Here is a 72089-nt window from a genome sequence, read left to right as displayed (position 1 = left end):
TCCCAATCCCCACCTAATTCTTCTAAATAGTCCCCCTAATCCCTCGTTAGTGCTTAATCTCCATGATTAGACACAAAAGTCAACCATAGCTATTTATGGGTAAATCCTCTTGTCCCCCTCCTCACCTTCCACCTTAAATGCTCCATTTTTGGTTGAGTGGGCGATTTTCAAAATCTCACATTCTCCCATGCTTCTCATCTTCCCAAGGAATTTTAAAATTCCTTTTCCCTTTTCCAATCCCCATTCTCACAATATCTTGAGATTTTTAACTCCATGTGCATCCCCCAAGGAATTTTAAATTCCTTTTATCCTTCCTAGGTACATTTTGAACTCTTCCCCATGTACCTTGAGGAGGGTGGAGACAAGAAATGCCTTTATGGAAAATCTCTTGGCCTCCAACCCTGTTGTCATGTCATTGTCCATTGATCCATGTGATCTCTTTCTCTCAATCCTAGCCTCCATTTCTTTTCAATCTTAACTGTCTATTTTCCTCCATCCAACTCTATAAATTATGGTCTCCATCCCCTCATTTGGCATCTACAATTCAAGTAAGTTCATGCTGCCACTTTTGAGTTCAAGAATCCAAGATCCTACACTATAGCCAAATACCTCACATACCCATACTTAGCCATTTGCATCCTACTTGAGCATCCATCATCTATTCATCCATTCATCCATTCAATCCTCTGATCCATTCATTGTGCACCTTGGAGAGCCATCCACATCAACCCATCGAGATAATCAAATTAGGTTGGAGAAGGGGTGCTATTTCAACCTCATCAACCCATGTCTCAAAAATCTAACATTTTTTTGTTAGTTTTTCATGATTTCTAGCCACAGGTTCTAGATCAGTGAGGGTGTCTCCATAGTAGTGCATGCGCTCCAATTTCAGCATGTGTGTCTGCACTTTAGTGCCAAATTTAAATTTTACTAACTTGTCATTTTCGTAGGTCTACCAATCTGCACGAGCATCACGGCTTTAACGTGTTCACTACTCGTGATTTGCCTCATTGGATGTTTTAGATTTCTTTTTTAAAATTTTTTATTCCTAATTAGTTAAAATAAAAAATCAATTAAGATAAAAAAAAAATCTTGTTATTCTATTTAGCTCAAAATTTTGATTTTTTGGTTTAATTGTGCATCAGCACGTGCGTAGGCAGATCAACACCTACACCATGGTTCCAGCATGACCGCTAAACCTTATTAATCTACTCATTTGAAATTTGAAATTTTGGTTTTTTTGCTAATAGTTTTTTATATTTTTTTATTTTAACATGTACACACGTGCATAAGCTTGTTATCTTCTGTATTAGTGCATTCAATAAGGTATAATAGTAGTTCAAATTTTGAATTTAAATTTAGTCTTTTTCCCACTTTCTGATTTTTGTAGGTGGCGACCTTACTTTAGCGTGTGCATAGGTGGATCAGCACCTACATAGGCATCATAGCATGTCCGCCTATGGAACAATGCCTACATTGTATCCCTTAGGGATTTGGTTTACTGATCAAAATCTAAGTTCTGTAGGTTTTCACTGTCTACCTAAGATCATAAAATGAGACTACTAACTCATTTTTCTGCAACACGTTTGATGAAGACATGTTTTTCCCACTACTTTAGTTGTTTCTCATGCATTTCTAGATTATTAAACACTTACTTTTGGGCTTAAAATATTACAAGTGTTTGTCTCTTTTAGAATCATTGCAAATTTCAATTTTCTAAAGGTTAAAGAACAACATGTCTTCCATGTCTTATTTTATTTTGATTGCATGCTTTTACCTTTAGAGGGTCTGCCTTTTTGATTTGTCTAGAACCTCGCATAGACATTGGTGAGAGGGGAACAATTCAAGTGGTAACGAGCTAAAACCAAGCTCTTTCGAACCACTATAAATAAATGTGTTTCTGATGAAAGTTGCAAACAACATGTGCTGATTAGTTCATACCAACACTATGTCTCCCCATAAACCCTATAGAGCATAACCTATATAGGCTAGGATCCTTCTCTAACTATGGAGCGTAAAGTGTCGCATGTATGGCCACACAAATGAATGCCCTAACTAAGAACTCTTGTGTTTAGAATCCAAAAACCTTCTAGTCATTGGTGCAAGAGGTCGGACCTCTGAAGGTGCTCACATATTTACTGCTCTTAGTAGAGATACAAAATTTTCCATGGGGAGTTTTCATGGGAACTGATGCTTCTCTACCCTAGAGAAGTGAGTGTCAAGGGTGGAGCTAGTGGGGTCAAGCATCTAGGTATCCACTCTGAGTAAGCGTAGCTGGGAAACCAAGTGAGATCCACGATTATTGTCCTTACAAACCTTACGAAATGTTGTAAAGGTGAATGATTGTCTCTAAGTCACACTTGGCCAATGTGTTTTCTATGGTTGATATTTTCTTGCCAAGAGTAGAGTGACAAACAACCTCCCCACTTTCTAGATTTGACAAACATCCAAATTTTCACACCTTGCATAATCAAAGTCCAAATCTAGTCCATCATATTTTCACCTCATGCTCCATAAGCCTAAGTTGTACAAGCATCCTAAGAAGTCAATCCATCGTCCAATCAAGAAGAAGAAGCTTACCCAAGCCCAACTCATTAGACGCCAAATTTTTTGGTATATCAACCACAAACTCTTGCTTAAGCATAGGAACTTCTTGCATAGATATCACGATTATATTCATTGTCATAGCAATGAGTTTGATGCTAGTGAAGAACTAAGAGTCTGTGCCCTACACCAAGGATCAGGCTTGTCTTTCAATATCAACTATTGTTATAATTAAGGTGGTCGCATCCCTTCATACAATTTTCCGTCTGAACCTATCACTTATTGAGTCATTCCCATTGCAATGATAATCAAAATCATCAATTTGTTCTAGTCATCACTATCATCCTTCTTTTATCTTTCATCGTCAATTTATTCCAAGGAATTAGCACATCAGTCAACCACATGTAAAATTTTTAATCAATGAAATCAATTCTTTATCAATCATCCTTTTCAACCTCACTCTAAGGTTTTTTATACCTTGTGAAGTTTTATTTAGACCTCATCTTAAATCAATTAATCATTTGGCCTTTGTGTTTGGGAAAAAATTTCCCCCAAGTATCTTTGCCTCATATTTTGGGTTGATCAAGACCCGAATATTACATATTTATTTTTCTTGGGATTATTAGTCAATCCTTAGTGGAAAGAGACTATTATCATTATCCTAAGGTCTAAATTTTACCCAACTTGATTGACACCTTGTTTGTAGTTTTCATCAACATCCCCCACCAAAAATCCTCATCCAATCACTAAGGTGCAACCTTAATCAAACTCTTGTTCTAATATAAGGACCCCATCAATCATTCTATCCAACTTCATCAAATCCAAATCAAATCAAAATCTAAAATCCTAGTTAAGTCCTTTAATCAAACTTTTCTTCCAACAAATCTTCCCTAAGATTATTCTTGTATTGTCACAACTTGATCTCAAAATAAGAAGATGGTCAAACAACAGTATGGAATGAAGGACATTAGTGTCCTATATCAATATCCTACACAAGATCCCATGCAAGGGCAAAATGTATAACCCGACATTCAAGATCCACAACCACAAGTGGATCCTAACATGGTTGATCAAGACGATCTCTCTTGGAAAGTGCAAATATTCTTAGAGGATTCTTACAATCAAGAAATGATGGAGAAATTCATTTGACATATCCTAGTGGTCTCCTAAGGACCCTCATTGAAAATGGAGCTTGCCTTCCCCCTAATTTCGATAGATCCATTCTTGATCAACAACCACAAGGAGAATTTGATCCTACTCACATTGTTGTGCCTATTATTCATCCTCAATCTATAGCACCCACAATATCCATCACCGTGGTTTCCATCCAACCTTCTTCCTTCTTGGCATCTATACTATTATCCAATCCGATCACGTCTATTCTCCAACATGCTTCTATGTCATCCTCTTCTACCCGCCCACATGTCTCTATTCCACAATGTTTCATCCCTCTCAACAATACCTTTAATTTTATCAATACTTCTCTTCCTCCCACCACAATAATCCATGGGTCATGACCAATTGTCACTCAAGTCCCCATCACATTGGTCATCATGTCTCACATTCCTGCTTCTTCATCCTACCAATATATTAGTGGTAGTGGTATACCTTCCACAACTCACCAAATACTCGAGGAAAGCATGGTCCATCATGTCCAAGACCCGCAACATGATATAATCAAGAAAATTCAAGACATGAAAAACATTATAAAAAACATAAAGGAAGGGACTAACAAAAGAAAAGCTTATTTATTTGAGCAGTTCTATCCTTGTCCTTATGATCCCTCAATATCGATTGCACCTTACTCGCCAGGGTTTGAGATGCCTAAGTTTACAAAGTATGAGGGTAAGGGGGACCCCTGAGACCATGTCTATGAGTTTCACATCTTATGCCAAGAAGTCTCCTATGGTAATTTATATCTTCATAGACTATTCCCTAAGAGTCTCACAAGAGATGCTCTTGCATGGTTCTTGTCCCTGCCCAGAGAGTTTATCACCTCCTTTCTAGACTTAGCAGAAAAGTTCATGGCCCACTATGCTTACAAAATTATCAATGGTGTTTCCATGATGGACCTTTGTAATACAAAACAGAGGCCTAGGAAAAATTTCACCAACTTCTTGCAGAGGTGGTAACACCTTATCAAGAAATTCTAGTGGGATATACCAGAACAAAACCAAATAAAATTATTTCAGAAAAATCTGCTACCCAAACTATCAAAACCCTTGACATCTTGGTGTATCAAGTCTTTCCAAAAGTTGACTGGCAAGGGCCTAGCTCTTGAACGTGTCTTGTTAGAGGATAGAACTCTAAAGCATTATCGAAAATCAAGTCAGAATACTTCCTCTTATCACAATGATAAACCAAAGTTTTGGTCTAAAAACAAGAATATAGTCAACAATGGTGTCACTGATGCAAAGCGGGTCCAAACCATGGCTGCCCCTTCAAAGAATACCACCACTAATCATCAATTCAATACTCAGAAAAACAATCAAAATCAATCTTAGAGGCGCCAAAATAATGTCTCAGTCCAAGGGGGACCATCCCGATCTAACAATCAGTGTAGAAGGGAGTATACTCCCCTTGCTGTGCCCATTGAGGTTGTGTTCCAAAATCTTGTCCAAGTTGGTGTAGTTGTCTTTCCAATAACTCACTCGTTTGATCCTATCCAACCTAAACCTAGGTGGTATAATTATAATGAGTATTGTGACTATCACTGCATCGATGGGCATGATACACAAAGGTGTATGAAACTAAAGAACTACATACAAGATCTCATTGATAAGGGTGATATTGAGGTAGAAACAACAAAACCTAGTAACAGTAATGACAAACCCAAAATTTACCAGGAACCATTCTTGAAGCATGACAAAGGCAAGGCCTCATCATCTAATGTTGTGAGCTATGATTATACCAATCATATAACCAGATTTGACTCCTTGGTGGGTCGTATTGAGCTTGCAGATAACTACATCAACATCATCACTGTCTATGGAGCTAATCCTCCCTCTTCCCAAAACAAACCTAAGGTCATTGTTCAAGGTGGACCTGCCCCTCCTCAACTAGCAAGCAGATCCAACCTTGCTAAAATTGTCATTCAAGGTGCCACACCTTCCACTTCCCACTCTCAAAATGACTGCAATGTAACCACCTACCATGGAAGAGTAACTTTCCAAGGAGCTTCTCATCCATCAAATCCTCCTCCCGTGTCATCCACCCACTTCCAAGCCCAAGCCCTAATTGGAAATGTTGCTGCCCAACAACACCTTGTTTTCACCTCTAATGATGCTCCCGCTTCCAATGATCATAATAAGCCATTGCATATTGAAGCTCTTATCTAGAAACACAAGGTTAAACACATCTTGATAGACGGTGAATCTGGACTCAACCTTTGTACATACAAGTTAATAAACCAATTGGGACTTTCTGAGGACCTGGTTGATACGTCAAGGTGAATTACAATTAAAGTCTATGATGATGCACAAAGGGTTTCCAAAGGAATGATCACTTTACTTCTTCAAGTGGGCCCTATTACAGTTGAGACTCCTTACCAAGTTTTGGATCTTAATCTCCCCTATAACATTCTCCTCAGTTGCCCATGGATTCATTCTCTTCAAGTCGTACGCTCCACTTACCACCAATGCCTCAACTTTCCCTTAAATGGTAGAGAGATAAATATTAGAGGCGATCCACAACCTTTTTAGTATTGCAAGCTCTTAGAGGGAAAACATCCATACCATTACCCATTAAAAAGACCTACTCCAGCTCCTCCATCTAATGTGTCTAAAGTTTTCTGCACCTCATCCCAAATAGAATAGAACCTAAGGTCATGATTGTAGACAATCATTGTGGAGAATATAAACTTGAGGATGTCTTATTAATAGGAAATCTCCCTTGTCTCCTAAGTCATTTGGTAAGCCCAAAGAAATAAAAAAAGATCAGAAACCCATTATACAATGTAAAGACACCACCTTCAAGCATTGGGGCCCACTTGATGAATAGAGTCTCGTGACAGATATTTCTTCTTGGTTGTACCATGAAGAGGATTTAGAACCAGCAAAGATTCCCAAGAAGATCTCTCCAAAGGCATCATCCATAGTGGATAAGATGGGTTATAAAGGACACGACCTGGGGCCAGAATAAAAAGGAATCAAAGCACCAATAAATCCTATCTCATACAAGTATAATAGGGGCTTGGACTATACTCCAGTACCTAAGATCACTATCATTTGTACCCCTTCAAGTCCTTCCCCAGATGTCGAAGACTCTCATGAAGTGGAATTCCATGAAATGTCTTTTTAGTACAAAGATGACATCTTCTTTGACACCCATATCAACACCATCACCCCCATAATCCCTTCCACTCCACATGAGTTGCACCTTGTCCACCCTGAGCTTATAGTTTGGGACCAAGGAGACAAGCCCTCTTTAGATGTATGTGCCAATGATAATGCTCTCATGGCTCTCCTGACTATGCGTAATTTAGAAGACTGCAATAGAATTCATGGGATCCAATTACATGAGAACAAATACTTTGGTAGTCAGGTCAATGCCCTTAGTTGCAAAAAGGATAATAAAAATAAAAATCATGATTCCCTAGGTGAAATACTTCCTGAGGCACCTTTGGATGACAAAAAAGTAAAAACAAAGGGTGTATTCGAAAGTGAAAACCTGGATCAGGTGCTTGAGGATGAGTGACTTGACCTCCCTACCACTGTTCCTCCATAACAAGATAGGTCAACTTTACTGATAGAATAAATGTACACTATCAATGTAGGCACTGAAGACACCCCAAAGAACACGCTCATTTCTAAGTCCTTGTCGGATCAAGAGAAACAAAACTATTAATTTTCTCACAAAAACAAAGATAAAATTTACCTTGTCATATGATAACATATTGGGCCTTGATCCCGACTTATTATTCCACAATCTTGTTGTTCGTCCAGATGCTAAACTAGTAAAGCAGAAATTATGCAAGATGTATCCACACATTGCACTCCTTGTCAAAGCAGAGCTTCAAAAGATGTTGGATGTTGGATTCATAAAACCAATAGAGTATCCCGAGTGGGTATCCAACATTGTAGCTATCAGCAAAGTTGTTGGGGCCAATCACATTTGCACAGATTTTCAAGATTTGAATAAAGCTTGCCCTAAGGATGACTTCCTATTCCCCAACATAGATATGATTGTAGATCTCACATTGGGACATTAAATATTATCACTTATGGATAAATTTTTTAGATACAATCAAATCAGGATTGCAAAAGAGGACCAACACAAAACAACATTCACAACACCATGGGGCACCTTTTGTTATCAGGTCATGCCTTTTGGTCTCAATAACATTGGAGCCACATACCAACAAGAAATGACAATAATTTTCCATGACCTTTTGCATAAAATCATGAAGGATTACATGGATGATCTCCTAGAAAAATCAAAGACAAGACATGAGCACATCCCTATCCTAAGGCAGATCTTTGAGAGATTGGAAAAACTATAAATTGTGCCTAAATCTCAAGAAATGCATCTTTGGTATTACATCTTGGAAACTGTTAGGTTTCATTGATACCCACAGAGGCATAGAGGTTGATCCTGCAAAGGTGAAATATATTATGGAAATGTCTCCCCCGAAGACTCTTAGACAACTGCGCAACCTCCAAGAAAAGCTCAAATCCATCAGATGCTTCATCTCATAGCTCGCAGATAAATGTCACCTATTTGCATATTTACTATGCAAGGATATGAAATTCAAATGGGTCTGCCTATGTTAAAAGACTTTTGAGAGACTCAAAGAATACCTTGCATCACCTCTAGTTCTTATGCCTCCTATTCCAATACAACCACTCCTTTTTGTATATATCAGCCACAATAGTGGCACTAGGGGCATTATTGGCATAGACAAATGACCTGGAAAATATCATGCTATATAGTACACCAGTCGCACATTAGTAGGGTATCAACTTAATTATACCCCTATTGAAAGAGCATTCTTAGCACTCATCTTCAACACACAAAAACTTTGACACTACATACTTCACAACAAAACCAAATTGATTGCTAAGATTGACCCTCTCAAGTATCTTTTCTTAAAGGTTGTTCTCACTCACAAAACTGCTAAATGGGTCATGTTACTAAGTGAATTCGACATCGAATATGTAGATGGAAAATAAATCAAAGAAAAAGTGATAGCGGATCAGCTGGCCGATGCTCCACTTCGAGGTGATCACCCTATCCTTGGAGAATTTCTAGATGAATCCATAATAAACTTCACTATGTCTTATGTTGGCAATTGACACTCAATTGGTTAGTTTCACTATGTTCTCATTGATGGCAACATGGTAATTTATTTTGGCTTCATATTTTGGGTTAATTGTGTACCGACGGGCACTTCACGGAATTCTTTGGTTACCGGCAATGTAGGCCGACATGCTTTACAATTAGTTTATCGGTATTGGAGGCCAACATCTTTTGGATCTAGCATTAACAATGGTTTTGATATTTATATATTTATGTTATCTAGCTATCATGTATATTGCCATTGTAATTATCTTTGTAAGACGACATAAGGCATGATGAATTGTAAAGGGTATATAGGTCAGTTGGTTAGATAATTTTGATATATGATATGGACAAGATAATGATTCATAGGAGAATAGGATGATTCTATGTAATGCAAAACATATGAGAGAGATCATGTATGTGAGTATATTTATCTAAGATGCTATCTTTGCAGTTCCATCATTTCTCCAGATTGTAGTCTAGAATTGTATGTAGTCAGTGAGGCTCCTTTAGTGATTCAGTTGTGTGCTGTAGGCTGTAAGCCTTCCTGCAAGTGTAGGCCCCTATATTTTGTAATATCTCTTCATATTACCAGTGAATTGATATTGTGGGTCACAAATCCCACCATAGTTTTTCCTGTTTGAGGTTTTCCATGTATAATTTTTTGTGTTATGTTATCCATTTATGTAATTGGCTTATTGGTTGCTTTGCTTCTTTAAATTCTATATGTATCGGTATACCGGTTGGTGTATGCATGTTTTAATAAGGATAAAATTGATCATTCCATTATAAAACAGATTCACCCCCGCCCCTCGCTCTCAGTGTTCTTGGATTCTAACAATTGGTCTCAAAGCCTTGTGCCTCGAAGGAAATTTAACAGCTTGAGGAAGATCCTGAATCTGAAATCCTTGGATATCAGTTTGGAGAAGAAACTTGAGGTGGCACTTGAAGATTATGATGCTGAAAGGATGAAGAACTTAAAGCTACAAGATGAATTTAATTCTACTAAGGAATTCATTCTTGTCCTACAGGAGAGGCTATCATCTATTCAAGCTAGGAGGAAGGAACTTTTGCAAAATCATGATGATAAAGAGAAAGATGCACTTAAGGAACAGTGTCAGAAGCTGAGTTAGGAGAACATGGTCATAAGAAATAAAATGCAAGCTATAACTATGAGAATGACTAAGGAGATTGAAGACCAGAAGAAAAACGAAGAAAATCTTGTTGTATCTCCGAAAAACAAATTTGAAGAATGTGGTAGGCTGGTTCATGAGAATGATATGTTGAGAACTAATTTAGTACAATCCCAGAGAAATGAACAAGAGATTGAGAGACAAATGATAATTCTGAGAGATGATCTGACTATTGCAAGTGAGTATAAAGAAAAATTCAAGATTAGTTCAGCATGGCTAGATGAGTTATTGAAGAGACAAAGGCAAAATGGTGATTCCAGTGTACTTGGATTTGAACAAGGATAGAGCTCCGGTACCGCAAATGAAGATCAAAACCATAAGGCACCGATAAGCTAGTTTAATGCTTATAAATTTAATGGTAGATGTTTTGTTTGTAATAAATTTAGTCACATGGCTAGGCAATGTAGAAATAGATAAAATCAAGACCCTGATTCTTTTCCCTGTTAATGTTCTAAATGTAATAAGTATGGTCATAAGATAGAAGATTGCATAATGAATGTAAAATGTTATGCATATCAAAAATTTGGACATATGGATAATCAGTGCAGGTCAAATAGTTATATCAGTTTTAGCAAAGCAATTCAAAAGAACAATGTTACATGTTATGCATGTAATGAGGTTGGATATATTGCTAAATTTTCTAGAAGCAGAAATCCACCGGTTGGTAATGGAGGATCAAATGAGAAAGGGAAAGAAAAGGTTAATGAAATCTAACAAGATCATACCCAAAGATGGGTTAGGAAGACTGAAGATCAATCTGCAGATGGTAATGCATCGGTTACTTATCCGACAGAGTAGATTGCTCCTGCACTGACAGGTAGCTCAACCGGTAACTGAGGAAGATGCCTTAGGGGTAGAAAAACTTCATGAAGATGTTGCATATGCCTTAGAAAGAGGTTCTGGAAGATGTTCCAGACATTGAAGATGCTAATTGGCATGGAGATATTTTATCGAGATCCGGTATCTTCCACCGGAATTCATTTATATCAATGCAAGATTAGGGTTTTTCTTGGAGGATAAAAGGTTGAATCTACTTCATAAATTATCACCTTGCATTCAAAGTGATTAAGAGAGATTCAGAGCAATTAAGGGTGATTCAGTGTGATAACATATCTTCTTGAGGAATTTCACACCAGTGATTGGAAGAGGTCTTTAGGGTTTTTCACCGGTAGCGATTCACCGATATTTATCTTCAATCATGCAAGCGGGATCATCATATATACCTATCTTTGTTGCAAATCTGACTATTGCTTAGGTCAAGGACTATCCCAAGCTAATTTTCAATCGATATCCGCACGTGGCTACCTTGGACGATTCGGTTGGCACTTTTTCCCGTGTCCCAAAAGTAGTTTTGTATGTCAAAGATGTAAGAGCTTACATCCACTATGATATTGAGGATTTGGGAACAACTGATATCAAGAGCATGTACATGAATGAGCTAATAGGAGATTCTAGAAAGATTAAACCTGAATACCAACATATTGTTGATCTAGGGTTTACCGTCATTCTGGATATTCCAGAATTTGAAGATGAAACTGCTAGGTATATTTTGAGAAGAGTGCATGGAGAGTTTATCTAGTTAGATAGACCATATAAGATTATAAAGGAGGCCATCAGGGCAATCACTGGTTTACCACAAGTTGGACAATGTCTGGAGAAGAAAATTTCAAATGATCAGGTTGGCAAGATTACCAGTGCAACATTAGATAGGCAGTCAATGAGAATTAGTACTATCACCGATACAGACATCAGATTCAGAAGCATGGTCATCGATTACAAGGTAAAACAATCAAACCGACTAAATTATGTTTCTAACTCCTACATTTACGTAGCTTACAAAATGATGAGGGAGAATAAGAAGATAGATCTATGTGGTTGGATGTTAGATGTGTTGGTGCCCAAAACCACGGATTGGAAAACCCAAAGACTTTCCAAATCCTCAAGCAGTCCAATCAGCCTTGGCCAATGAACAGGGATAGTCAAAGACTAAATCCCTTTGCACTTTAGGCTCCACTAAACCTAGGTGATAATACCTCACACTCTCAAGCACAAAAGAGATTATTTAAAGTGGATTTAATCCTTTTAGAAAATTACAAATTGGCAAATTGTTGTCTGCAATTATGCTTTATTATGTGCTTTAAGTAAATGCCTTTGAAAAGAAATGATTGTGAATGTATATTGAAAATGAGATTGCTTTCAGGACCTAAAAGACATATGCATAGATCAGTTCATATAGGATTTGATAAGAATGTTTTTCTATCAAGGACCTTGAATACATACAGATCAAAACCTTGGAAAATCAATAACAGACTAGTGCCTCTATCCAGGGATATATATGACACTTTGTGGACAAAATATCTTATCAACTCAAGAGACAATTTCTCATCAACTATGAAGGTTCAATATGTATTACACAAACAATAAGAACTCAATCTTTCACTTAATTCAACAACATGTGATTCACATCATAGCAAATCTACAAACAAATTTATCAAGAGGACAAAGATAACTCATCAACACAAAAGTGTAAACAATATTTGGAAAAAGAGACAATGAACCTTGTATATTAATCTTTAGGAAATAATTGCATACATAAGCTGCACTTGTAAATACTCCATTACAGACTGCTTGCACAAAATGATACTTCTTCTTCCTATAGAAATACAAAAAGATATTCAATCCTTTCAGCATTATGTTGTTCTTATGACTCTCCCTCACATCTACATTTTTTAACCACTTATATATGTCATTGAATGGGAACCATATGCCTTTTGGGGTGAAAAGTCACCATTTTACATAAAAATTAATGAAACCCTTTGAAATTAATATGCAAACTAGTTAATCAATAACCTTGCTTTAAGCTATCTTTCGGGGTTTTGTTTGGTCGGCTACCTTAAACTTCAGATACAAATCTGAAATTTTTTTTGATGGTAAGAAATATCCACTTATAAAATGGGTCTTCATTAGATTTGATATTTGTATACATTTTCATTTCAGGTCGACATCTTTTTTCATGCATGTCGAAATAATAGGCTTTTCAGCCTTCTTACAATCTTCTGTATGGTCTATAGCCATAAACATATTCTACAGATCTAATATTTTTACTGGAGCTTGGAAACTTGATTTTCTGAAATATGTATTTCTTATATTTTCATGTTTCATTCATTTTAATTCTCTATTCATATCATCGTTTTTACAGATCAAAAACACTAGTCTTTCATGGGGTCCATTGGAATTAATTTATTCATGTCCTCCTTTACTCTAGTTGTTCAAATCATTAATCATCCATTATGTGTCATTTCCATGAAGTGACCACCATTTTTAATAGTAGGGTGCTTGAAATTATTTAGAAATTTGAAGCCCCAACAAGATGAACTGTTGATAAACCTAGGAAAGATTAAAGGAGAAAAGAAAGGGACATTCCGGTATGGTAACCTAATTGTTTCTTTAATGCTATTTTTCATCAATGAAACTCCTAGTTTTGGGAAGAGACAATAGGTATTTTATATCATGATAGGGAGGCTACTGAAATAGTCTATTTCTACATTTGGTAGTCAAAGAGATGACAAAGTATGCGGATATTTTAAAACATTTCAAAAGGCTATGAATTCTAGGATGAGGGTTCCTAAGCACATTGTTGAGAAATACTCAACTGACATATGCTTCATGGTTAAGAAAAATGAAACACTCATGGAAGTGGTCAAACCTCGGAAGATCTGGATTAAGGGGATGGGTTATGAAGTTGATACTCTGATTCTTGATGCTTATTGTAGCGTCGTAAATTGTACGCACTTGCTAGGGTGGTACAATTTCACACCTAGTTTAGCACCCACCTTGGCGCATTTTGCATTTTGCATTGCATTTCCCCTTTAGCACTTAATTAATTAAATTAATTAGGTCTAAGGTTCTATTTTATCATCTCCCATATCATAAAGTTGGGCCCTTTTCATTAAAGTGTGCCCCTTTCATTTTATTCCTCCAATACATCATTTAAGCGAAAACCCTAATTAAGTCCTATTTTGAACATGGGGGCTTGATTTTGGGGGTCAAAACATCACGAAATCACCTGTAACTTTGGGATTCTCTCTAAAATCATCATATCTGACAGCCTTGAAAATTTGGTGAAAAGTTGCCAAGACCATGGCGCCCGGAGTGCACATGGTCCCGGACATTTTTCCCGAAATTTTAGGAGCGCGATCCAATCATAAAATAAAGCTTAACCCCAAGAAATTGGCGGGAGATTCAATCTCTAGGTCGGCCAAAAGTTGAAATTAAGACCTAGGGTTTCATATATAAGAGCTCTCTTTCTTCATTTGAAAGGATCCAGATTTTTGTTTTCAAGGACCTTTTATGCAGTGAAAGAGCAGATCTTTGAAGATTTCAACAACATTCAACATCCATCCATCAAGCATCTATCAATTTCATTCATCCATTTAGGGTTTTTAAGGCATTGAAGAACAATAAGGGATCACCGACTGAAGATTGGCTTGTACCCCTCCCTTGGGGTTGGGTATGATTTCATGTTGTTTTCATGTCTTTGCATAAGCCTCATTATATCACTTGTATTCATGCTTTAGATCTCTTTACATCTTGATTTAGAGCATTTACATTATCATTTACAAGCAATTAGGGTTTACTTTCTAGGTTGCTCTAGTTTGCTTACTTGCATTTTAGGATCTTGCACACACACAAGGTCTGCACACACATTACTTTTACAATACAACTTGGCTATTTGTGGAGGTGGAAATCACCAAAGCGGGGGTTTGACTAAGGCAAAACCCTATATAGCCGCCCACCATACCTTTTCAGATATAAGTGCAGGTTTCGGGATTCGGACGACGCCACAAGTTGCAGATCCGACGGAAGCAGACTGAGACAGAACTTCACACCAAATTTCAGTGCAAAAGATTAGGACAGGGGCGTGGGGCACCCTGGTCTTGCCAGGACAGGGGCGCTGGGTGCCTTGGTCCCTGGGACAGGGGCGCTGGGCGCTCTGGTCCTTCTGTCAGACAGCATTTTCAGCATTTTTGACAGCTTTTCAGGTTGCAAAACAGTAGTTTCAGGAGCAGTTTCAGGGGCAGAATCAGGACGGTGGTGCCCACGCCCCCATCCTGAACATTTTCACTCATATTTTAACACCGGGTATGCATTTACATTCTTGTCTTGTCCTTGTGTTTATAGCTATCCATTATTTAAGTTCAATTCTGCAATCTTGTTATTAGTTCATACTTGCACTTTGGGGTTACGAATTGAACTTGCATCATTCTATCTATAATTTGCAACAAAGGAATAGAAATCCTAATAGGTAGCCTGTGGCTCTCTCTTCCACAAAAAGAAGTAGCCAATTGTGTGATACCTCTAGGCTCTTTCGTATTCCACAAGTGTGTGATTGAAAGTGAGATTAGGGCATGTTTGCTTAGTGTCAGTTTTTTCCCCACACATTTTGGTGAACCCGACGTGAACTCCAATCTTCTCTAATTCCAATTTATGTTTTCAAATTTGAGTGTTTATGTTATTTCAAATTCAAATTTGTATTTACAAGTTTCAATTTCTTGCAAGATTCAAAAATTTAGAGGAAATTTTTGCTAAAACCCTAAATTTTTCAATTCAAAGTTGAACTTGTGGATAGCTTAATTGGGATCAATAGTTTCAAATCTGATTTAGGAACTCATTTGAATCATAAATTTCATTTTCTAAATCTACATTCTAAGTGCTTGCATTGTTTAAAATTATACATTTCCTTCTATTTTGCATGTGTTATCATTTGAAAGAGGAAAATTGTTGTCATGATGCATTCATTTCATAGATGTGATAATGGGTTAGCTTCCCTTGTTTCAATTTTTCCTTCTCCTAAAGAACCTCCCCCCATCTATAACAACATTTTAGTGCCTAAAAGAGTTGCTTCTGATCCCTTTGAGACTCTCCCATGCTCTAAGGATGAAGACTTTAAGAGTGATCTTGATAATTTTCCTAAAATGTGCCCTTCCTATTTAGCTATCCTAGAGGAAGAGAATGATATCATAAATACCTTTCTTAATGTTACTTCACCTTCCCTACATGATGCCTCTCTAAGTGAAAAGGTATTGATGGACATTGACTTATTTTCTCCTAAAGTTGGTCCTTCCAATGGGGGCATGTTAGTGCAACAAGAGGTTATGAACACTTCTTTCAAAGATCTCCTTCCTAAGCATGAATCTTTGGAGAAATATGTTCATGTTCCTCCAAAAAAACATTCCCTTCATGAGGATCCTTTTGTGCAAGAAGATGACATGATCCCTACATGTCCTAGTGATGGCATTTCCTTTTCCAACAAAATTCCCACTAGAGATGATGAATTAATGATAAATGCTTACCCTTCTCCTAAAGTTTGTCTTACCCATAAGCATCCCTTAGAGAAATAAGATGAAATAATAAGCAATTTCATTAATTCTCTCTCCCCTAAAGATCATATTGAACATATTTTGAGGAAAGAGGATGAGTTTAACACATCTATTGATCCTCTCCCTCCTAAGGATGAGGAATTAATAAACAATGTTATCTCCTCTCTGAAATTGACAATACTTCAAACATTCCTTTCAGCAACCTCACTATTTGGGATAAACCATTAGAAGAGGGTGTAGATTATTCTCTTCCCCATGAGAGAACCCTGGCCAAAGGGGATGAAATTAAGATTGAAAACTCCCTTGATAGTTTCTCACCTTCCTTGAATCTCAATCATTCTCCCTCTAAAAATAAAGCATCTCCCTCTTCTCAACTTGGTTCTACTCATAAGGAAACCCTAGTTCAAAAAAAGATGGTTAACATCTCTTTCAAAGATCTCCATCTCATAAGTGAGACTTTAAAGAGTTATGTTGATCCTTCTCCTAGAGAGTTTATTCCCCATGCAGATCCTTTGATGATAGAGGATGATATGACCTTTCCTAGTATTACTCTTCCTACTGGAACATCAATGCCTACCCCTTGTCTCTCTCCTAAAATTGATTTAATCCATGATGAGATTTTAGTGCAAGAGAAGACTATCAACAATTCTTCCAACACTTCTGTTCATTCCTCTAAACCATCCTCAATCAATTTGATAAATGTGAATGAAACACCTAGCAAACCTCTCTTCACTGTCCAAGGTGCTTGTCCTTCTCAAAATTCTCAACCTTTAAATAAGCCTATCTTAGTGGTTCAAGGTGGTTATGCTAATGATTCTTTTTGCACTCCTAAGAAACCTATTATTACTGTGCAAGGAGGTTATTCTACTAAGAGCCCTTACGAGTATTCTAAGCAACTGACTAGAGAGAGTTATAATGTGGTTGCTCATACCTATAACACAAGAAACAATAGGCAACCTAATCCTCCTCCAGTTATCCCAACTTCACTTCCTCCTTCCCAACCAGTTCTTCCGCAAGCTCCACGTATTTCACAAGTTCTTGGTAAGGAATATGATCTCATAGAACAACTTAAAGCTACCCCTGCTAAGATATCCCTTTGGGATTAGATCCAAACTTCTTCCGCTCATCATGGAATGTTACAAGATGCCTTGAAAGATTTGAATGTTCCTCCACCTAATACATCTAGTAATATAGTGTCTTTGGTTAACTCTGTGATGAATCCTAAAGCTCAAATTGTGTTTACTCAAGATGAGTTGCCTACTAGTGAAATTCAACATCAATATGATCCCTTGATGATTGTGGTTATCATAAATGACACTGCTATAAGACGAACACTGGTAGATAATGGTTCTGGCCTTAATGTGTGTAGCATTAATCTATTGCATAGGATGAATGTGGATACATCCCTTATTGAGCCTGACTCTCGTCCTATTCGAGGCTTTGATAATGTGGCTAAGTCTTAATTAGGTATTATCACCTTACCCATCACAGTGGGACCTGTTACTTTGCCTACTCCTATCCATGTTATGTCAGGAAATCTAACATACAACTTGTTATTAGGGAGACCTTGGATGCACAGTATGCAAGTTGTCCCCTCTACATTGTATAGACAAGTTAAATTTATTTATAATAATAAGACATATACCTTGATAGGTGATACTAATTTTCAAGCTTGTTTGCAAACATCTACTTCCAAAGGGAGTTCTTCTAAACCTTCCTCTTCTAGTGATGACTCTTTAAACAAGATACCTATGGACGGATCACCACCCTCTGATAATCAAAATTCTTTGGATGAGCCTAAAGTTCCTGAAGAAAATTCTTCCCAACTCAAATCTACACATGAAAAGGCTTTTGATCCTGAGAAGGTTCTCACAGAAGACGATTGGGGATCTCTTGATTTCAATCCCACCTTTGTAGGTGAGTATAGGGTTCCTCCTAGAGAGCTTAAAGTTAAAAAGAAGGAAGAAACTAGAGATCAATCAGTCTTACCTGAACCTATGAGCAATAATTTTGTGGCCGCTTCTCAAACTTCTTCTCCTCACACCTCTAATTCTGAAAAATTTGATTCTTTGTCTTATGAAAAACCACCTTTTCTTTCTGAAATGGCTAATCGTTATGGTCGTGGTTTTCACATTTTGGCTAAGAGTGGCTATAGTGGAAATGGTTGTGGCCCAAATGAACAAGGAATTAAAGTTCCTTTAGAGCATAACATGCATGAATATTCATTTGGACTTGGATATAATCTTTCTAAGCCCACCAAAGCATCTAAAAGACCATCTCTCAATGTGAATGCTATATTTAGTAGTGATGATGATCTCACTTCAACTAAATCATCTTCTACTTCTATCAACTCTCATTCCCCTCATAAGGAAATCTTGGCGATGAACAAATCTCTTTATGACCCCCCTCAAATTTCTAAATCCACTTATGAATCTTTATCTCCTATTCATCATAAAGTCCTTTCCTCCAGGGATAAGGCTCTAATAAATTACACTCATCTCTCTTCTAAGATTTCTCGTAACTTTCCTTCTTCAATTTTTATCATTTTATACATGTTTTTGATCTCACTTATAGTTGAGCATTTAGCATGTCATATTCAAATACCTCATTTAGTCTATCATGTCTTTAAATAACATTAATGGCTATTATGTTGCTCATCATTATGTGACATTGGTAGCTCATTTACTGGGGGCTCATTGTCATTCATGATGGTACAATTTCAAGTGCAATCATATTTTTGAAGCAACATAATAGCCTAATTTTTCTATGTTATCTCTTGTTCCTATGGGGTAATAATGTGGAAATATTGATCATCTTTTCTTTAGAATCCTCTTTTCCTAGATATGGGAGAAGATGTGTATTCTCTTTCTTATCCTACCCACTTCTTGTGAGGAGCATTTTACATACACTAATGTCTTGCTTGCATGAACTCATGTGAGTATGTAGTACAATTTGTTTATGTCTAAATCTCTCCTTGGAAGATTGTGTAAGTCCTTCTCATTGACCTTATCCTTGGGAGGCAATGATTTTTTCTTATTTTTATCTAAGGATCCACTTTTTCTTATTTCATGGATGGTGTGAACTTTATTACTTGATGTTATTCCTTGTATGCATTTGTTGTTGTTTGTTCAAGGATTCTCTCTTACAAGAGGTGTAAGTCCTTGACTACAACCTCTTTTGCACTTGGTAAAATACATCCATAATGAATTCACTCTCCCAGTTGGGTTAAAAAGAGCATCATCCTTCATTAAGAATCACTTTCACCTCGCAAAAGAAGGAAGTATTGCATTCTTATTCTCTTCTTTGTCTTATTCTAGAAGATGTTATATTTGTCTAAGACAATTCCTCTCGGGGATAGGTGTCTTTTGTACAAAGATCTCTTCTCCTCTAAGGATCTCCTTTACACATACTACAAGATATCCCTTTTCAACTATCTTATCCTTGCTTAAAGAGTGCAAAACTCTCTTGCTTGGATCTATGACATTGTTGCATTTTTGGGGTATCTTCTTTTTTGATGAAGGTAGGTATCCTTGTTCTACTTTGCTTATGACATAAACATTACACTTTTTGAGCAATGGGTCATTCTCGGAACTAGAGCATAGACTCTTAGAGCGAGATGTCTCCATTTTTCTTTTATTCTCGGAACCAGAGCACAGACTCTTAGAGCGATATGTCTCCATTTTTATTTTATGCAAGGTGATTATTCTCGGAACCAAAGCACAGACTCTTAGAGCGAGATTTCACGCTTTTGTACTATACATATACAGGTTGTAGCATACTCGGGCATAAACTCCTATGAGGTGTTTCTAACCTCCCTTACACACACATGCACGAGGTTGAGTGGAACTAGCGGCATAAGGCTAGACTTTCTCACTCTCCTCCCTTACATGGATCACCTAGACAGACTCTAGGGGCTAGTTTTCCATGTCCTTTTCCCATGGATCACCTAGACAAGATCTAGGGGCGAGAAGTCCATGTTTTCTCTCTCACTATTCTTCTCATGGACCACCAATGTGTGTGTTCATGCTGCTTTTTCCTTTCTTTTCTTCTCTTTGCATTTTGTTTCCATTTACATCCTTCATCTTGTGTTAGAGAACTCTCAAATCCTCACACTCTTTGTTGTGTTGGAATTCAGATTTAGTCCTCTTTCTTACCAAATGATTCTCCATTAGTTTTTGATCTCATATCAAATCTTCTTGTGAGCATTTGTCATCAATATTCTTTAACAATTCGAAGTGGTAAACATGATACCCTGTTTCAACTCACTAAAATTAGCAAGCCAAAACAGGGGGGGGCATATAGCTACCCTCGAATTTTCATCACCTTCCTTAGTAAGCATTAGGTGATTTTGTCATCTAACATGTGTTTTGTAGGGTGCGGTTCTTAATAGTGTACTGCAGATACCGCTGGGGGCTTCGTCCGACAACTTATGGATATATCCTTTTTCAAATAATGTTTACTTTTCTGTACTTTAGCTTGCATATGCACATGTTGTTCATATGACCGCTAAAGTGGGGGCTAAATGTAGCGTCGTAAATTGTACGCACTTGCTAGGGTGGTACAATTTCACACCTAGTTTAGCACCCACCTTGGCGCATTTTGCATTTTGCATTGCATTTCCCCTTTAGCACTTAATTAATTAAATTAATTAGGTCTAAGGTTCTATTTTATCATCTCCCATATCATAAAGTTGGGCCCTTTTCATTAAAGTGTGCCCCTTTCATTTTATTCCTCCAATACATCATTTAATCGAAAACCCTAATTAAGTCCTATTTTGAACTTGGGGGCTTGATTTCGGGGGTCAAAACATCTCGAAATCACCTGTAACTTCGGGATTCTCTCTAAAATCATCATATCTGACGGCCCTGAAAATTTGGTGAAAAGTTGCCAGGACCATGGCGCCCGAAGTGCACATAGTCCCGGACATTTTTCCCGAAATTTTAGGAGCGCGATCCAATCATAAAATAAAGCTTAACCCCAAGAAATTGGCGGGAGATTCAATCTCTAGGTCGGCCAAAAGTTGAAATTAAGACCTAGGGTTTCATATATAAGAGCTCTCTTTCTTCATTTGAAAGGATCCAGATTTTTGTTTTCAAGGACCTTTTATGCAGCGAAAGAGCAGATCTTTGAAGATTTCAACAACATTCAACATCCATCCATCAAGCATCTATCAATTTCATTCATCCATTTAGGGTTTTTAAGGCATTGAAGAACAATAAGGGATCACCGACTGAAGATTGGCTTGTACCCCTCCCTTGGGGTTGGGTATGATTTCATGTTGTTTTCATGTCTTTGCATAAGCCTCATTATATCACTTGTATTCATGCTTTAGATCTCTTTACATCTTGATTTAGAGCATTTACATTATCATTTACAAGCAATTAGGGTTTACTTTCTAGGTTGCTCTAGTTTGCTTACTTGCATTTTAGGATCTTGCACACACTCAAGGTCTGCACACACATTACTTTTACAATACAACTTGGCTATTCGTGGAGGTGGAAATCACCAAAGCGGGGATTTGACTAAGGCAAAACCTTATATAGCCGCCCACCATACCTTTTCAGATATAAGTGCAGGTTTCGGGATTCGGACGACGCCGCAAGTTGCAGATCCGACGGAAGCAGACTGAGACAGAACTTCACACCAAATTTCAGTGCAAAAGATCTAGACAGGGGCGTGGGATGCCCTGGTCCTTGGGACAAGGGCACTGGGTGCCCTGGTCCTTCTGTCAGACAGCATTTTCAGCATTTTTGACAGCTTTTCAAGTTGCAAATCAGTAGTTTCAGGAGCAGTTTCAGGAGCAGAATCAGGACGGTGGCGCCCACACCCCCATCCCAAACATTTTCACTCATATTTTAACACCGGGTATGCATTTACATTCTTGTCTTGTCCTTGTGTTTATAGCTTTCCATTATTTAAGTTCAATTCTACAATCTTGTTATTAGTTCATACTTGCACTTTGGGGTTAAGAATTGAACTTGCATCATTCTATCTATCATTTGCAACAAAGGAATAGAAATCCTAATAGGTAGCCCATGGCTCTCTCTTCCACAAAAAGAAGTAGCCAATTGTGTGATGCCTCTAGGCTCTTTCGTATTCCACAAGTGTGTGATTGAAAGTGAGATTAGGGCATGTTTGCTTAGTGTCACTTTTTCCCCCACACACTTATGTACATATGTTAGTTGATGCACTGGTAGATGAAACTGTAAAAACCTTTGGCACTACTAAGCAAAAGACATAGGAGGTCAAAAATGAGTTCAACTAGAAGAAGAGAGAGAAGAAGGAAAGGAAAGTAAGTTTGTTGAAAAGGTTTCTTAGGACATCAAAGCATTTATTGATGTTGTCCCGGAGAAAGGAAGGAAGAGGAAAGAAACAGAAGTATTCATTGAGCCTTTTGCAATAGAATTTGTATCTAAAGATGATACAACCTTGGCATTCAAAAGGGTAATAAGGAAGAGAACTAAAGAAACCAAGGTAGAGGCTAAGAAGCAATCGATTAGGAAAGTTACTATCACGGTACCAACACAGAAAAAAGCACCAAAAGAAACACCTTTAGCCCCATCTGGTACTGGAAGAAGAAAGAAGAAGGATGGCATTGATCTAGCAATTGAATCTGGTAATGTAGCTATCATTCCACCAAAGACTTGTGCAGAGTTAGTTGATGAGATTACTAAAGATGGTATGTTAAAGAATGTACAGTTTTATTATGAAAATTTAGAAAATGATGAACAAAGAGAAGTAGAGGAAGCAGTTTTGTTATATTTGGATATTTATAAGAAAGCCTCGATAGAAATTGAAAACCAAATACCGACACAGTTGTATGATATGTTAGATGCTAAAAGACTATAAGAAATGCAAGAGGACAAGCATATAAAAATACAAGAGTTGTTATTTGTTTGTGTTTCTATTTCTCCAGAAGAGATGGATAAGATACTTGAAGTTGCAGATAGGAAAATATTTAACAACAAACATAGAATAATCAGTCTTATGTTAGGAACAATAAATGAGATAAGCAAGGAGATCCACAAGGCATGGGTTAATTTTTGTGAAGAGAATCGTGGTTTTAAAATTTCACTGGAATCTAAGAGAGATGCTGCATACATCCCAGTTGAAGGAAAAGGAAAAGGTATTATGGGTACTTCACCATCAATTTTGAAAAACATTAAGATAGTGGAAATAAAGCCCTCGGTAGATACAAATGTATATTATCATTGTAATTATGTATATTGTCATTGTAATTATCTTTGTAAGTCAACATAAGGCATGATGAATTGTAAAGGGTATATAGGTCAGTTGGTTAGATCATTTTGATATATTATATGGAGGAGATAATGATTAATAAGAGAATAGGATGATGTTATGTAATCTGAAACATATGAGAGAGATCATGTATGTGAGGATATTTATGATATGTTAGATGCTACAAGACTATCATCAATGCAAGAGGACAAGCATATAAAGATACAAGAGTTGTTATCTATTTGTGTTTCTATTTACCCAAAAGAGATGGATAAGACACTTGAAGTTGCAGATAGGAAAATCTTTAACAGCAAACATAGAATAATCAGTCTTATGTTAGGAATAGTAAATGAGATAATCAAGGAGACCCACAAGGCATGGGTTAAATTCTTTGAAGAGAACCATGGTTTTTATAGTTCATCGGAATCTAAGAGAGACACTGTAGACATCTTGGTTCAAGGAAAAGGAAAAGGTATTATGGGTACTTCACCATCAATTTTGAAAAATATTAAGATAGTGGAAATTAAGCCCCCAGTAGATACAAATGTATAGACAAATGTTGAGATACCGGTAAATACAGAGAGTGTAAAGGTTGATAATATATAGGATAATAATGTTGAGGACAACATTCCTTCAGATACAGATGTACAAGATGAGGTTACAGTTCCTAGGGAGGAACTGATAGGTACTGAGACTGCACCAAGTGGCGAAGCCACCGGTGCAAGTGAGGAAACTATAAAGGTTAAATCATCAGAGGAGAAGAAAGAGGAATCCGATAGGAAACTGGTAGTGAGTCCATCATTGTTGTCAATTGACACCTTGTAGGTTGAAAAGAAAAGCATAACCGAGATGAGCTCTACTAAACTAATGATGATGGTTGTACAAAAAAAGATGAAGGAGGGATCTATGGATAAAGGTGTTCTTGATCAGTCTATCACTATTTTGGATAGACTAGTCCCGAAGTGGAAGTTTGGCAATAAAGTAAGCCCATTTGTCAAGCTTAAGATATCACTAAACATATTTCAAAGGATTTTCAGTCCTTGCAACAAATTTCAAACTGGCAAGCACTAGAGAGGTTCACACAGGCAAAGAGAGCTACAAATGATCAAATGATTGATTCTGAAAGGAAGGAAATTAATGATGAGATGAAATTGATAGATAATTCTTTAAAGAAGTGTACAAATATTTACAAAGTATATTGTAACACAAATTTTCTTAGAGTTAAGTTGGATAAGAGGATTAAGGAATCTCAGGAGAAAATCACAGGTATAGCCAATTCTTTTGATGGATTGAATTCATTGACTACATCCATTGATGGTCAGATTTTGGTTTTGGAAGCCCAAGTTTCTGCTCTTGAGAAAGAAAAAGACAAAATCATAAGAAGAGCCAAAAGTCTTAGAGGTTTGGTGAGTCCCCGATTGGATTCACTTGGTGTACATAAAAAGGAGTCTATAGATATAGTTGGTAAGCCCACACCGACAAAGTTAAATAAAAAAGAGTCATTTGCCTATATGCTAAATGGACTTGTATCTATTACTGGCACTTTCAAGTCTAGTTGGGATACTTATCTAGAGCTTTTGGAGAAGGCCTATACAGAAATTGTCAAATATATTAAGCTTGATAAGGTATTTTTGGGATATTCATTGTACAATATCTTTCATTCTTCATCTCAGTTTCAGATTTTTTGTATTCTTTTTGGAAATTTTGATGACATTGATGTCAAAGAGGGAGTGATATTAATGTGAAAAAGAAAAAGGGGATTCGTATAAATTAGGGGGAGTATAGGTGAAACAATGGAAGTATGGAGTATTTTGTATTCATGGATATTCATCTCAGGGGGAGCAGGTTTAGGATGAAACCAGTAGATGAAACCATAATCATTTTTCACATGAGTGTTGCCATCAATGCCAAAGGGCGAGATTGTTGGCAATTGACACTCAATTGGTTAGTTTCACTATGTTGTCATTGATGGCAACATGGAAATTTATTTTCGCTTCATATTTTGGGTTAATTGTGTACTGGCACTAGCACTAGCACCGACACTGGTAGGTTAAAAGGAATTCTTTGGTTACCAACAATGCAGGCCGACATGGTTTAGAATCAGGTTATCGGTATTGAAGGCCGACATCTTTTGGATCCGGCATCACCAATGGTTTTTATATTCATGTATTTATGTTATCTAGCTGACATGCATATTGTCATTGTAATTATCTTTGTAAGTTGACATAAGGCATGATGAATTGTAAAGGGTATATAGGTCAGTTGGTTAGATCATTTTGATATATGATAAGGATGAGATAATGATTGATAGGAGAATAGGATGATGTTATGTAATGTGAAACATATGAGAGAGATTGTTGGTATTATGGATGTGATACATTGGTTTTGTCATTGATGTCAACACTTTTCCTTATGGAGATCTTTGGTTATGTTCACCGACAAGTTTAGTCACTTATGCACAGTCACTGGTATACCACTCATTGACAGGTTATATTGTTCACCAGCACTGAGGATGACTTGCTATCATCTACAGATCACTTGGTTATGTCAAAGACATGGTTTGGACACTTGGTTTTGGTAGTTTGGTCAAAGACATATTTGTTGTTACCGGCCAATTGGTCTAGGGTATGGACCAACATGCATTATCTATTCCAGATCAGCACGACATGTTATGGAGATGATTTAATTAATTGGATATTATTGTAATTGTATCGATCTGACATGATGCATCACATCTTGACTTATCTGTAATTGATTTAATGTAATATTCTTAATTATCCGAACTACACAATTGGTCTTAGGTTTTGGTATATATGTAAGATCTCATTTGTGAGATGATGTAAGGAAGAAATGGAATAGGGAGACGTTATATAGTTATGGTATTGTAACATGGTATATGTGAATATTGAAGATCATATGAGCAGACCATAGAGAAGGTTCAAGGAAGGTTTGAAGGATATTATCAGAGCTTAACCGGTACTGAATCCAGCATTGGAGATGCTACTTTGAGTGGTACATTATCATTGGATTTAATCATCCAATTGTAGTGAGTGTGACTCCTATTTTGTGATTGAGCAGTGAGCTCTAGGCGGTTGGCCTTTCTGCATGTGCAGACCCCATTTGTATACACATACTATCTGTAGTAGCATCACCTAATTGTGGGTAAGGTTTCCCACCATGGTTTTTCCCCTTATGGGGTTTCCACCTACAAATCTCTAAGTTATGTGTTTTGTATGTTGTTTCTCTTTCTGTTATATGCATTGAGTTTCACCGATATTAATATTAATTGCTAATCTATCAACCGACATTAATTTTGGTTTACCGGTATTAAGTATCAAGTTTGATTAAGTTATATTTGAGCTGAAATTAATAAACAACTGATTAACCCTCCCCCCCTCTTACTTGCCTTTGGGTCCTAACAATTGGTATTAGAGCTAAGTCCTCTTTTTATAGAAGTTTAACAACTTGAGGAGATTTTGTGGCAACTAACTTTTCTAGGAAGGACAGTCTGAAACTTGATGGAACTAACTATGGCATATGGAAGATCAGAATGGAGACACATCTGAATTGGATTAGAAAAGACATATGGGATGTTACAAAGAATTTCTATGTTGGTCTTACACCGAATCAACCAAATCCACCAACATTGGGTAAGGATCAAGAGAATGATTGCAAAGCAAGAGAAGCACTCTTGAGCACCTTGTCAAATCAGCAAATCATGGGATTATCAGACCAGTCTACTACTAAATCTATTTGGGATAAATTGGAGACATTTAATGAAGGAGATATCATTGTCAAAATTGAAAAATTGGAATTCTTCAGGGTCAGATATGAAAATCTGAAAATGGAAGAAGATGAAAGAATTTTTGCTTTAATAGAAAGATTGAATGAAATTGTTTTGGGAATACAATTCTATGGAGGTTCCTTAAGTGAAGATGAAATTGTTTCTAAAGTTTTGAGAGCATTGCCACTGGCATACAAAATGAAAGTAACTGCTATTAATGAGTTGAGAACAATGCCTAATATATCAGTATCTAGAGATACCTTGGTTGGAAAACTTTCAGCATTTGAGCTTGAGGAATTTGGTCCTGTTGCTACAATTAAGACAAATTTAGCCTTCAAAGCATCATCATCTGCATCATCATCATCTACATCATCATCATCTGCATCATCATCATCATCATCTGATAAATCTAATTGGAAAGCACTTTATGCAAGAGAACTTGAAGATATCGGGAAGGAAAATGAAGAACTGGAAGAACTTGAAGCACTATTTGCAAGGAAAATGCCAAAAGGTCCTATTGGTAGTAAGTATGAAGGTAAAGCACCATTTAAATGTTTTAACTATAATAAAGTTGGTCATATGGCATCTAGATGTCCAGATAGACATGTAAGATTAAGAGAAGAAGCTAAAAGAACATATAAGCCTAACCCTGAATATCAGAGATACATATTTAAGAAGAATAGAGATAAATCATGTTACTATGTTGATGAAGGAGTTAGTGATAATTCTGATGCGGAATCGACAGACAATGGATGGGCTTCTGTTGTAATAATAGAAGATAAACCGACACCTACTGTTCCACCGGTAGAGCAGGCCCTGGCAGCTAAAATTGAAGAAAAGGATGAATGGATTATAGATTCTGGATGTTCACATCATATGACTGGTGATAAAAGTAAATTCTTATCTTTTTAGGAATACAATGGAGGTCTAGTAAGATTTGGGGATGACAAAGCTTGTTTTATCAGAGGAAAAGGCACTATATCTTTTGATGGTAAGCACAATATTGACAACATTTATTATGTTGAAGGTTTAAAGCATAATCTTTTGAGTGTTGGTCAATTAGTTGAAAAGGGATTTCAATTACAATTCAAGAATGGTAAATGCAAAATCATGAATAGAACTAGTTTGGATATTCCAACCGGTAATCAGACTAGAGGTAATATCTTTCATTTGAATAACAGTGAAAAGTCATGCTTGATTGCACATATTGATGAAAGTTGGTTATGGCATAAAAGACTCTGTCATGTGAATTTTGATTGCATTATAAATATTAGTTCATCTAAGGCAGTAAGGGATTTACCTAAGATTGTAAAAACCTCATAATCTGGTATGTAAGGAATGTCAAATGGGAAACCAAGTTAGAACAACTTTTAAGAGTATTTCTGAGAAATCCAATAATGTTCTTGATTTAATTCATACTGACTTGTGTGGTTCGGAAAGAACAAGAAGTCTACAGGGAGATAGATACTTTATGCTAATCATTGATGATTATTCTAGAATGTGTTGGGTTACTTTTCTCAGGGAGAAATCATAAGCTTTTGGGAAATTTGAATTATTCAAGGCAATAGTAGATGATGAAACTGGTAAGAAAATAAAATGTTTGAGATCAGATCGAGGAGGTGAATTCACATCCAAGGAGTTCAATACATTTTGTGAAGTGAATGGAATTAGAAGACAACTATCAGGACCCCAGACACCTCAACAAAATGGAGTTGTGGAAAGGAAGAACAAAACTATTCTAGATGCAGCTAGCAGCATGATATCAGAAGAAAATATACCTCATGTGTACTGGAGAGAAGCAGTGAATACAATGGTTTACACTTTCAATGGAGTTCACATCAAAGGTGAAACCGGTAAGACACCTTATGAATTAAGGTTTGGTAATACTCCTACTCTTAAATACTTCAGAATATTTGGAAGCAAATGCTACATTAGGAGAGGATTATATTGGCAAATTTGAACTTTAATGAATCATAAGACAACGTAGAATCCACTTCCATCAATAGGTTAAGAGCATTGCCCCCAGTTTTAGACATGACTATGAAAAAGCGGGATGCAAGACGCATGGAGTACTTTCTTAATTGCAGATGAATGACAAGCCATGGTTTTGGACGGATGGATGTATGTATGGAGTAGATGTGATCGCAACAAGTATGAAAAACAATGGAGCCATAGCCTTTATGAGTGGTGCCTGTTTGCCAGGTTTTCACCATCGTACTTACCCAAGGTGCCACCGGAGTGGTTGTTCACCGTTTGGATGCATGATTTTTCTTTACTTTTTTGAATGTTTTTGTATTTTCTTCAGGTCATTTATCTAGATGTTTTTGGTATTTTTGCCAGTATATATGGGAGCCTGATGCTCTACACAGCTTAGGTATAAAACCATTTGAGGTGCATGCTGTTGATTGGATCTGCGAGTGGTTCTCCTTCTGATGTAGCCAACTGATATGCTCCAGACCCAAATATAGCAATGATAACATATGGGCCCGGACAGTTGGATTCAAACTTGCCCTAATGTTCTTTGTTTGATTGGTTGCGAGGATTCTCTCGTAGAACAAGATCACCTACCTCAAATGTATGAGATCTAACTCGGTGATTATAGCTTCTGCTCATGCGCTGCTGATAGGCTTTGAGGTGATTGTATGCAGCTTGTTGCTTCTCATCAAGTAACTCTAAGTCCTGAAGATGGGATACTTTATATGCTTCATCATCGATGAGATTGTGCAAGGAAACCTGTAATGATGGTATCTCGACCTCAATAGGCAAGATAGCTTCTACACCATAGACCAATGAATAAGGAGTTGCACCTGTAGGGGTTCGAATGCTAGTTCGATATGCCCATAGTGCTAGATTCAATTGAACGTGCCAATCATGACCGACATCATTAACTATCTTCTTTAGGATCCGCAATATGTTTTTATTCGATGCTTTGGCCTGACCATTGCCTTGTGGGTAATAGGGAGTGGAAAAGCGGTGTTGGATATGAAATTTCTCACAAAGTTCGCGGACATCCTGATTTTTGAAAGGAAGACCGTTATCTGTGATGATGGACATGGGCACACCATACCGGCAGATGATGTAGTTGAGGATGAATGAGGCGATCTACTTGCCGGTGACTTGGGTAAGTGGAACAGCTTCGATCCACTTTGTGAAATATTCAGTGGCGGTAATAATGAATTTATGGCCGTTGGATGAAGATGGATGAATCTTACCCACAAGGTCAAAACCCCATTGACCTAAAGGCCATAGTGTCATGATTGGTTGTAGTTCCTGGGCTGGTGCATGTATCAGGTCACCATGAACTTGACATTTCTTGCATTTTCTGACAAAGTAGTAGGAATCCTTTTCCATAGATGGCCAATAGTATCCATTGCGCAGGAGTTTCTTGGCTAGTGACGAACCACTCAGGTGAGTCCCGCAAATTCCCTCATGGACTTCTTCCAAAGCCTTTGTTATCTCACCTTGTTCCAGACATCGAAGGAGAGTACCATCAAGACCACATTGGTATAGGGTTCCGGCAATAATGTTATATCGAGCAGTTTGGCGAATGAAGGTTTTACGTTGGTTATTTGATTGGTTGGGAGGAAGGGTGTGATCATGGAGATAGGTGTAGAATTCACCATACCATGGGGATTTAGAACTGACAAGGCAACATGTCATTTTGGATTTGGGGATATCATAAGCGGGAATCCAAAGCTATTCGACCAAGAACTCGTAGCGTGTTGAATTCTGTGGAAGATCTAGTAGAGATGCGATGGTAGCCATGGCGTCAGCAGCTCGATTCTGATCTCTTAGTATCTGCTCAAAAGTGATAGTAGTAAATGATGTCTTTAGAGTGTCCACTATTTGCTTGTATGGCATGAGTTTGTCATCCTTGGTCTGATATTCATCGGTTGCTTGTCGAATTACCAGTTGGGAGTTGCCATATACTTGGAGTTCTTGTAACTTCCATTGTATGGCTAGCCTGAGTCCTGTGATCACCTATGAGAGGTGCATCAGCCAACTGATCTGCAATAACTTGCCCTTTGATAGCTTTACGGTCTACATACTCAATGTCAAATTCACTTACAATCATCACCCATTTGGCCAAGCGACCTGTCAATGCTACTTTGCTGAGTAAATACTTGAGTGGATCAATATTTGCAATGAGTTGTACTTTGTGTGTTAATAGATAGTGCCTCAGTTTAGTGGCTGCTAAGATTACTGCTAGGCAAGTTCGCTCAATAGGTGTGTAATTGAGTTCATAGCCCACCAGTGTGTGAGAGATGTAGTAAATAGCACACTCTTTTCCTTTCGCATTATGTTGTGCCAGTAGTACACCCAATGTTGTACTTGTTGCTGAGATATAGAGTAACAATGGTCTACTTGGATCTAGTGGCATCAGCAATGGCGAATTCATGAGATAGTCTTTAAGCATCTGAAATGCTTGCTGGCATCGGGCATCCCACTAAAAGCGGATGTTCTTGTGTAGTAGGTGTGTAAATGGGTGACACTTATCAGCCAATTGTGCAATGAATCTTTGGATGGATTGAAGTCGTCCTTGTAATGTCCTTAGCTAACTGATATTCTTTGGAGGTGGCATGTCCATGATTACCTTAACCTTTGTTGGATCGACCTCAATGCCTTTGCTTGAGATAATGTATCCTAGAAGTTTCCCGAAGGTTACTCCAAAGACACATTTCTTTGGATTGAGTCAAACATGGTATTGTTCCAGTCTATAAAAGATTTTATCTAAGATGTGGAGATGCCCTTCTCTGGTGAGTGATTTTGCTAGTAAGTCATCAACATAATCTTCCATCATAGTATGCATCATGTCGTGGAAGATGGTGGTCATTTCTCTTTGATAGGTTGCTCCTACATTCTTGAGACCGAAAGGCATTACATTCTAGCAATATGTGCCCCATGGACATGTGAAGGCTGTCTTATGTTGATCTTCTAGTGCGATCTTTATTTGATTGTATCCTGAAAAGCCATCCATGAGTGAAAGCATGGCATGTCCCACTGTCAGATCCACTATGATGTCGATATTTGGTAGGGGGAAGTCATCCTTAGGACATGCCTTATTCAGATCTCTGAAGTCAGTACAAATGCAGATGCCCCCTTTTGGTTTGCCGATAGGCACAATGTTGGAGATCCATTCTGCATAATCAATTGGTCTAATGAATCCAACATCTAGGAGTTTCTTGAGTTCTATTTTGACTAGCACTGCAATCTGAGGATGCATCTTACGAAGTTTTTGCTTGACAAGTTTTGCTCCTTCTGCTATGGTAAGTTGATGCATGACTAAATCAGGATCAAGTCCAGGCATGTTTGCATATGACCATGCAAAGTTGATCTGACACTTCTGGAAGAACTCTATAAACTTAGGCTATTCTTCTAGAGTGAGAAGAGATGCTAGATGTATGAGATGAGGATTTTCAGGAGTCCCCACATTGTATTCTTTGGTTTCCTCAATGAGAATCGTTGATCATTCCAGTTGTGTACTATCAGGGAGAATGTCAAACCTTTCATCCTCAGGCACCTCAGAGAGGTTTTCACCATTGGATACGCTCTTTCTTTTTACTTTTGTTGGATCAAACAGTGCCACAGTGTGGTTTTCACTAGAAGATCCATGTTTTATTGTTATATTTTTGCAGCTGAAAGGTTTGGCATCCGCCTTGAAGTATGCTACGCTATTAAGTTCAATGGCAAATCCAGCTTTGTGATCCCCACTTGGTAGGTTATCCCTTAATTCCAAAAAGTCAATGATGGCCTCATCGTTTTGGAAGAAGTCAAGACATGGGGGATTTGGTTGGTTCCATTCGATAAGTTCAGGGTGGATAATGGGCATTACTTCATCGATTAGGTTAAGTGCGTTAGATGTATCAGTGAGGGTTAAGACATTATGGTGAAGGTCGTTGATGGTACTCTCCTTGTCAAAATCAGGTTTAGGATGAGACGTAGGGTTTGTGGAAGATGTTTCTAGTTCAGGAACCCAAGTGGTCTTTATCTGTGCTTCTCCATAAACAGGGATGTCTTTGCGTGGTGGAGGCGGTGATGTGTCTTCCTCATCTGAAGTGTTAAGTTGTATAGAATCAAATTCCCACTCATGTGAGTCGGTCTTTGAGTCACTTTCCATCATCCTATTACTATACCATGCTGGGATGTCTTTTGAGTTAAATATTGCAGGTGTGATTGGTTTATGTACCTTTGTAGTGATCGGTACTGCAGGAAGATTGATGGGGATAAAAGGATATGGTACCGGGAGTATCGGTAACATTGACTCAGTTGCTTATGCAGGAACTGTTGGTGCTATAGATGTTGCTACGGGTTCTGATACAGTTGCTGCTGCTAATGGTGCTGCTAATGGGATTACGGGTTCGATTGGTGGGATGATTGGCATTGGTGATAGTTGTGTTGGGATTCTGAGCCTCGGTGGGGCAGTTGTGATGGTGTTTGATGTTGCTTTGATAATGAAAGGTGTCCTTTTTTCCATAGGTGGACAAAATGGTTTGTGGGGTTTTCCTTTGAATTTGAGTTTAGGAAATATCTCTTTTTCAAAGCCTAGGCCTGTATTACCTTTGGGCTTTAATTTCGGCAGCAGAGGTTCATGTCATCCTTGTTTGCAATATCCCAAAGCACTCTGACCATCATACCCCATTCTTTGCATAATGAGGAGGCCTTTGCCATACTGATCCGTAGGAAGTCTAACTTGCGGTATATCAGTGGTGATGGGATCTTTATAGATCCATTCCGCTAAGTCCTCATCTTGGGTTTCTTCTTCTTGACTTTTTCCAAGGATGAAAGGCATCAAAGCACATGTGGGCATGATTAGTGGCTGTTGTAGTAACTGTTGTGGTTTACCATGTGTTCTAGGAGAAGTGGGCATTTGTCCCACACAAAAGAGTTGACTCAAGTTGTATTCCCCAGGACCTTCCTCTGCTATTTTCATTTTAAGCTTTTCTTGCTTTTGTATAGTGGTGTTCGAACTGGCAAGAGAGGCGGGACTCATATATGATGTGGAGGAAATGGCTTCTCTATTATTAGGAACGATAATCTTTGGTTGATGGCTGATATTATGGCAATACGCGATTTGCATCGCCTAGGATTGTGATCTCTACACCGTTATGTGGGAACTTGATACATTGATGATAGGTAGATGGAACGGCTTGCATGGCATGTATCTAGGGTCTCCCTAATAGTAGATTGTATGGTAGAGGAAGGTCCAGAACCTGACAGATGATGTGTTTTACCATGGGGCCCACTTGGATTGGTAGTACTACAGCTCCTTTGGATGAACGCTTTGCATCATCATAGGCTTTGATTGTGATCTTCTTACGAAGATCCACTAATTCTACCACATATCCAAACTATAGTGTAAAAATATTCAGGCCTGCTCCATTATCGATCAAGACTCACTTGATCCTGTGTTGGTTGATGAAGCCTTTAATGTGTAGCGAAGCGTTATGAGGTTGCTGGAAGGAAGAGTTGTCACTTTCGGAAAAAATGAGACAAGGTGATGACTTTAGATTTCCAACCATGGCTTGAAATTGGTCTGTATTTAGGTTTGCAGGGACTGACGCCTCTTGGAGTGCTTGATCCAAGATAGTTTTATGAGATGGTGATAGGCGCAATATCTCTAAAATGGATATAAGCACAAGGGTTCTGTCTAAATGTTCCACAAGATTGTACTGCTTTGGGATGGAGGTGGTGCCTTGTGGAGCTGCCTTTATGGTAACTTTGCCGTGACGTCTAACAACAATGCAATTTGAGTTGGGATTTTTGAAGGTTATAGTTGCAACTTGTTCACTGGCATCATACAGGTGATTTATAGTGTAATTATACGTAGCCTGCGTATAATCTGTGGTATCAGTGCCTCACCTAGAAGTGGAAGGACCCCTTTGATCTTGTGATGCAAGTGGATATTTGAACATCAGATGATCATTATTGGTTGTTTTTGGGTCATTTCCTTCAATTTCAATTTCTCCTCAGTCAATAAGATCCTGAATAAGATCTTTTAATTGGTGACAATTACTTGTCTTGTGTCCTCTTCCTTGATGGAATTCACAGTGTTCAGAATCTCTCCACCATGCCGGTTTGACCTGAGGCTCATAGTTTGATAGTTTAGGTAGAGTGACCAAATTTTGAGAAATGAGTTGTCGCAATACTGTTTCAATGGGTTCCCCTAAGGGAGTGTATGTTCGTTTTTGTTTTTGCTGACGAGGTCTAGGTTCATCATGAGATGTGATGCGACCTTGATTGGAAGGAACATTTCTATTATTCTGAGGTGGAGGATTTTGTCCTGCAAACTGAACCATAGGTTGTACATTTTGGATAGTCCGGGCATCCACAACCCCATCGTTGAGGATATTCTTGTTTTTATTCCAGAAGCTTGGTTTATCGCTATTGAAGCGCGGGCGAGGACCATCTTTTGGTTCATTAAAGATTTTGATGAGTCCTTTCTTGATAAGTGCCCTTTCACATTTCAAACCCTTGGTGATCATATCATTAAAAGAGTTTGTGTCTTTGACATCCAGGTGAAATTCCATTTCTTCGTTTAAGTTGGAAATGAATATTTCCACTAGTTCTCATTCAGGAAACTGAAGAGAACGTCTGCTAGACATTTGATGCCATCGTTGCAGGAATACTGAGAATAGTTCACCTGGTTTTTGTTTAGTGTTGCACAGATCAGCCATGGTGATGTCGCGTTCAATGTTATGAGAGTAATGAGCTAGGAACTTCTGGATGAGTTCCTCAAATGTTCTAATGCCACCTAGTAGTCGGGAAAACCATGATGTGGTTGTTCCTCCCAAGCTTTGGGGAAAAAGGCACATTAGGTATGTGTCTTCATATGCCACTTCGAGACAAGCGGAATGAAATTCTCTGACATGATCACGGGGATCTCCCTTTCCTCTATATTTTTTCAAATTTGGGTGTTTCGAATCCTCGGGGAAAGGGTGGCATATAAATATTCTGATCAAAAGGATAAGGACAGATGTCATTGAGTGAGAATTGGTTGGTCTTGACACCACTATGAAGTTGTTGGGCGAGATTCTTGACTTGTTGCCGCAACATCTCCATTTCGTTTGGAGGAGGAGGTGGTGGGTTACCTCGAGGAATGTTATATCTGATGGGATCTCTACCTCTTTCCTCTTCATGGTGACTTTGTCTTTCTGATGCTTGTCTTAATTGGGCAAGATCAGAGTCAGAGGGGACTTTTTCTCCTTCTTGAGTGAGTTTTAAGAAGTGAGCATCCGCATTGCTCCTGAGTATTTCGTCAAACAGTCTGTTAAAGAGAGGGTTATGCTGAGCCCTTTCTATTGTTGCAAGAGTAGGAGTACTTGGGTTTTCATCATTCGCATTTCCTCCAAGTTCTTCTTAAAATTAAATGAGATTTTCCTCTTCTTCTTCTTCCATTTCTATTTCTCGTTGCCTTGACCGTGATCGGGTTTGAGCCATTTTGCTTACAAGCTTTTGTTGAAGGTGAGTGAAGATGATGATGAGTTTTTGATGAAATGAGAGATTGATGGTTGGTGAATTGTGTTGCATGTGGATCTCTAGCACTTTTAAGGTGGATGTAACCAAAATTCCTTCTTTGAATTGCTTGTTTGTTTTTGATAAGATTTGATGTGATGAGGTGAAGAGAAATCTGAGATGTGTTACAGATTGAACTACCTAGTAATGAGAGGATTCACTCATGAACTAGTTTTAACCTGCGTAGATGTGTCTCTAAGGATGAGCTTATCCTCAATGTAGAAACAATCTAAAAAGTGATGTGATATTTTTGATTTCAAGGAATATCTAAAAAGAGAACTTGGAGCAAGAACCTCTTAATGTTTTGAGAGTTGGAATAGATTGATGATGAAATGATGATGTATGAGTAAGATAATGGATGAAATTTTTTCAACTTCAATAAAAACTTTGTGTCACAAATGGGACAAACTCTACCTCTTCTCTTTCGGGTGTTGATGGTATTTCTCGAGCTGTGTTGTATGTGATACAGACGTTTGGGAAAAAGTTGGGATTAATCTTACCTCCTTGGTTTTTGTGATAGCTTAGAGCTCTATATTGCATAAAAGCTCTATGGTTCAATGATTCTGAATCAAATTCATTTGTTTTGCCTTGAAGGTAGAGGCGCATGTGACGCAGAAAAACTCTATGAGAGACAAAGATTTGCCTATTTATATAGAAGAATTTCCTCCTTTTGATCAAAGCCTTTGGGCTTAATGGTCTTCTTTTCAAGTTGATATTCTGATGACGCTTCTTCTTTCGCAAGATGTGAAGAATGGTCATACAGTTTTGATACTTTTGTTGTTTTGCTCTTTGTTTTTGATGTGTTTGGTTGGATGAATACTTTGTTTTTGGAAGTGATTTTCCGATTTGATGTTTCTTTGACAAGAAAACAAAGCAAGCACACAAACACAAGAATGTTGCCTAAAAGGCACAAATGAGTATGGGTCTAGATCAACCCAATCCCTGGACTTTTATATGACCCTTCCTTTAGATGTATTTTAAGGTGTATTTCCAAAGCCTGAAGTCAGCTCAATTTGTACTTGGTCTTTGACTAAAACGAACACACTTCAAACACTTTTTATCCCTAAGGTCAAATGGCCAGTTGTGATAAATTTAGCCCACATCTTGATATTTCTTCGACTTTGGTACTACATACCTTATGAATCCCATCGTGGCAGGTAAGGATGTGATATACTAAGTCTTGCACAAGCATAACAAATAGATGATCCCTATGATGGGGGAGTCACCACTTTTATCAAGCCACAAGTGACTTTTCAAAAAGCTATGTTTCTACTCAAGGAAATAAGTATGGTGAGTATCTTAGGAGCAAAACCATCTATGCTCTTGCACTAAATTATATCGCAAATATCCTCAATCAATAGAACGGGTGGGCTACTACTTAAAGGTGTTTAGTCATGTTTGATGTTTTTGGACATAAGTTCATTCTGCAGTGACTCACTTAAGAGCCTTGTAACTGGTGGTGGGGCCCATTTATCCTTTCGGCCAGTTACACTGTAGGAACAACTATACCCAAGGCTACAGCTTTCGCTCTCACCTGATTTCTATAGCGGCTCGAAGGATTTACCGCTCGAGGTCGTTCCCAAGAGTATCGATCCCTTGGCAGACCTCTCTTAAAAAGATAAAATTTGAGTGTTACTAACACTTTTCTCTTGCAACTAGGACCACGAAAGCCAAGGGAGAGGATAGTGTGTGTTAGAGGTAGGACCACTCGACCGACTTTTTGCACAAGCATGCCAAACACGAAAAACACTTGTTCTTTTTAATCCACCATTGCAATGTGATCTAACTATTTTGGAGATGTTGCTCCAACAATCATGATGTTTTTTTTAACTTCAAAGGCAATATGTTGTAATCTAGAAATGGGAAGTCATGGTCAACTTAACAAAAAGCACGTTTTGCTTGAACTTGTTTTTGAGCTTCAAGAAAAAATGGCTTGTTCTTTTTAGATTGCCGAAAACAAAGTGTTGATTTGTAAATTTCTTTAAGTTGATGCAAGAAAATAAATTTTGTTTTGTTAATTTTAAGCACCAAAACAAAGTTTGTTTCCTAACTTGCAAAAATAAAGTTGTTTTGTTCAGTTTTTAATGCACCAAAAGACGAGTGACCCTAACTAGAAAGTAATGAAATTTTGTTTGTTCAAGTTTTAAAAGCACCAAAAGACAAGTTTGTGATTTTTTTTATTTTTTATTTTTTATTTTTTATATGGTGAGTTTTAAACCTGCACAAACAACAAATTGTTAGTAAAATCTATGTCCAAGGGGGGCTTCAACAAGCCTAAATTTTTTTATTTTTTTGGTTACAAGGTGATTTTTATGACATTCTATTACAATAGCACTAGTCTGTGTTTGAATAGAAGCGCTATTTAACGCAAAAGCGCTAAAAAAGGGTTAATAGCGCCAAAACAACGTCAAAAGCACCAAAACGGTTCCAAAAGTGCTGAACTTGAGACAATAGCGCTATTATAAGAACAATAGCACTAAAAGCATAAGTGTCGATAGTGCTAGAACGAGTTCAATAGCGCCAAAGCCCAACCTATGTGACACTTTCAACATTCAGACATGTTAGTTGCGTGTTCGATTCACGTCAGGCTCACCAAATGATGCCCTGCAAAATGGACAAGGTTAGTCTAAGAGAAACAACACAAAACACATGAGAAACTGTTAGTGTTATTCAATCAAAAACTAATTTAACAGGCATATCAAGAGAGACACTAAAATCATGCTAATATATCTAATTAATGAAAAAAAGGTAATGAGGCATCTCCAAATGCCTCTTAGCATGTTCTTAGCTCCTTCTCCCTTGTTCCTCTCCTCTCCAAGTTCCAAAATAGTGTAGCTCTCAGCAGCTTTTTGCACTATGGATGCTTATGGAGGATTGAGATTGAAATATTGCTCTAAATGTAAATAAAGAAGCTAATATTAAGCTATTGATATTAAAATGATTGATTTCATCCAAAATGACAAGATATTAGTTAATTAAGCTAAAATGCTCTCTTAAAATGCCTATAGCTTAAATGCATACAAGTTTTCAGGATCTGGATTATGAAGAAATGGGCTCTATTTATAGGAAAAATGGAGCAATGGATGGTTGAGATTAAGTAATCTCAACAAGGGTCAGGATTGAATGGTTTCAAATCCATGTGAGGGCTTTCAACCCAATCCCAGGATGACAAGTGTCAATGTGAGATAGGTTGAGAGGAGAGGGAATAAGCATTAAATGCTTGACATGACTTTGGAAGTTAAAGTCAAGGTTAGTTGAATGAATAAACTCTTTATTCAAAGAATAAAGCTTTTATCCAATGGATAAACTCTTGTGCAAATGTGAAATGGATAAATATGGTCAAAACAATAAATGTTTGGGGGGACAAGTTTGAAATAACCATAAATGGTTATGTAAGAGCCATAAATGGTCATGTAAGAGCCATTAGTGGTCTTGGAAGACTTTGGGGGTTAATTTGTTGAACACACAAAGCATTAAATGCTTTTAAAAGACTTTGGAGTCTTTGAAAAGTGACTCCATTTTGCTTAGGAATGTGACAATAATTAGGGGATGGATTAGGCTAATTAGGAAGGGGTTAGAAGAATCTAGAAGGGGATTAGATTTTTGCAAGTGGATTTGGTGGGTGAGGGAAAATAGGATTTTATTAAAATAAAAATTTATTTATTTCAATAAATGTGTGCAAGTTGCATTTGTAGGAAAATGCAAGTGGGGTGGGGATAATGATTTAAATAAATGTTTTATTTAATTTATTCAAAAGAGGAAAAGGGGATTTTATTAAATAAATAGATTTTATTTATTTAATTGATTTAAATTTGATTTAATGAATTAATTAAAATAAATTGAATAATTTATTTAATTAATAGAAGAATGTTTGGGGATGAATTAATTAAATATTAATTTAATTAATTGATGGCTAGTGGATTTTTAATCAAATAAATAGTGTTTATTTATTTAATTAAGTTGGACAGATTTGTGTGACTACATCTTCAATAACTCATCTAATTGTGCTGAACTAATCTTGAATTTTTCTTTATACTCACTTGCAATAGTCAGATCATCTCTCAGAATTATCATTTGTCTCTCAAGCTCTTGTTCATTACCCTGGGATTGTACTAAATCAGTTCTCAACATATCATTCTCCTAACTCAGCTTCTGACACTATTCCTTAAGTGAATCTTTATCATCATCATTCTTATTTGGTAAAAGTTCCTTCCTCCTAGCTTGAACAAATGATGACCTCTCCTGTAGGAAAAGAATGAATTCCTTCATAGAATTCAGTTCATCTTGTAGCTTTAATTTCTTCATCCTTTTAGCATCATAATCTTTAAGTGCCACCTCAAGTTGCTTCTCCAAACTGATATCCATGGATTCCGGATTCAGGATCTTCCTCAAGTTGTTAAACTTCCTATGATGCGCAAAGCTTTGATACCAATTCTTGGAATCCAAGAACATTGAGAGGGGTGGTGAATCAGTGTTCTACCATAATGATCAATTTTAACCTTATTAAAAAATGCATACACCAACTGGTATACCGATACATATAGATTGAAAGAAGTAAAGAAACCAATAAGCCAATCACATAAATGAATACCATAGCACATAGAGTAATACATGGAAAACCTCAAAGAGGGAAAACCTCAATGGGATTTGTGACCCACAATATCAATCCACTGGCCATGTGAAGAGATATTACAAAATATAGGGGCCTGCACATGCAGGAAGGCTTACAATCTAGAACACATTGCTCAATCACAAAAGGAGCCTCATTGACTACATACAAATCCAGACTCCAATCCAGAGAAATGATTGAACTACAAAGCTAGTATCTTCTATGCCTGAATACAATTCCAGTTAAGCTTTGTTTGTTATAGTCTGAAACCCTAAACGCTTTACCAAAATACCCCTTACATAAATATCCTCACATACACGATCTCTCTCATATGTTTCGCATCTCCTTCACTATTTCCTTCCTAATACATATTCACATGATATCCTATATATCAAAATGATCTAATCAACTGACCTATATACCTTTTACAATTTATCATGCCTTATGTTGTCTTACAAAGATATATACATTATCAATATACATGTCAGGTAGATAACATAAATTCATGAATATCAAAAACAATTGTCGAAGCCAGATCCAAAAGATGTCGGCCTCCAATACCAATAACCTGATTCTAAACCATGTCGGCCTATATTGTTAGTAACCAAACAATTCCTTTCAACCTGCTGGTGTCGGTGTCGGTGACGTGTCTGTGAAGTGCTTGTCGGTACACAACTAACCCAAAATATGAAGCTTGAATAGATTACCATATTGCCATCAATGATAACATAGTGAAACCAACAAATTGAGTGTCAATTGCCAACACAGGAAAGATAGGAAAAGGGTTTGGGATTTGGGATTTTCCTTCAGGTCAAACCCAAGTTTTAGAATTAACCAAATGATGAAAGAAAGTACTTGGAAGTAAATATAAATAAAATACTGAAATGTAATTCACCTCAAAAGAGGTTGTAGATAGAAATGTAGGTATATTTGCTTGTATGGAATTGAATGTTGAAAGGGATCTCCTCTTCAATGGTTGAATCCTTGACTTGAATGCAACACCTAGCCTCTAAGGGAGACTTGAGAATGCTCAATGTTGGAAACGAATGCTTGAATGCTTGAACTCATGCCCACTCTTCGCTTATTGAACTTCCAAATTTTTGCAAATGAGAGGACAAATGTGACTTATATATTTGTCAATTAGGGTTAATTGAATAATTTTTTGTCATAGGCCGACACGGGGAAAGTTTTCCCTCTTTAAGTGCAAAGACAAATGCAAAGATAGGAAAGAGGGGGCTCCAAAATAGGGTAGGGACACAGGAACCATGCCTCTGTCCTACCCTTATCTCAGGACAAGAAGCAGGCTCAGGTAGTGCAGAGGGCAGAAAAGGTTTAGTTTCCAGGGATGAGAAAGTCTTGAGTCTCTGATCAAGCTTGGGGATTCAAATCGCCAATGTGAAGACCCTAATGTGGTCACAAATTATAGGGTAAGTTAACATCTAATCATCCATAAGGAACTAATGCGTAATCAGCATTCACTAAATCACACATCAAACCATAGTCCACAATAGCATAATATCTTAATAAAATCATCACCATGTAGTGTATCTACAAAACCACTGAAAAATCAACCATCATCAAAATGAGTATCAAAAAAGTTTTATCAAGGAGGGGTACTACAAAATGACTTTTCTTGTACAATATAATTATAGAAGTTGATCATATAACCATAGAAGCTAATATTTATTTGCAATACAAACACTTATCTCACAAAAGATACCAAGCAAAGATTAGATGCTCAATAACAACCTTGAAATTATGTATTACAGTAGACCAAATTGATGGTGATACAATATTGGATATTTTCTTACAATGAATTAATGAACCCTTATAAAAGGATAAATGAAATCCTAGATGCAAAACCCTAAAGGCTACACTAAACTAGCATGTGACAAGTGTCGTAATCATATTGAATGAGATAACTTAATCTATTATTGGCCTAATTCAATAAAAAGAAAAAGCGCCTAAGTTTATCTTAAGTGAAATAATAGTTAACGAGCCTAATTAATTAAATAATTGGATAATTATCCTAATTAAACCAACATAAACCATTTTTGGAGAGAATCTGGGAAATTCTTTTTGAAAAAATAAATGATAACTTAAATTACTTTTGCAACATAGTCAAACCTTAAATTGGGGTTCTTTAAATAGATGCCTAATTTTTCTCCTTGAAAGAATCCATTGTAGCATACAAGTAGGGATTAGTTGACTTGTGCATCCTAAAGACTTGGAATCACTCCAAGAAAAGCTCTAATGATTTTTTTTGTTCTCCTAGATTCTTGCATGATAAGATGTTATCATAACTCCCTTACTGGCTATCACAACTCCTAAATTACTTCATAAATGAATAGTACAATTATATTCCCTCATTTCAACTACCACATGCATTATTATAGGAATTTTTTATGATGATTTTGAAAGGAATCAGGTCTCTTTGAGAATTTGGGGGTATATGGTTCTTCTTTGGTTAGGTTTTTAATGTATTCTTATTGACCTCTTTAGTAAACTTGTAAGTTTAGGACTATCATAATCCTAGTAGAGTTTGTGGTGATTATATCATTGTACTTCTAGATCACTTGATTAATCCATTTAGCTACCTCCCCTAATATTCCTTTCTTTGAAAAAAAATCTATCAACCTTTATTGAACATACAACAAGTACAATAACTTATCACAATGAATATATCATAGGCTATTGTTGTCTCGATATGAAATATATTTGATGATGATATTTTTATAAACATCTTTACAAATATATTGGCCTCTTATTTTATTTTCCACTTGAATAATATTATGATTGTCTAAACTTGTTGACATTCATTTTCATGCATGTATACCCTACCACAATCATCTATAAAATGTTCACTAGAAGGTTATGCAACACTATCACACATCTAATGTCTTTGTTAAACACTATTGGATGTTGAGTGGGGGGGTGAAGTAGCAAATAATAAAAGTTTGAACATATTAAAATATTTAAACCATAACCTCTATTTAGTAGATATGCAACAAGGTAGATAATTAAGATTGCAAAATCATCCACACAAGAGTACAAGGATTTTTACGTGGAAAACTCAGACTACGAGAAAGCATGGTGAGATTCAACTCAATATATATATATATATATATATATATATATATATATATATATATATATATATATATATATATATATATATATAAAGATATTTATAAAGCTTTCAAGCCATATGTTATCAATATCATTGCTTAGTACTTGTTGTCTAAGGCACACTGCCTCACAAAAAAGATACAAATGAAAGACTTGCACAAATGAAGAACACTTATTTAGGGAAATATACAAAATATTTGTCTAGATACAATAGAATTAAAAGATTGAACTATATAAAATATTGGCACCTATCAATATGTAGATAATAGTTCATTGATTAGAGCTCATCTAACTTATTTTGTATTGTTTTTCTTCAAATTCGTGTCATATATCTCTCTATATCAACTCCATATTACACTTACAATAACTCAATTGATATATATATATATATATATATATATATATATATATCAACTGATCAACAAAGTGCTAAATAGGGTCGGCCAAAAGAAGATGTAACATTTATATTTACCATTGGCCCAAAAATGATCCATAAACCTCATGTGAAACACACAAAGATGTTATATCAAATTATCACACCATATAAAATACCTCCAAAGAGATTTAATATACTCCATACACAACTACACTAAAAAATGCCATCTTAATGTACACACACTTTTAATGTCAACAAAAAATGAAGTAAGAGGACCACCACAAAAGAAGTTAAGATGATCTAAGAATATGATCCAATGACTCATGACATCCTTAAATTACTAGAAAGATGAGGAATGCAACACATTCCTTCACAACACATAGAACTGGCACAAACTATACACATACATCTAAACTTAACATAGATTGGACCGAACAAAATACACATATACTCCAAAAAATATTTCATAGTAACATTATTTGTCATCGAGTACTAATTGTAATCATCTGCATATCATTTGAAACATATATAAAAATTCTAATCTTATCCGAACCAAACTATATAAAACCAAACTTCATCTAGACCAAAGAGTTTACATCAATTAAAATCTAAATGGCATATTTAAAAAAATCTCCACCAATTTCATTAATGGCAACACCAATGCCAACACACAACCTTATGCAAACAAAAAAAATATCCAATCCAAAACTTCTTCGGGCCCTTTGACATCAAAGATAATACAAGAACTAGACAAGAGCGCTTACTCCCCATATGTACAATACTTCATCAATAGAGATGCTCCAAGAAAATATAATCATTAACAACTCGTTTACATATTCTGCAGGGTAGGGGAAATGATGTTCCTATGAACAATTTTTAGTTCTCACCAAGCAAAACTCCAATCAACTTTTGTAGAAATTATAATCTTTATCTGACTTTCTATTTTCTGAATACTGCACTCTATAATATCATAACATACCGAAACTGATACATGTGCGCTCAAGGATTGAGAATCCTTTAGAATTTTCACCATGCTTGAAAGGTGCATATCTACAATGTCCCTTAGCTAATAGAAATATTTCTTTACATTTTCCTTTTTTTCTACCAACTCATTCATCTATTTATATAACTGTTCGATTTCTAATCTCCCCTTTGCATCTACATCATTTCTTAAATCAATCACTTTAGATCCATCCAATATTTTGAATTCCAAGGCACCAATATCCTTTGTATCTTGTTGGTCAACTCAAGCAAAGAATGGCAGAACTGGTAAAGTTGAATTATATTGTCCACACTCTAGTCAAATATTGTAATCTTGTCCTTTACGTAGTTTTGCATCTCAGCACACTTATTCGCTAATCATTACATTTTTTAATCCATCAATTTATTTTTCACAACATTTTCTATCTTTGCTTCAAAACTTGAGGCTTGTCTCTTGAATAATTTCAATAGAATTGTTAATTTATCCTCATCACTCAAAGTCTCCTCACTCTTAATATATAGAAGTTTCTCATGTAGAAACTTTATCAAATCTTCAGTTCTCTAGACATGAAGCTTTTCCTTCTAGCTTTGAGGTGTAGACAATCATCCAATTGAAGCATCTGTCGAAGTGACAACATTATAGATAGATACAACCTTCCTTGTGATTTTGGGTTCTAGAGTACCTCAGATGTTATGCCAAGTTCAATAATCATTTTCAATTCTACCGACTTGGAAGTTCTCGGAATCTTTCCCTTTATTCTGACATGTTTCCTCATTTTCTTCTTCATCTAGATACTAAATCATTTCTATTTCTACTTATGTATTGCTTATGTCAACATATTCTTCTTCAACCATCTCTTTACTTGCATCTATGGGTATTTCCATGCAATCTTATGCAAATTAATTTGTATCATCCTGATCCTCAAGTACATTCTCCTGACCAATACAAAGTTGTGTCACACTTTTATAAAGGAAATGGTCAATGTTGATTCAACTTTTTAAATTGAATCAATAGAAAGTGAAATATATATTGATAACATAAAACTTTAATGCATGGATATATTTTTTACTTTTTTTTAGAAATATATATTTTCAATAAATTTGAAAATTTGTGTATACTGAAATATAATTCTTTGCATTTTCCACCACTTTTTTTATTCATTATTTATCCAAATTAGAAAACAATTATATTATCTTGAGGTAGATTCTTTTCTCTATTGCAAAATAGTTTTTTCAAAAATTTTAAATTAATTTTAGTATTTTTTCTTGTCAAGATAATCGGTCTTATATTTAAGTGCTAATGACCTACTTTCAATAAAAAAAAATGTAAAATATAAAAAATAATTAAAATATTAAAAAAGATATATTTGGGAATATTCACTTGTAGATATATAAAATACTATATTTACATTTCAAAACAAATATTGTTTATAAGAGTAGGAGTTGTTGAAACATCGAGCCTTTTAAAAAAAAAAAAAATTGGTAGTTAGACCTAAAACAATATAAAATATACATTTACTAGAGACTCCCAAATGGAAAAGTTGTGGTCTATATGTAACTTATCTATAATTAATTTATATAGACCATATGTTTGACTAAAATTAATTTTTAGTTAGAAAAACTTAAAAATTCACTTTTACTGATAAGTTGTCTTAAAACATGACATGGTATTTTACTTTCACCTACCCTCAATATATTGTTATCCTAAAGAATCAACTATCCCCTATTCAACTTTTTGTTCATTTGTAGTAACAGGAGCTTGCTAAAGTTGAATTTGACAATCTAGAACAACTTTCAGTTAGCTGGTGTCAATATTTGATCTTCTTCTTGCGTTTTAGGAGAAAGTGTACTGCCACTAGATTCACCGATACTCAAACTTTTGTTTGTCTTCTCTAGAGTGGTAGACAAAGACTTTACTACTTCTACTGCGACTTCAACAGGAATATCATCTGATTGTCTAACAATCATTTTGATTTCCTCAAGGTCATCACCCTTTATCAGTGTCACTCTTTACTTCTTCCAAAATATTGCATTAATAGCTTGTTGAATCATATCTCTAGCATCTTCAGATAATGGACTACAAATTTTGTCAATAGCAGCAACCCATATGTCATTTTCTTTCAATATGGCTTTGTTTCTTTTCTCCATCAATGTTTCATATAAACTCTTAGGAGTAGAATCATGAATATCACATAGAATTTGATTGCAAATGATCATATATCTTACTACAGCCTTCTCGATTACTTCTTTATCTACTAGATTTGATTCATCGCAGATGTCCATAACATAATCCAAAGATTTGTTTTTATGCATTGCATTAACAAGACTATCTAAGTTAACAAATTGGACATGTAGATCTACATATTGTTCTTCTTTCTTATCACCTTTCTTTTGAATACTTTTATTTGATTCATATTTCCTTTGTAGAGTCATGTCCTCTTGTCTTATTTGCAGGAGGCACGGAGTTAGTTTCTTCTGTGTCTTCCATCTTACTCCGCTTGGTCCTAAGGCTGACTACAAATTTTTATTTCTTAGCTTCCTCGTCACTGCTACTTTCAAATTCTTCAACTTCTACTTCCTCAAAGTTAAGTTTTCTTTGCACTTTTTCCTTTTTACTAGTACTTTCTTCTGACTCGATACAACCTCTGCAAGAGTTCCGAAGGAACTTAGTATCCTCGTAGGCAATGCAGATATAGATCTTGTCATTCTTTGAGCACATACATTTATAATCTGGGCCTACCTAGGTCATTGAAAATATTCTTCATCCTCTTGTCAAGTACCTTGTTGAATCATTGAATTCTTAGCTTCCCTTCAATTTCCTCCACTATTCCAAAGCAAGGTTCATTAGGGTCTCCTTCCAACCCACTTATTTTCTAAAATTTTAGCTTTAGCCAATTCTTCAAGAAATTCATATGAAAGTTTATAAATCCATGCAATCCTTAGTACTACAAGACCAAGTCCGAAGGAAACTTGTTACTCTCTTGCATTGTTATCTAAAAAACTTTAAATCATCCACCAAAAGTTCTTTTGAATGACCTATCATTTTAACTAAAACCTTTAACATATTGTCCCATCTGAGCTTCGATAGGTGTAAACATCTCCCATACATTTAATTGTTCCTTTGGAAAGCTCATTCATAAACATAAAGACTAGGCAAATAATCAAAGAACAATATGTAAATGGGTACTTACTTTTCTTCATCCTTTCTAGATTATCCATCAACTATGTCAACATCAACTCACATAAATCAATTTGTTTAGCACAAACCACCATCTGGAATGCTATATGAATTACAATGGTAGTTATATAACCCTCCCAATTCTGAAAGTAAACCTTCTAAGCTATTCCTTTGGTTGCATACCTTACTCCTAGATATTTTATTTCTTCTACTGTCATTGCTCACTCACCCCACCTAGAACTAGTTAACTCTAAAACTATACCATTCCTAGTGGATTTCTTTACTAATAGGGTGACATTTGTACATAAGTCGATCAAAGCTCTAATAGAATCATATCTAATTTTGTATGGTTTGTCTAGGAATATTGTGTCCCCGTGAATGCGACTTACTCTTTATTGTGGGAAAAATTAGGAAATACTCTCTGAATATTTAACCCTAGTTGTGCAATATTCTTGTGTTGTCTTTTAAATGAAATTGAGTCTACTTCTGTCAAAACTTTTTAGAGATCATTGAAATTTGAGTGAAATACCTCTTCCATTTCAGCATGTATTTAGGCCCTTGACATTCTTAGTGTACAGATAGTGAAGTGGAACCTTTAAAAATGCACCTTCAATATCTTTCTTGGTCACCACATATGGATAAGGCTTGAGTATAGGTCATGGCTTAAGCTCAAGATCAACAATAAGTGGAATCAACATCTTTTCGACAACTAGACTTTTCTTTCAGTGAACAATTCAATCACACTTAATCACATTGAAATCCTCTTTTCAAATTGGAGCTCTTGAAACATCATATTTGCAAGTGAATAAATGAGCTAAAAAGTCCCAATATATTCTCATCAACTCGGGTTTAATGGATATTATATGTACTCTAATGAACATATTTTCAAAAGCTGATAAATACCCTGTTTTGTTACTTTTCTCTCTTGAATGTGTTTTGAATCAACCAGATCATCTGAAATCATCTCCTTCTCCTGATTGATAACAATTTTCGTTGTCGAGCCATTAGATCTCCTTGCCTTTCTTCTGTAATGTTTTTTAATGTGTCATATTTTGTTACATCTATAACATACTAGACCTTGCTAAGATACACCATGATTCATTTTGCCAATACCATTTCTTTTGAACCTCCTATTTTTCTCGAATTCAACAACTTTGTGCCCATATGCATTGCAAGCAAAACATACTCCACATAAAGACTCAGCATAACTATTATTTTTATATCCATTCCAAATTATTATATTTCTACATTCAATAGCCTTATATCAAAACTTATTGCAAGAATAACATCTTAGGTTAACAAATTGATTTTTGATTTGACTTTTGCATTCACTAGTTCTATTTCCAAATTTATTATATGAAAAACAATTACTATTAAAAGAGTACCTAGATGTAGCTGAAGTGAAGCTTCTATCATTCTTCTTGTAGTTCCGAACCAGAATGAAATTATACTGGCTCTTATCGATATCCTTGACCTTTTCCTTTCATTTCTCTATAGAACTTGTACAAACTCTACACAAAACATTTGAGCTTAACTCAACATAGACCAAACAATGACAATATCTACCACTATCCCTACCACTATCCTTTTAACTTGTCATAGCTCATTTAATCTTTAGAAGCATATTGTTTTTCTCTATATATCCCCATGCATTCTTAACATTTCTTTACTTATAGTTTACCCTATGATACTAGTTTAATAGTCTTCAAGACAACATATATGCCCCTCTAATTTGGCTAAGCTCTAACTCTTTTTGATATACCTTTTGATTCACATATGTTTCCCCTTATGCACAACTAAAGTAAAAGACGTGGAATAATGAAGGAAAGTTGAATTTAGATGTATGTTGTTATAGACAAAATAATAATCTTGTCCTAAACACAAGAATATTCATCCAATATGTCTGCTAGATCAAGCATAACTAGACTTGAAACACTTTTAATTGTAAACCCTTTGAAAAGTCCATGAATCATTAAATTGAAATCCATTTTGAATGGTAGAAACTTCTCTCGAATCAAATAAATCTTTGAAGACATTTAATGCTATAACATAGAAAACTAGCTCTAAAAATAGAATCTATGACACATTCTTAAAAAAATTAAACAATATTAATACACTGTCATAAACTAAATCACTTTTTACTCTCTTTTTATCTTAATTTTGATAGACTTATTCATACATTATAATAATAATAGCACTAATATAATGTATTAATAACGTGAACCTCAATCATTAAATATAAACTATAATAGAATGTGCATAGTCAACCGTATAAAGAAACACACAAAATAAAGCCACTTTAACATTTTGTCAATGCATATATTATTTAAGTATATTTCACACAATTTGTTTTATCATTTTCTCAGCTGGTTGTAGTAGTCTTTCACATTTGTGGACAATTCTGGGTTGTTTCAGTTGATTATGATGATGTATAGGTTGTCCAATGTTCAGTTGGTGGTATTATCATTTTCTTCAGTAGTCAGACAGCTGGTTGTAATAGTACTTCACATTTGTGGACAATGTTGGGTTGGTTTAGTTGATTACTATGATGTATATAGTCTGATGTTTATCTAGTTGTATTATCATTTTTACATCTAGTTAGACAACTGGTTGTATTATCATTTTTCCAACTGATTGTAGGGGAGAGGACCCAATAGTTGTGCACCCTAATTTTGCACTTCTCAAAATCCTGCGTGGAAATTTCAAATCACTTCTAATTTTTTACAGCAGCTTACTTGGCAAGTCCCCTACTTATAACTAAGGTTTCAGGGCCACATCATCATGTTTTTTGCCAAGGTGTCCAAAACCGCCCAAAAAGGGGTGAGACCAATAGGCATGCAAAAACTGCCTCAATACTTGTGCAGCTGATGTGGCATCACATGATTGGTTACTTTTTACAACAAATGGTATATTTCATTCAATTATTGGTACTCATCCTCATAAATAACAACTTTAAAGTCACAACTATTGGTGCAATGCTATACAAAAATTGGACATTAAATCAGCAACTATGAAAGTGTTAAATCAACAAATTCTATCACAAGAATTGGAACACCCTCAGCTCTTTCACATTTGTGAACAGTGTTGGATTGTTTTAATTGATTATTGTGATGTATTAATGTTGGGTTGTCCGATGTTCAGCTGGTCGTATTAATGGACATTGCTAGGTTGTATGGATAAGTTGTCCTAGTGTTTCCTCTTCCCTGGACAGTCCTCCATTTGAACTGAATTTTATTTTCTTCGTCATTATTTCAATTTTAATCACTAAAAAAGAGTTGCATTAAGAAATAATGCAACATCCTATAACTACTCTATCGAAAATACACAATTTGCATAGAAGTTTCCTCACTGTGGGCGGACTTCAGAAATTATTTAAAATCCAGTTGTTGAATTATTGCCTCTACAAGGAGGGCAATTAAAACACCAACAACCTTTTCCCATGTCAATGAGAATTGACTTGACTTAAAGCACTTATAGTAATGTCATGCAATCACTCACCTTTGCAACTTCTGCACATGGTTGTGGTTGTTTTCATTGTCTTTCGAAAATAAATTTACGTCCAACATGTTGAAAATATTATAACCTTTGAAATAGTGGAGAGAGTAATTAAAGATGGAATATACAAGGGGTTGTATTTATTTTAAGCTAGAGTCGAAACCAAATTGGGGGTTTTCTAGACTAGTCGTCTTTAGTCGGGTCATTTGCAGCAAAAGACAAAGATAGTCATTTAGTTCAATTGGAACATTGATTTTGGAATGTAATAAAATACAAGAAGAAAATAAGAGATGCCTAGCGTCATGTTTCGATCGAGTGCTAGAATTGTGAATGGTAGAGTGGAAAAGGGAAAGTAGTGAAAGGCTTAGATCTGGTTGGATGGACTTTTAATATAACTTGTATTCTATTTAATGTTTCATAAATTAGATTTAACATTAATAACATCCAGTGTATAAATGTAAGAAAAACAAAATGTATAACAATAGAGTTAATAATATACTTTTATATCATTTTGATCAGCGGTTACATGTAAACTTGTTCTTTTCAATAACATGAAACCAAATAAATAAAACTTCAAAACTTTAAAATTTTCGTCAATGTAAGTGTATCTTCTTAATTCCAAAATTAAAGAATACCATAAAAAAATTACTTCAACAAGCAATAACCATGAAATTTTAACTATATAAATTGGAAGGTTAATTAAATTATTTTTTACTTGTTCAACAGAGTCTATTATAATAATGAAGAGAAATGAATAATAATTTAATATTAATTGGGCGAGCGGAGCGAAATTAGGGTTTCAGAGCGTGCCATGTAGGAGAATGTGTTGAAGTTTGGTTGGGGTGATGAAGTGGTAGCGGATCCGCTTCCACCCAAGGATCCATTTGGCCTTAACACAGACCATGTGCCTCAATGGGTTTTTCGAGGCGGGAAATGGGTGGATATGGTCATCCGGCAAACGGATTCCTCTGGTCTTCCTCACCATGGTTATTGTGATGGTAATGAGGGTTTATCTTGGGTTAAAAATCCCAGACGATATTTTCGTTCTTTCCCATCCTCTAGTTATTTTCGAAGTTTTTTCGTCAGTTTGGGGGTCGGGGCCAAAATACGGGAACCAAGGCTCTTGTTGTTCGGCGATATGACACATGAGCTGCAAATGTTAGGGATTCCCAAGCTAGGAATAAGGCACGACAGGGAATGGTAAATAAGGAAACTAGGGCAAAGCAGATGTCGGGTGTTCCTTCGCCGAAGGAATTTTTAGGGGAAGTTGTTCGCCTGCTGTCAAATCCTGAGATGTCATTGAAGTTGAAGTCTGTATGGCTCCTGATACTCTTGATTGATGTCTCTAATATGACTTTGGGAAAGAAGGCTCGTGATCTTTAAAAATTTGATTTTTGTAAAAACTTGGAAGCCCTTCTTTGAGCCCTCTTGGGTTACCACTAAATAGGTCCCTTCTTGGTTCAAACTCCCTATGTTTCCCTCTGAATTTGTTGAATCTGATATCTTAAGGAAAATTGAGGATTCAATTAGCAAGTTTTTATTGTCACATTTTGTTTTTGAGGATGGCTATTTTGTGGTCAAAATTTGTGTATTAATTGTTGCAAATGTTTATCCTCCTAGAACTTGCATTGTTTGGTCCTCTTCTAGTATATGGCGTCGAGGCCTTATTAGGGATTCAGTGGAGTTTGTTCGTACTTCAGTTGTTATGGGTTCACCTTTGTTTTTTGATATGAAGAAGATTAAATTTGCTTCAAGAGCCCTTGATTCTTCAATTGATAGAAATCTTGAATTTTTCTCTTGGAATAAGGTGCAAACTGCTATTAAGGATTCACATATTGCTTATGTTATTCCTCCTTTGGATAAAAATATTTCATCTGGGATTAATCTAGATTTAGCTAACTGCTTTGTTCCTTCTCATTTCTTGGGCTTTGATAAGGTTACCTATGTGAATAATGTTAATTGTTTGTCTAATGCTGGTAATTTAACTTCAAAACTTGGGGGTTTGGAGAAAAATATGTCGGTTTCTAAGGGACCTCCTTTGTCTATTAGTCCTGCTAGTTTGGATAAGAACAAAAAGGCCCCATAGGAGGTTGATAATCCTCTTATTTCTCCAGATGATTAGCTTATTTATCAGGTGCAAAACATTGTTAGCAGTAATAACATTTCTCTAAATTCTTAATTAGGTGACAGAATAATAACTTCGATTTCAGCTGACTTAGGCAAGTTGGATAATGACTTATCTTCTTTCCCTAGAAATAACCCTTTTCAATTTCTTAATCCGGAAAGGGCAATGGTTCCTTTAGTTTTGTTAGGTCGTGCGAAGGACAACTAAGAGGAGGGGGGGTGAATTAGTTGTCAATCGGTTATCAATAAATTGTAATCCAAAGGCAAGTTATTCGAATTTAAACTTAATGTCGGTAAACCAAACTTAAGTGTCGATAAAACAGATTAACAGATATAGCAATACCGGTTTAACTTAATGCATGAAACGTAAAGAGAAACAACATCCACAACACATAACACAAAGATTTTGATGTGGAAACCCGATAAGGGAAAAACCACGGTGGGAAACCTTACCCACAATCAGATGATACTACTGCAGATAGCATGTGTATACAAATGGGGTTTGCACATGTAGAAAGGCCAACTCCCTAGAGCTCACTGCTCAATCACAAAATAGGAGTCACACTGACTACACAATTGGATGGTTAAATCCAATGATAATGTACTGCTCAAATAGCATCTCCAATGGTGGATTCACTATCGGTTAAAAGCTCTAAACATGAGTGTCAAAACACCTTCATAACCTTCCTTCAACCTTCAAATAATGTCAGTGTGATTCGCACAAGGATCTGCTTATTTTCGCTCTTCAATGAATACACTCATACCATAACCATATCCTGATCTTCAATAAGATCTTACAATCATTTATACAAAACCTAAGACCAAATGAATAAGTCGGCTCACTAAAGATATTACATTTAAATCAATTACAAATAAGTCTTGATGTGATACAACATGTCGACTCAATACATTTACCACAATATCCAATCAATACACAATATCCATAACATGTCGTGCTGATCTAGAGTATCGGTCCATAACCTAGACCTATCTGTCGGTAAAGTCAAATCTGTCAACCTGATTAGACCAATAAGCAAAACACCAAATCCAAACTTCCAATCCATGTCTTCAACATAACCAAATGATCTCCAGATGATAACAAGTCATCATTGTTGCCGGTGAATATTATAACCTACTGGTGAACACATATCGATGACTGTGCATAAGCCACTAACCATACGGGTGAACATAATGTAAACCTTCAAGAAGACAAGTGTTGGCATCAATGACAAAACCAATGCAACACATGACAAAGTCGTCCATAATACAAACAATCTCTCCCTTTGGCATTGATGGCAATGCTAGATGGAAAAACATCTAAGTGCCAAAAATAGAATGCCAAAACCAGTAAACCAATCAATCTCCCAAAGATAGATCAATACAAAGTTTGTTACAGAACCAAAACCAAAAATACATATATCCAAAGAGTATATCTCTCCCTTAATGAATAATCTCTCCCCCAAGAAATAATTGTTTTCCATAGATATCTCTCCCCCTTTGACATCAAATGCCAAAGCAATTAAGAATTAAAAACTTAACATTCTGCTAACTACTCCCCCTAAGAAGTAGCTCTCCTCCATCAAAGCTAGAAAAAGATTTTTCTGTTAGTTCCTACCAGTTTGATGCCAATCTTCAACATCAAAGTCTCTGTTGGTGGGGAAATTACTCCAAGCTGCTCTCTGAGATATTCAAATGTTTCCTTAGGCAAAGGCTTTGTAAAGATATCTGCAATTTTCTCTTTAGTATTCAGATAAACCAATTTCACTTCATTTGCTTCAACATTCTCTTTCAAAAAAATTTACTTAATGGAAACATGCTTTGTCTTAGAGTGAAATACCAGATTCTTTGATATATCAATTTCTGCTGAGTTATCACAATAAATGATTATTGGTTCTTTGCATTTTACCTTTATATCCTTCAACCTTTTCTTAATCCATAATACCTGAGTACAATTAGTTGTTGCTGCAACATATTCTGATTCTGTTGTTGATAATGATGTATAAGTCTGCTTCTTGCATATCCATGAAATCAATCTATTACCAAGAAAGAATTCACCACCAGTGGTACTCTTTCTATCATCTACATCTCCTGCCCAATTTGCATCAGTGTATGCACATAAATCAAAATTTTAAATTTTAGGTTACCATAAACCAAGATTTGTTGTGCCTTGTAGGTACAAAAAATCCTTTTAACTGTTGATTCATGATTTTCTTTAGGATTGCTTTGAAATATTGAAACAATACATACTACATTCATTATATCAGGTCTTGTTTCTATCAAATACAGTAAACCTCCAATCATAGAATTGTACCTTTTTGGATTAATAAGAGCTGAAACATCCTTCAATGTCAATTTGTCACTTGTAGTCATAGGAGTACTTGCCGGTTTGGAATTTTCCATACCAAATTTCTTCAAAAGTTCCTTTAAGTACTTTGTTTGACATATGAATATACCTTTATCTATTTGTGAAATCTACACACCTAAAAACAAATTTCTCTCCAATCATAGACATTTCAAATTCTTTTTTCATCTAATTAGCAAAGTCCTTACATAGTCTATCTTCACCTCCAAAAATGATATCATCTACAAAGACTTCAATAACTAAAATATCATCATTGGTAACTATGTAATATAAATTGTTGTCAGCATTACCTTTTGTGTAACCAAGCTTCAAAAGATATTTATCCAATCTAGCATACCAATCTCTAGGAGCTTGCTTTAATCCATATAAAGCTTTCCTTAACCTACAAACCATATCCTTATTATCAGTCAAAGAAAGTCCACCAGGTTGTTCAATGTAAACTTCCTCCTCAAGATCTCCATTCAAAAATGCACATTTTACATCCATCTAATAAACTTTATAGTTCTTATAGGCTGCAAATGCAAGAAATAGTCTAACTACTTCAATTCTAGCTGTTGATGCAAAGGTTTCATTATAATCAATTCCTTCTTTCTGTGAATAAAATTTACAAACTAATCTTGCTTTGTTTCTGATTACTTCTCCATCTTCATTAAAATCTTGCTTTGTTTCTGATTACTTCTCCATCTTCATTAGTTTATTCCTATATACCCATTTAGTTCCAATTACATTTTTGTCTTTAGGTCGGGGAACTAATGACCAAGTGTTGTTCTTTTCAATTTGTTCTAATTCATCTTCCATTCCTTTTATCCAATGTTCATCCTTACATGCTTCAATAACAGATGTTGGTTCAACTTGAGAAATTATACCTCTTCATTTGCAAGTCTTCCTCTAGTCATAACACCTTGATTCTTATTTCCAATTACCTGATTTTCCGAATGATTCAATCTTACATACCTGGGATTGATCTGATTAACATTCACAGGCTATTGTTCTTCAATCACAGTTGAGTTTTCTGATGATGTCGGTGTGACTGGGTCTTCATTCTGTACCGGTGCAATCTGTGTCAGTTCATCTATAATCATTTCAACTGTCAGTTCTACAGATCTTGAATCTCCTCTAAAGTGTTCATCTATCTTCACATTAGTACTCTCAATGATTTTCTATAACCTTTTATTATAACATTTATATGCCTTTCTTTTAGATGAATAACCAAGAAATATTCCTTCATCACTTCTAGGATCAAACTTGCCAATATACACATCTCTTCTAATATAACATTTGCCTCCAAATATTCTAAAATAATTAAGAGTACGAATATGACCAAACCATAGTTCATAAGGGGTCTTACCGATTTCACTTTTGATGTGAACTTTGTTGAAAGTATAAACCGTTGTATTCACTGCTTCTCTCCAATACACATGAGGTAGATTTGTTTCCATTAACACTGTTCTTGTTGCATCTAGAATAGTTTTGTTCTTTTTTTCCACAACTCCATTCTGTTGGGGTGTCCGGGGTGTTGATAGTTGTCTTTTGATTCCATTCACTTCACAGAATGCATTAAATTCCCTAGATGTAAATTCTCCTCCTTGATCTGATCTCAAACATTTGATTTTCCTTTTGATTTAATTCTCTACCATTGCCTTGAATATCTTGAATCTTCCAAAAGCTTCTGATTTCTCCTTGAGAAAAATAACCCAACACATTCTAGAATAATCATCAATTATTAGCATAAAGTATTTATCTCCTTGTAGACTTCTTGTTCTTGTTGGACCACATAAATCAGTATGAATTAAATAAAGAATATTATTGGACTTCTCATTAATTCTCTTAAATGTTGTTCTAACTAGCTTTCCCATTTGACATTCCTTACATACCAGATTATGAGGTTTTACAATCTTAGGTAAATCCCTTACTGCCTTAGTTGAACTGATTTTTACAATGCAATCAAAATTCACATGATAGAGTATTTTATGCCATAACCAACTTTCATCAATGTGTGCAATCAAACATGTTTTATCACTAGTATTCAAGTGAAAGATATTACCTTTAGTCTGATTACAGGTTGCAATCTCCAATCCAGTTTTGTTTATGATTTTGCATTTCTCATTCTTGAACTATAACTGAAATCCTTTTTCCACTAACTAACCAACACTCAAAAGATTATTCTTTAAACCTTCTACATAATAAAAATTGTCAGTATTGTGCTTACCATCCAAAGATATAGTGCCTTTTCATTTGATTAAACAATCTTTATCATCTCCAAACCTTACTAGACCTCCATAAATTTCTTGAAAAGATAAGAATCTTCTTTTATCACCAGTTATATGATGCGAGCATCCACTATCTATAATCCATTCATCTTTTTCTTCATTTTTTGTTGTCGTGCCTGCTCTACCAGTTTGACAATAGGTGCCGGTTGATCTTCTTTTATTGCAACAAAAGCCCATCCATTATCTGTTGGATCTTCGTCTGAGTCATCTGTAATACTTTCATCTACATAGTAACATGACTTATTTGTGTTTTTCTTAAATCTATATCTCTAATATTCAAGGTAGGTTTATATGATCTTTTTGCTTCCTCCCTTAGTCTTGCATGTCTATCAAGACATTTAGATGCCATATGACCAACTTTATTGCAATTAAAATATTTGAAAGGTGCTTTACCTTCATACTTACTTCCTGCTAGACCTTTAGGCATTTTCCTTGCAAATAGTGCTTCAAGTTCTTCAAGTTCTTCATTTTCTCTCCTCATATCTTCAAGTTCTTTTGCATAAAGTGCTTTCCAATCAGTTTTCTCAGATGATGATGATGGTGATGATGATGATGATGCTTTGAAAGATAACTCAGTCTTTATAGTAGCAACAAGACCAAATTCATCGAGCTCAAATGTTGAAAGTTTTCCAACCAAAGTATCTCTAGAAATTGAAGTATTAAGCATTGTTCTCATTTCATTAATAGCAGTCACTTTCATTTTCTAAGCCGGTGGCAATTCTCTTAAAAATTTAGAGACAATTTCATCTTCACTTAAGGATCATCCACAGCATTGTATTCCTAAAACAATTTCATTACCTCTTTCCATAAATGTAGAAATTATTTCATCTTCTTCCATTTTTAAACTTTCATACCTGACTCGGTAACATTCTAATTTTGAAATCTTGACAATGGTATCTCCTTCATTCATTGTTTCCAGTTTATCCCAAATAGCTTTAGCAGTAGATCGGTTTAATAATCCCATGATTTTCTGATCTGATAATGCGCTTAGAAGAGCTTCTCTTGCTTTGCAATCAATGTCCATGTCCTTAGCCAATGTTGGTGGATGAGTTTGATTCAAAATAGGAGAAACATAGCCATTCTTTGTAACATCCCATATATCTCTTCGAATGCAGTTCAAATGTGTTTCCATTCTGATCTTTCATATGCCATAGTTAGCTCCATCAAGCTTTGGACTGTCCTTCCTGAAAATATTTGTTGCCATATGATCTCCTCAAGCTGTTAGGCTTCTGCAAAAAGAGGACTTAGCTCTGATACCAATTGTTAGGTCCGAGGAAGGAAAAAAGAGAGGGGAGGGTGAATTAGTTGTCAACCGTTTATCAATAAATTGTAATCCAAATGCAAGTTATTCCAGTTTAAACTTAATATCGATAAATCAAACTTAAGTGTCAGTAAAATAGATTAACAGATATAGCAGTACCGGTTTAACTTAATGCATGAAACATAAAGAGAAATAACATACACAACACATAACATAGAGATTTTGACATGGAAACCCGATAAGGGAAAAACCACGGTGGGAAACCTTACCCACAATCAGATGATACTACTGTAGATAGTATGTGTATACAAATGGGGTCTGTACATGCAGAAAGGCCAACTGCCTAGAGCTCACTGCTCAATCACAAAATAGGAGTCACACTGACTACACAATTGGATGGTTAAATCCAATGATAATGTACTACTCAAAATAGAATCTCCAATGTTGGATTCAGTACCAGTTAAGCTCTGAATATGAGTCTCAAAACACCTTCATAACCTTCAAATAATGTTTGCATGATTCGCAAAAGGATCTACTTATTTTCGCTCTTCAATATCCGAATACACTCATACCATAACCATATCCTGATCTTCAATAAGATCTTACAATAATTTATACAAAACCTAAGACCAAATGAATAGGTCGGCTCACTAAAGATATTACATTTAAATCAATTACAAATAATTCTTGATGCGATACAACATGTCGGCTCAATACATTTACCACAATATCCAATAATAAACAATCTCCATAACATGTCATGTTGATATGGATTACCAGTCCATAACCTAGACCAATCCATCGATGAAGGCAAATCTGTCAACCCGATTAGACCAATAATAAAAACACCAAATCCAAACTTCCAGTCCATGTCTTCGACATAACAAAATGATCTCCAGATGATAACAAGTCATCATCGTTGTCGGTGAACACATACCGGTGACTGTGCAAAAGCCACTAACCATACCAGTGAACATAATGTAAACCTCCAAGAAGACAAGTGTTGACATAAATGACAAAACCAATCCAACACATGATAAAGTCATCCATAATACCAACAGGTTCTTGGCGTTCCTTTGGATTCCATTGGGATTGAGGGCTTCGAACAAGGCAAGGATAAGGTCCTTGTTGAACCTGCACCTCTTGGCTTCAATGGTTTACCCTTGATTTAGTCCCCACTCTCTCCCGCTTTTCCTTTTACTACTCCTGTAAAGATGGGTCGGAAGCCTAAACATATGAAGACATGGCTGGAAATTAATGTTGATATCCAATCAACTCTTCTTTCTTCTTTCGAATCTTCCAAAAAGAAGTAGTCCAACAAGCCTTTCAATCTACCGATTACAAGAGCCTTGGCTTCCAAAAGGAGTCTTCAAAAGGAATTTATTAAGGGAAAGGTCTCTAAGAATTCTTATTGTGAAAAGAGGGGAGTTGATGCCTCCCCTCTAAGCCAATGAAGATTATATTTTGGAATGTTAAGGGCTTAAACACCCCTAACAAAACACACTTGATTAAGTCCCAATTGGACTTAATGAAGTGTGATATTGTGATGGTGCAAGAAACTAAGTTAAATTTATCTTTTGCAGATTTGTTATTCTCCTGTTCGAAATCTTGGAAATTTTGTGCTTCTTCCTGTTTAGGGGCTTCAGGAGGACTTGCTTTTCTTTGAAAAGACTCTAGTGTGGATTTTTCTTTGCTTGCTTCCTCATCCAATTGGATGCTTGGACTAGTTAAGAGTAGGTTATCAGATACTGAATTTTGGCTTTTTAATATATATGGTCCTTCTAGTATGATGGAAAATAGGAAACATTGGGAGAGTTTAGCCTCCATTGCTTCTCCTTTGTTCGATGCCTTCCTGATTTTTTGGGGTGACTTTAATGCTATTTCTTGTCTATAAGAGAAGGTTGGGGGGATCATTCCTAGAAGCATATTATTACAGATTTTTGCCACTTTATCAGTAATTTGAATTTAGTTGATTGTAAACCTCACAATGGTCCTTTCACATGGACCAATATGCAAAAATATTTTTGTCAAATTGCTGAAAGATTAGACCGGTTTTTGGTATCTAAAAATTAGTATAATTCTAGACATGATTTTGTTTCCTTAGTCCTCCCTTTCACTAGGTCGGATCACTTTCCTATAATGTTTTCTATACTTGAGGATAGGGCTCCTAGGAAGCTTCCTTTCAAATTTGAACTGATGTGGTTTAGGGATCAATCTTTTTTGCCTTTGTTAAAACAATGGTGGTTGTTTGCTCCACGTATTTATGGATCAAGGATGTATCAGATAGTTAAGAAATTGGCTTACTTAGAAAATAAGATTAGAGTTTGGAATTCTTTACATTTCAAGAATATTTTTTAGGAAAAAAGCTAGGCTTTAGGAACAAATAGAACAGGCTAACAAGACTATTCTCAGCTTGGGTATGACTCCTTTGGCCTTTGATAGGCTTAAATTATTCAAATCCCAATTGGAAGAAGTTTTGGCAAGGGAAGAATCTTATTGTAGGCACAAATGTAGGGATCTTTGGTTATTAGAGGGTGATAGGAATACCAAATTCTTTAATTCTTCAACTAAGATTAGGAGGCAATGTAATAGAATATCTTGTATTATTGATTCTAATGGGAGGAGTTTGTCAAATGAGGATGCTATTGCTTCTAAAGTAGTTAGCTTTTTCAAGTCTCTGCTCTTGGTTGAGCCTGTTTCCTTACATAATACTTTTATTAATTTGGTCCCCCCTCTTGTTAGTCAAGAGGATAATAGGATTCTTATGGCTCCCTTTTCTTTGGATGAGCTAAGAGATGTGGTCTTTTCCATGCATTCGGAAAAGGCTTTGGGTCCTAATGGATTCATGGCTTTATTTTTTCAAAGGTATTAGGACTTTGTAGGGAATGATGTCCTACTAGCCTTGGAAGAATCTAGGAGGAATAGAACGATTTTGAAAGAACTCAATACTACTCTTATTGCCATTATTCTGAAAGTGGGTAACCCTAGCTCCTTTTTTGATTTTCGCCCTATTGCCCTTTGTAATACTTTATATAAGATTATTTTCAAGGAAATCTTGGTTAGGCTGGCCAGGGTCCTTCCCAAGATAGTTTACATTGATCAAGGTGGCTTTGTGCCTGGTAGGGAAACATTAGAGGGTGTGATTCTAGCTCATGAGATTTTGCACTCCATTTCGCGACAAAGGACTCTAGCTATGTTTCTTAAACTTGGTATGCTCAAAGCTTATGATCGAGTTAACTGGCAGTCCCTTGTTGCTATTTTGAATTGGTTTCGGTTTGTGCATAGTTGGGTTAAATGGGTTGTTTCTTGTATATCTTCTACTTGTTTCTTAGTTCTGATTTATGGCTCCCCTTCGAGGTTTTTTTCTTCCTCTCGGGGGGTTAGGCAAGGGGATCGTCTTTCTCCTTTTTTGTTTATACTTTTGGCAGAGGCTTTAAGTATGGCCATTTCTTATGCTAGAGCATCTGGTAAGTGGAGTGGCATTAAAATAGATGGGTATCCTTCTTCTCAATCCCATTGTCTTTTCATGGATGATACCCTTCTATTTGGTTATGCCTCCTTGATAGAGGCCAGAGTTATCAAAACGATTATTACTGATTACTCTTCTTTTTCTAGTCAGAAAGTTAATGAGTTGAAGTCTAAGGTTTTCTTTTTGAATGTGTCCCCCCTGGTTAAGGATAGACTCACTCAATTTTGGGGCTTCCAAGTGGGGGCCTTTCCTTGTAAGCACTTAGGCATCCCTTTTTTTGTTGGCTCGGACAAGGCTTCCTTTTGGGATAAAGTGGTTCATGCGATATCTTCTAGAATTTCTTCTTGGAATCATAAATGGCTCACATTGGCTGGTAAGATTCTTTTAATTAAATCAATTCTTAATGCCATTCCTACATACTTGATGTCTATTTTGAAGACTCTGCCCAAAGTTGTCCAAGATCTTAAGGTATCCTTAAGGTCCTTTCTTTGGAATGATAAAATTGGGGGCAAGAAGAAGCTTCCCCTTCTAGCATGGGATAAATTTTGCCATCCTAAAGAGATGGGAGGAGTAGCTATTCAAGATTTAGTATCCAAGAACAAAGCATTAAGGGATAAACTTGTTTGGAAATTATACTCGGACCCATTAAGTAAATGGGCTTCCATTATGTTTACTAAGTACTTAAGGGGGGGGGCTAGAGAAAGGATTTTCACAGCCTCATCTCTTCCTAAAGGATCATCTTTTTGGAACTTTCTGGTTAGTTGTAGATTGGTTATTCTTTGGCACCTTTCTTGGGTTGTCCATAATGGGAAGAAGGCTCGGTTTTGGGATGAAGTTTGAAACGGTCACGCTGCATTATCTTCCATTTAGGACTAGTCTCATTTACCTAATATTCTTTTAGGTCTTTGGGGAGTTTTTGTTGCAAATTATGTTGACATTGATTCTTCAGGTCCTTACCTAGTAGCTAGATGGAAGGCTAATACTTTTCTTCCCATTGATAATGATCTCAGAGTAGCTTTTGAGGCGGAGCTCCAAAAAAGATCTCTTGTGTTCCAAGATAAAGAGGATACCTTGGTGTGGACTAGGAGTGCCTTAGGCTCTTACTTAGTAAAGGAGGGGTATAAATCTTTGTTTGAGTCCTCTTCTTCCTCCTCTTGTCCTGCTAAGCTTTTCTGGCATTCGGCTTGTCTTCCTAAAGTCAAGTCTTTTGCTTGGTTGGCAGTTCAGGATAGAATTCTCACTAGGATGAGATTGGATAGGCTTGGGATTACTGCAGTTTTCTCTTATGTATTTTGTGGATATTGTATGGAAACCATGGATCATGTGTTCTTTCTTTGTCCGTTTTCTCTAGATTGGTGGTATTGGTTGTTTGGAATTCTTGGCTGGTCTTCTGCTATTAGTTCTAATTTATTGTTGCATTTCATGGCTTGGCCTTTGTTGTACTCATCCTCTTTCTATTCCTCTCTTTGGATAGTGGTACCTTCTATTGTTGTCTGGAACATCTAGTTGGAGAGGAACTCTAGGATTGTTAAGCATAAATCAGCTTCATTAGAAGAAGTTCTTGACAAAATCCTATCCTCCATTTCTGAGGTGGTGCTTTCTTACATCTTCAAAAATTTGGAACATCTGAGGTCCTTTTCTCATTGGGATAATTGGATAACATGGAAATGGTGTTCACTTTGTGTTATTACTTCCCATGGGGCTTTAACATCTGGATTGTCTTCACTTGTCAAACTTCGAATGGCTAAATGGATGCCTCCCCCCATGATTCTCGTTTAAGTTAAATTTTGATGGGGCCTCTAAGGGTAATCTAGGGAAATCAAGAATTGGGGTGGCCATCTTTGATCATTATTCTAAGATTGTTAAAGTTGTGGGGAAATATATTTGTGTTGGCTCTAATAATGTTGTGGAATTTCAAGTGTTATCTTTTGGTCTTGATCTTTCCATCTCTTTGGAAATTAAAGATATTGTTATTGAAGGGGACTCAATGTTGGTCTTTCAGTCGGTCTCTGCTAAGAAATGTGTTTCCTGGCATCTACAGTACTTGTTAGAGCGTATTCTTGCACAGTTGAAGAGTTTTTCTACCTTTACTATCTCACACTATTATAGGGAGATAAATGTTATTGCAGATTACTTGGCCAATAGGGTTGTTGTTGAATGATCTGAGTACTTAGAGGTTCATCCTTGGGACATACCTACTTCTTGTATTAGTATTATTCTTTAAAGGGTATTTGGTCATAATTTGTATCCTTCATCATATTCCTTGTTGGGTGTGGTCTTTCTTTCATATATGACAATAGGGAGGGTGTTGTCTTGCCTTATGCCAACATCTTTGTTGTTGGAATATTTGGTAAGTATCTCATCATGGAGCAAGGAGGATGTTGAGGTTGTTTTTTACTTGACCTATATCCTTCTTGTTTGAATTGGCCTTGTGTTTGATCTATCATTATTTCATAGGGTGGGAGTAAATTGGCTCTGTGCGGGATTGATGTCTTTGTGAGTATGGTGGCTGCATGAGTATTTGGGCTCGAATAACTCATTTTTTGGGGCTTTTAATTTGTGCTCATTTTTGTGTGACCGTTGCTCTGACTAAGCATATTTTTATCATTACAAGTTCTTGCAGGTTAATGGTTTGATTATGGGCATAATTTAATCATTATACTGATTGCAGGTTGATGGTTTGATTGGTAATCATGTTAAAGAGTTTGGAAGGCTTGGGTATCATTGCTCCATTTACCTTTCATATCTTTGTTCACTTGCACGTTGAGATGGCAGAGTCCTTGTCTGATTGTTTTCAATTTGGCAATTAGTGAGGGATGAGTTTCTGTATACTAGCTTTTGCTCATCATTGTTTGGTTATCATCCTTTTTCCATCTTCGCTTCTTCATGTCATGTTTAAGCATGTGTTCATTTTGGTTTTCTCACTCCTCGTCCAAGTTGTTTGCTTATCATGGTTTGGTAGTGGCTTTTTCTCATTCGATGAGGCTTCGTGTTTGGTTTTGGTTGTTTCCATAAGGATCCCTCTGCTGGTTTGGTTTATATCTAGGTTTGGCTGATGGTTTTATTATGTCTATTCCTTCTGTGGTGTCATTATTTATTGGATAAGATGCTCTGTTTTATTTGGAAATTTTTTGTTAGATTTGGAGGATGGTGGTTGTATTTGAGAAATTGGATCATGTATATTGTTTGGTATATGAGATAGTTTCTCATCCTATTGCTCATTTTTTGGTTGTTGTTGTGGGCCATCCTGTGGCTTGGTCTTATTCTGGTTCCTTGGGGTCTTCATCATCATCCCCTTCTCCTTATTTGGATTCTATTATGTTTGCTCTCGATATTTGTCTTGGTCGGTTCTCTTATAATAATTTCTCTTATGGTTATTGGTATCATACTAATCAGTGGTTTGGAGAGTTGTGCTTCTTAGACAGAGATGACCCAGTTTTGATGCTTATTCTAGTTTTTTGATAGGTGCTTTCCTACCTGGTGTTTTACTTTCACAGTTTTCTTTTGTATGCCTCTTCTGACAGCTTCCTTTATATCTAATGAGGCTTGTTATGTAATTGGGAAGGGTTTTTTGGGTGGATTGGGCCCATGGGCTTCTTGTAATGGGTAGATAGGCTTGTGTTATTTGAGCAATACTGAAGGGTTTTCTTACCATTCTTTCCCTTCAGTTCTCTTTGAACCAGACACCATGTAAGAAACAATTTTATTAATATAATTCAATGGTTTTATCCACTTTTATCAAAAAAAAATAGTGAAGAGAGATACTTTTGTGATAACCAATGTTGGTTAATAGGGTTTCATTCATTCAGTTCAAAAGAGATTGTTTCTAGTGCAATGCCATTAGTTTTATACTGGAAATTGGTTTCTTTGAGTTTTCTATGTTCATTAATAAGCACATACATTAATACATACGATACATGTGCTTAGATCTAAGGGTTTGATGTAGAATATTTTGTAACAAACCATGCTCATGATTTGTCTTTGTATTCTATGTTGAAAATCTATTAGATGACAACTATTAAATTAACAATTATAGTGTCTTTGGGTATTTTTTTGGCTATGAATTCAATCTTTGATTTGTGGGTTTGAGCTTGACCTATGGATTCAATATTGATGTCTTTGGCTTTTATATTCTTATTTTCCTTAGGCATCTAAACCTACTGTTGAAAAATTGGTGTTATGTATTGATATTGTGAGAGTATTTGTGTAAAGGATATTGTCCTTAGTAAAAATCATTTAAGATTATTTAGCAGTTAACCATTTGAGATGATTTAACAATTTTCATAGCTTCAAGTAGTCATGTAATTCTCTTCATTCCCTACATAAACCTTTGAATGATACAAATGAAATATTTTTTTTTTATATAATATCTTTGAATTAATTTGAATATTTAACATTTAAATTGATAACAAATAATTATACTTAAAATCAAAATGTAATTATAAATTTTTGAATTTATAAATCAGTTTTCTTACAAATATAAACAAAATTTAATTTATATCTACTAATCTAATCCAAAATAAAAAAATAAAAAATAAATCTAATAAAAGCTAATACCAAAAAAAAACAGACACTAATTAAATTGAAATCAGGAACCACGGTTGTTTCCCAAGCTCAAAGTGCATGTGAAAAAAGTTACACGCGTGGAGATGGGTTTTAAGGATGTCACAACCCTTTTTCCCAACTTAGAACACATGTTACTGATATCGGAAAAAAGGTTCTCTAAGGCTTCTTTGTCAAGCACGTTTCATTAAATGTTCAGTAGAGTTTCATACAATTGACAAATGCTCCTACACAACTGGCAGCTGTAAAATTGTTGAAAAGATGTCAAATTATTGGGATCTTTGCTACACATGTTCTGACTGTCTAGGATTTCAAATTAAAATCTTCGATAACCTTTTTGAACACAGCAATTCTTGCGAAGAGCTGTCAAGGGCAAATAACAGTTTTGCAATTGCTTGGACGGTTGATTCGGCTTCCTCCACAAAAATATATGCTCTTGCTGAATGTTGGCTGTCTCTTACTTCTGAAGGCTGCCAAACATGTCTGGAGCAGGCCCAGAATCATATAGGCATATGTCTTCCGTCTAAGCAAGGTCAAGTCCTCGAAGCCGGCTGCTATTTGCGATACGACACGAAATCTTTCTTTTCTCTCAATGGCCTTGCAGGTAACAGAGCTTTGTAACGAAATCTGAAAGAGGTACCTTTGAATTCCATTGTTTCTTGCTTAAATCGTATTGTTTGACTGTTAAATTTCGTAGCTACAAACACAGACCAACGCGGAGGATCAAAATCGAAGACTGTGTGCATTACTGTTGGAATTACTGGGGGATCAGTTGTCGTAATAGTGGCCGCTTACTTTGCCTATTTCAAACCCAGACAACCCATTTTTGTGAGTGAAGGGCGGGACACAGACCAGCCAGGTGATTTCCGCCGTAATTTCACAAACGAGGAACCAAATTTTGGGGAAAAAGCTGTGAGGTTTGATTACGAACAGCTTAGACAGGCAACTAGAAATTTTGATTACAAGAATAAGATTGGTGAAGGAGGCTTCGGCCAGGTTTATAAGGTACCAAACAATCCTTTTGTTCTGTTAATTTAATCTGCAGGTTTAAATATTTGAGTTACCCAACAACCTTTGCTCTGATTATGTCTATTTAACCTGAAAGTGGAAATATTGATAGTTACCCAACAATCGTTTGCTCTGATGATGTTAATTTAACCTGAACGTGGAAATATTTGTGACTTACCCAGCAATCTTTTACTTTGATGATGTCAATTTAAACCGAAAGTAAAAATATTTGAGAGTTACCAAATAATGTTTTGCTCTGACGAAATATTTGAGAGGTTACAGGGAACACTGCACAGCGGGAAGGAGATAGCTGTAAAGAGGCTATTTGCGAGTGAGTCGAACAAAGTCATAAACGATTTCTGGACAGAAATTGAGGTTATCAGCAGTGTCTCTCACCGGAATCTAGTTACATTGCTGGGATGCTGTACGCTACAACACCAGAGGTTTCTCGTGTTCGAATACATGGCGAATCGAAGCCTCGATAAGCATCTCTTTGGTAAGGATCCTAGATAGCATTTACTCCAGTTTTCATACCCTTTTCTTTTTCTTCAAAAACAGTTAGACAAAGCGTACTAGCACACAGATTTTAAATCAACAATTTTTTGGTTCTATTGGAATGTGATTGGACTGTCTATAGCTATTATTCTGGTTTCTGAATATTGGGTAGTAATAATGTCAGTTGGATCAAATAATGTCGGTTGTCGGATCCATCAAAAACAGTCAATTCAAAAAATTGGTTCTATTGAAATGTGATTTGACTGTTTATAGCTATTATTCTGGTTTCTGAATATTGGATAGTAATAATGTCGGTTGGATCAAATAATGTCGGTTGTCGGATCCAGCATCAAAAACAGTCAATTCAAAATGTTGTCTGGTAGCTGCTTAAAGATGCCTGAGTAGCCGTGCACTACAACCCCAAAAAAGGTCAAATACTTATTAAAAAATGCTCCAGTTGCACAATATCTCTGATTAAAATCTAAAGATTCTAATTACTTAGAGTAAAGTGGGAGGCTATTTGTGCATGTGAAATTTATTAGTAAAGTGGGAGGCTATTTGTGCATGTGAAATTTATTAGTAGACTTTGACTTATCATTTTTTTGGTTTCTATAAAATTAGTAATTGAAAGGTTGAGTGAAAAAAGAACCAATAATAATTGAAATAGAAGCCATAACTAGTGTTGTTTCTTCAATAGGTATTGGAAAATAAAATATTAATTGTATTTTCAAAATCTTGTTTCCTCTTTTATCATCGGCATTCCAATCTGGAAGGATCTCGAGTTAACAACATCGAAATTACTTTATATGGCAGGTAAAGGAAGAACTTACCTAAGTTGGGAAGTACGATTCGACATCATATTGGATACATCAAGAGGTTTGGCTTACCTCCATGAGCATTCTCATGTACGCATTGTGCACAGAGACATCAAAGCTGCTAACATTCTGTTAGATGACAAATTCCAGCCCAAAATTGCAGATTTCGGATTGGCAAGGCTCTTCCCTCATGACAGAACCCATCTCACTACAAGGGTTGGGGGAACACTGTAAGAATAGCTAGTTTTTTATGAGCCCTGTTTTTCCCCTAGTGATTTTCATTTAATAATCTTCAAATTAATCAATTTCTCTCGATACACTATATTGCAGAGGTTATACGGCTCCAGAATATGTAGTCTATGGTCAATTAACAGAAAAACCCGATGTGTACAGCTATGGAGTGGTTGTTCTGGAGATCATTAGCGGTAGAAAGTCTATCCAGACAAGACTTCCATCTGATATGCAGCTTCTACTGCCCTGGGTATACCTCTAATTATAGTTTTCATTTCTCATCAAAGTAGATTGTAGCCATTCTAAATAAATTTATTATTGCAGACGTGGAGACTATATCAAAGAAATGAAGGGTTGGGTATTGTGGATCCAAGGTTTAAAGGAAGGTTCGATGCAGAACAGGTGTTGAAAGTTATAAATATTGCTCTTGCGTGCACACATGACTCTCCATCAAAGAGACCGTCCATGTAAAATATTGTATCAATGCTTGCCCCATTGTCACTGGAGGCAACACCAGTAAAACTTACGTTTCTGGAGAGAGAAAGTTATATGGGGTACGTTTCATCGGCCTTCACATCACAGTTGGGATCCTCCTCAGCAGCAGAGCCATCGAATACCTTTGCATCTATCTGTTGGCATATGATGAACCGGTATGATGATATGATGATAATATATGTTGTCATTGATGTCAATAAGTGCAGGTGAAGCGGTATGAAGATTGGAAGAAGTTGTTATTGATGTTCAAGTAGGAGAACCGGTATGATGGGATGAAGTGAACCGGTGTCAAGGTT

The 72089-nt window shown here is 36.1% G+C and overlaps 1 protein-coding gene across 1 annotated transcript; it reads left to right on the top strand.

Moving 5' to 3' along the window:
* Window positions 1-33637: 33637 nt before the first annotated feature.
* On the top strand, window positions 33638-71769 carry LOC131045715 (cold-responsive protein kinase 1-like). The gene is made up of 7 exons (XM_059208235.1): window positions 33638-33776; window positions 69057-69353; window positions 69447-69754; window positions 70040-70253; window positions 71066-71297; window positions 71398-71548; window positions 71623-71769. The coding sequence occupies exons 1-7, from the start codon at window positions 33638-33640 to the stop codon at window positions 71767-71769; spliced, it is 1488 nt and encodes a 495-aa protein (XP_059064218.1).
* The last annotated feature ends 320 nt before the right edge of the window (window positions 71770-72089 follow it).

Source organism: Cryptomeria japonica, chromosome 7 (genome assembly GCF_030272615.1).
Source record: "Cryptomeria japonica chromosome 7, Sugi_1.0, whole genome shotgun sequence".
In the NCBI taxonomy this organism is placed as follows: domain Eukaryota; kingdom Viridiplantae; phylum Streptophyta; class Pinopsida; order Cupressales; family Cupressaceae; genus Cryptomeria; species Cryptomeria japonica.
This window is presented reverse-complemented; position numbering and strand designations above follow the sequence as displayed.

Excerpts from the sequence above, each read along its gene's own strand:
- LOC131045715 (XM_059208235.1), top strand. The coding sequence starts at position 33,638 with ATGGGGATAAAAGGATATGGTACCGGGAGTATCGGTAACATTGACTCA. Across the intron at positions 33,777-69,056 it reads TGCTGCTAATGGGATTACGG|GATTTCAAATTAAAATCTTC; the intron begins GTTCGATTGGTG and ends CTGACTGTCTAG. Across the intron at positions 71,549-71,622 it reads TGCAGCTTCTACTGCCCTGG|ACGTGGAGACTATATCAAAG; the intron begins GTATACCTCTAA and ends TTATTATTGCAG.